Below are 55,040 nucleotides of genomic sequence, written 5' to 3' on the forward strand. Positions count from 1 at the left end.
AAGTTTGTCTCATTGTGTTCACCAGCTGAGTTCAGTGAACCATCACTGTGCTCTGGACCAAAAGAAAACCAACCCCAACTTGGGTGGCTGTTTTGAACCAGGGTTGGTAGAAATCAGCACCTAAACCTCTCAACTACAGTCAACAAGTGGTTAATGCTGAGCTGCTCTCTCTCTCTCTCTCTCTGTATGTCAAAAAAAGATAATTAAGGTATTTATTCTCATCTCTAATTTCTCTGCACTCATTGCCCAGTATCTTGAAACCCCTGAGTGCACAATTCCTGTCTTCACCACCACTTCCCATCACTCCTCTTTAATATGGCTGACAGAAAGGATCCTGATAGCACTTCCCAGGCACTGGTGCTAAAAAACCACCCCAGAGGGTCACTGCTGCTCTGCAAACCAGCTGAAGCAAGACAGGGAGAAAGATGAAGCAAAGGCCACCTCCATGCTCTTAACTCATCAGTGCCAAGCATCTTCTGGGCTGTTTGAAGTGTGCAACAGATTGTGGCCAAGAAGGTCTTCTGAAGAGCTCAGGGAGCCTGGGCTATGCTGAGCACACCCAGGGGTGGTAATCCCTGTGACATGGACTGAGGCAAGCCAGGGGATGAGGTAGGAGAGGGCAGCCTTGCACTGGGGCTGCTGCTGAGAGCTGGCTTGTGCAGCAAAGGTCTGAGCTGGCCTGAGGAGCCAGAGCACAGGCTGAGGGCCACCAGTGCCTCAAGAAGGTAAGGAGGGGGAAAGAAGTCCAGGGGAGGTACTACCAGCCTCTGTGGAGCTTCTTTCACCAGTGAGCAGCAACTGGGAAGGGGAGAAGGTGACTGGTTTTGTTTGCTAGAGAAGGGCAACAAAGCTGGTGAAGGGTCTGGAGGAGAGGGCTGGTGAGGAGCAGCTGAGGGACCTGGGGGTGTTCAGCCTGGAGAAAAGGAGGCTGAGGGCAGACCTCATTGCTCTCAACAACTCCCTGAAGGGAGGCTGGAGCCAGGTGGGAGTTGGTCTCTCAGCCCAAGGAACAAGTGATAGGAAAAGAGGAAATGGCCTCCAGTTCCCCCAGGGGAGATTTGGGTTGGACATGAGGAACAATTTGTTCCCCAAAAGGGCTGTCAAGGGCCTGGCCCAGGCTGCCCAGGGCAGCAGGGGAGTCCCTGTCCCTGAGAGGGGTTTCAAAGCTATGGAGCTGTGGTGCTGAGGGCCATGGTTTAGTGGTGCCCTGGCGGTGCTGGCTTAAGGGTGGGACTCAACGAGCTGAAAGGTCTCTTCCAACCAAAACAATCCTATGCTTTCATTCTCTGCTCAGAAGGTTGATGGCTTTCCTTTGGGCCAGAAACCCCCGGGGCAGTCCAGCAGACAGCTCTCCCTCCTCTTCCCCTGGCCTGGGCTGAAGCAGGACTTGCAGCAGCACAAGGGACCAAAGCTGGGAAGCTGCAGAGATGCTTCACACATTAGCTTCTGGACTTGGTTAGAAACGGCAGGAAGGCTCCACACCTTCCCCCTCACACACACACAGCCACCCCACTCACACCCTGCCTTTGGGAGCCACCTGAAAAAGCTGCTGCAGGCAAACAGCAACTGGTCAAAATCAGGCCAGAGAGAGAGAGAGACAAAAGTGACCAAAACAAACAGTTTGGCAACAAAGCAAACAACGGCTGCTAGGCAGGGGCCAAGGTCTGCTTCCAAACAGCACATCTCCCTCACAAAAGGGCCTGCAGACCAAGGGAAACTTCTGTCCAAGAGGAATTTTGCCAGCAGAGGTTTTCCAGAGGGCTCTCAGCAGCTCCACACATTCCCCTTCCAGATTGCCACGGGGTGGGGGGGGGAGGAGGGGAACCTGCCCCACTTGAGCACTGTGCTGGGCAACCAGGGCTGCCCGAGCTGCCTGCCAGCTCCTGTCCTCTGCAAAACTAAACACAAATCAAACACTTTTTTTCTGCTCCTGAGCAAAAGCAGAGAGCAATCCCTTCTGTCCAGAGCACAGGCTTGGCAGACACAGCTGGCTCAGCATGCTGCCCCCCCACCTCCCCCCCACAAACTCCTTCTTCAGCCCTTAACCTGCAGCACTCCAAAACCTTCCTGAGAGTGGTCAGGGTCCACCTACCTGCCTTCAACCTGCTGCTTCTTGACCCTGGGCAAGTGCTTGCTTCTCTGAGATGAACAAAAGAGCAAGGGCAAGGGGCAGGCCCCCCTCCCCCCCACAGTACCTGTCCTGAGTAAACTGTGCCCAGTTGGGGCACCGCCAACACCACAGCTTCTCCTTGTGGAGCTCTCTCATGGGTCTGCCTTTGGGAAGCTTCCCACAGACTTGACTTCCACCCAGTGAGGAACTGGATCATCATCTCCTGGGAAAGGGAAAAGAAAAAGACTCCCCCAGCAGCAGCTGCCCAGCCTGCTGGGAACTATTATGGTCACTAATCTGACTGGCACTTCCAATGTGCCTTCGATGCTCCCCCGGGGCTTTGCTTTTGAAGAGGATTGACGTGGGCGTGGAGCGAAGTGTCACAGGGTGGCTCCCATCACCTCCTCCCCGCTGGAGCGATGCCCAAAGAAGAGCCAGCCCTGTCTTGCAGCCTAGAAGCTCTTCCCTGTAAACCTCTAGCATCAGCTGCAGCTTCTTCTTCCAGCCCTCGAGCGAGCAGCCAGCTCCGGCGGAGCCGATCCGCCCCTGCGCGCGCCAAGGCCTCCACCTCCGGCAGCGGCTCTGGGAGCTCCCCGGCAGCAAGAGCGGGGCCAGGGCAGCTAGGAGAGCTCGAAGCCAGTGTTCATGCTGATGGCATAGCGCAGCTTCTCCCGCAGGATGCTCTTCTTGCTGTAGTTGGGAAGCTTCAGGAGGTTGAAGCAGGTGGAGGAGGTGGGGAGGCGCCCGCCCGGCTCCTTCTTGCGGATGGTGAAGAAGCCCCGCAGCACGCTGCCCAGGGTGTCCCCCGTGTCCTGCAGCAGGGCAGACAGCACAGCATCACAGCCTGCCCTGCCTGGGAAGGGGCCTGGGAAGCTCACCCAGCCCTGCACTCAGCAGGGACGTCTGCAGTCACAGCCACAAACAGCCTGACCTGCAGTGATGCCAGGGATGGGACACCAACCGCCGCTCCGGGCGGCCCGGGCCAGGCGCTCACCGCCCTCAGCGTCAAACATTTCTTCCTTCTCTCCAGGCTCAATCTCCCTCTTCCAGTTTCAAACCATCACCCCCTTTGCCCTGTCACAACAGGCCCTGCTCTAAACTCTGTCCCCAGCTGCCTTCGAAGTATTGACCAGAAGGTTTTCCTGGAGCCTTCTCTTCTCCGGGCTGAACAACCCCAACTCCCTCAGCCTGGCCTCACAGCAGAGGGCTTCCACCTCCCATCATTGCTGTGGCCTCCTCTGGCCCCACTCCCAACAGGTCCATATCCCTCCTGCGACTCCAGAGCTGGCCCAGCACTGCAGGTGGGGTCTCAGCAGAGCAGAGGGGCAGAACCCTTCCTTGACCTGTTGGCTCCTCTGCCCTTTCTGCTGTACTCCTTCCAAGCATGGTGCCCATACACAGGGCAGAGATGCCAACACAAACCCCATCTGCTAGGGAGAGTCAAACCTCAAAGCCCTGTTCTCCACAACAGCTAGAAAGGAGCTTCTCTTGTACCCACAACTGCCACTGCACACCAAGGTCCTTTCACACAGGGGGACAGGATCAGAGGTGTCAAGGAGAAAACACAACCCTGGAGACAGGCAGCAAGAGCCCAGGTGCTGCTGTGTGGGGGAAGGTGGCTGCAGCCACGTGCACCCTGTTAGGGTAAGGCTGTCTTCACCTTGACCTGTACAGCATAAATCTTTGTGGCTTAAGGGTTTCCTGGTCAGGCAGAGGGGAGAAAGCCTGGCAGGGAAGGAGGGTGCCAGAAGCCTGGCAGGGAATGCAGGAGACAGGAGCAAGCAGGGTGCCTACCTGATCATCAGAGACTTCCACGCAGCGGATGGAAAAAGGAGGCTTGAGGTAGGCAAAGCCCAAAAGCGGAGGCCTGGAGCAGCTGGTAACAAACTGTAAAAGTGATGGATGGTGAAAGATGGCAGCAGTGAGAGCAGCCTGGCTGTAACAGACATGTGGCTAACACAGTCACAGCAGACAGCTGCTTGGAGTGGCAGCTGAGCACCCCCCCGGTACAACACCGCTGAGCTTCAGTGCGCAGCTCGGCTCCAGCCTCTGAGCGCTGCCAGGCTTCGTGGGCGCACGAGAGCAGTTCTGCTCTCCCAGGGCTGCAGATTTTAAGGTGTCAAAGCATTCTTCTATTAGCAGCCAGCTAAGTGGAGGAGAAGAGCACTGGCCCCAACCCTCCCAGAGCCCAGGTTGGGCAGGGCAGAGCGCCTTTACCTTGAGAAACATGGCTCGCTCCTCGGGGCTGAAGTCGTTGGCCAGGATGTCCCACAGCCAGATGATGACCCGGTGACTCCCATGGAAGCCCCCGTAGTACACCGTGTGTTTTCTGGGGACAGAAAGCTTGTGACACCAGGGACACAGCTGGCAAGTGCTGGGAGGATCAAAACCTGCCCTGAGGCAGGGGTCACTGCCAGTACAGAGCCCCCACCAATGCTTACTGGGCACTCGATCAGAGGGAGCAGCAGAGAGAAATGGTCCTCTGCTCTCAGGAACCAGTGGGTGAAGGGACCCTTCCCATTCACAGAACAGTAGGGGTGGGAAGGAACCTCTGGAGATCATCAAGTCCAACCCCCATGCTAAGGCAGGGTCACCTATAAAAGGTCACACAGGAATGTGTCCAGGTGGGTTTGCAAGCCCTCCAGAGATGGAGACTCCACCACTTCTCTGAGCAGCCTGCTCCAGGGCTGCTCCAGCACCCTTACATTCAAGAAGTTCCTCCTCACATTTAGAAGGAGCTTCTGATGTTCCAGTTTGAGCCCACCAGCCCTTGTCCTGTCACTAGGCACCACTGATAAAAGCCTGGTGCCACTCTCCTGACACCCACTCTTGAAGTATTGATCAGCACTGCTCAGATCCCCCCTTAGACTGCTCTTTCCAGACTAAGAAACCCCAATTCTCTCAGCCTTGCCTCATCACAGAGATGTCCCAGTCCCCTCAGCACCTTGGCAGCCTTCTGCTGGACTCTCTCCAGCAAGTCCCTGTCCTCCTGGAGCCTTCATTAGCACCCTGCCCCAAATCGGCTTTAAGGAACAGTTCCTCGGCTCCATTTGTGTCTGTCTGCTCCAGGAATGTCAGTTAAGAGCAGAGAGCTGTGAAAGACCCAGTCTCCTGCAAGGCCTCCAAACAGCCCTGTAACAAAGCAAAGGCCAGCAGCCCAAGCTGCTCACTTACTTCAAGTCCTCCAGGTCGATCTCAGCGTTGTCACCGGAGATCAGGCGCTGCAGCTCCGGCGCCGAGAACATCCGAATCCACTCGGGCTTAATGATGGACCTGAACCCGCCGATGAGGGCTGCTGTCTGGCTCTTGATCTGGGTGTGCATCCGGAAGTGAGCCATCAGGTGGATGTAGCTGATCCTGTGGAGGACAGGGAAGGTGGCAGTGAAGGAGCCACAGCGCCCAGGGGCACGCCTTTCACACGGCTGCTGACCTGCATCTGCAGCCCAGAGTAGAATTAGCCAGGCTGGAAAAGGCCTCAGAGATCATCCAGTCCAACCTAGCACCCAGCACCATCTGATTAACTAAACCTCATCCAGGCTCTTCCTAAACACCTCCAGGGGTGGGGACTCCACCACCAACCTGGGCAGCACGTTCCAATGGCCAATCTCTCTTGCTGGGAAGAACTTCTTCCTAACATCCAGCCTGAACCTCCCCTGGCACAGCTTGAGACTGTGTCCTCCTGTACTGGGACTGGGTGCCTGGGAGAAGAGACCAACCCCCACCTGGCTACAACCTCTTTTCAGGTAGTTGTAGACAGCAAGAAGGTCTGCCCTGAGCCTCCTCTTCTCCAGGCTAAGCAACCCCAGCTCCCTCAGCCTCTCCTCACAGGGCTGTGCTCCAGACCCCTCCCCAGATTTGCTGCCCTTCTCTGGACACCTTCCAGCAACTCAACATCTACCACCACTGCCTGGAGAGCATCGTATCAGAGAATCCTGGAATGATTTTGGGTTGGGAGGGACCTTCAAGATCATCCAGTTCCAACCCCCCTGCCATGGGCAGGGACACCTCCCACTAGACCATGCTGCTCCAGGCCTCATCCAACCCGGCCTTGCACACCTCCAGGGAGGAGGCATCCACAGCCTCCCCGGGCAACCTGCTCCAGGGTCTCAACGCCAAGGCTTCTCCTGCTCCCTCCCCACTACCAATTTGTATGCACACCTGCACAAAAGCTTCAAAGTTTTCTGCTGTGAGGGAGAGCAAAGCACCCCAGAAGACTTTCAACTTTCTCCCTGGGCTGACTTCCCACAAAGACCCTTTCAAATGCAAACTCCCTCGGCCAGAGCCGAGGAAGGCAGAGGACCTGGGAACATCAGACTGCAGAGCACAGCTAACAAAAGACACATCCTCAGGTAAGGCTCCAGCTTTCACTTGCCATTACAGAGAACAACCCCCAGATTACCAGCTCAAACACACAGCTGCTTAACAGATATTTTAGCCTGCATTTACCATCACAGAAGGGGAGGGGTGGGGGTGGAAAGAAGAAGGAAGTGAAGGGAACAACAGATAAAAAAAAAGTGGGGTTGGTTTTCAGGCTGGGGAGTTGACATTTAAGATCACTATCTAAGAGGCAGTTATCTGTGCAAATAGCTGCGGGGCTTGGTGTCTCCTCTGATTTCCTGTGTCTCCAGTAAGGCTGTCGACTGCATTTGAATTGGCTGCTGCCTCTCCCGAGGAGCAGCGGCTTTCTACCGCTGCCACATGTTATCACTCCGAGAGGATCTGCCTGCTCCAAGGTGTCTTTGAGCAGCTGTGCCCTCTGTGTTCACCACTCTGTGCCCGAATTGCTTTGAATCCCTCTGTCTGTATCCATCACCATCATTAAATCCTCGCATGGTGGGCGGGGGGGCTCTGCGCCTTTGACCTCCCCTGAGCTGTTCCAAAGCAGCAAATGGTCAATTTCGGCTTTGCAAATCCAATTGCAGGACCGTTTCTGCCAATGAACTGCAACCAGGAAATTCTATTAAGCTATTTATGTGCCCCTTCTCCTCCAATCCATCTCAATTCATTCCAGATGCAAGCCCAAGCAGCTCCAATGAAGTATTTTTGCAGCGGTGACCTTAGGAGAAAGGAAAGCTCTGATTGCTGTACTTACTTATTTTCATTGGTGACAGGAATGGTCTTCCCTCCAGGAACAAGCTCATGGCAAACCAGCTGAGGGAAGAAATGATTGTATTGCTAATTACTGCCTGGAAGCACACTGGATGGAGAGATGCCATGCTAAGCTCTCACCTCCCCACAAAACCCTCGTTTGGATTCCACCTCCCCCTTCCTCCTCCCCCCACCACCCCCCAGTAAAACAGTAGGATTTCAAATGTTAAGTAATAATCCTGCCTCTGCCTTGAACCAGTTTTTCACTTAACTCTTAGCACAGTAATTGAACAGCAGGGCTCTCTGCCTCTTCCCACCAGTGGAGCCAGCCCTTCTCGGAGGAAGCCTCCTCCAGCCCGATCCATCACCGCTGAAGCATGCACAAATCGATTCAGAGAGCCCTGGGGGACTGTCACCATCCCCACAATCCAGAGGCTGAGGGAGCTCAGAGCCTTGGCATAGCTCAGTCTAACAGCCCAGTCCAAAGCTGTCTGCTCCACAGGTCTCATTTGAGGCCACCAGAGTGACAGAGCTCCCTGGAGTTTGCCAGGCACTCAAGGCACGAAGCAGAAAGCTTGGACAGCTGGGAAGTGTCACCTCCCTGTCCTGCCTCAGCTGACAGCACTGCCCAGAGACAGCAACAGGGACCTTCTGGGTGCTTGCTACAGCCAGAGCCTTGCCTCCTCTTGGCCCCAAGAAGCAGAAAGTCATCATTCACACATTAAAGGGCCTCAGTTGCTCCAGTTCCAGGTGACTTCCAAGGGCAGAAGGGAGGGAGCCCAGCAGAGGGAAGGAGCTCAGCTCCCTAACGCAGAGGAACCAAAGGGGTTACCCCACCTGGCTGCTTCAGTGTGGCCAAAGCACAAGGCACACAGGAGTGTCCTGGGTTATTCTGATGTTTGGAGTGCTGCAACCTTTAATACCTTCCTGCTGGGCTCTCATAGGTCATTCCCTACCTCCTTTTTGCAGCCTGAAAGCTGAATTCTCAGCAATCCTGAGGCAGCAACAAGGTGTCCAGCCCACCATGCAGTGCACACCACCTCTCCCTGGTACAGAGCAGGGCTGCAGAGGCACTGAGCTGCCTTCCCAGTCACCCTCACAGCTTTGCAGGTGCATTTCCACTGCTGTTGCTGCCAGAGAAGGCAAGCCAGGCCAGCTGAGGAGTAAGAAACCACAGCACAGAGCTCTCAAGGACAAGCTGCCCCAGATAAACACTCCAGGACTTAGAGGTCTCTGAGCTCTGTGCCACTGGATTTACACTGTTAACAGTGCCTGAGCTAGCTGAGGGCTCCCCACAGACTTGCAGCAGCACACAGCCAGGGAAGGCATTGTTATCTTATCTATCCACATTTGCCAGCTATGCACACACAGCAGCATAGAACCCAGGGCTCCAGAGCAACCAAAGCACCTTGAAGCCTTCAGAAGGGATTGACAAACCACCTTTTTCTCCTCAAGGCCAAGAGGCCTCCTATACACACTCCCAAGCTTCTCTGACAGGAACATGTAAAGCAAAGGAATTCCTCCCTCAGTCACACAGATTCTTCTTTTTAAAGAGGGGCAAAAAGCACTCAGAGCACTCAGAGCTTGGACAGCCTGCCTGAATTAGGACGCTCAGAACCAGCTCTTAGGAAGCTCAGCAGAGAACCAGAGCGTTCTTCTGCTGGCAAGTCAGATTCCAGGTGCATTTCTGGGCTCTGAGGACACTAATAAAAGTCAGGATGCTTCTGCTCAAGAGCCAAACTTAGCTCTGCTGCCAACTGCTTGCATTCACAATCTGCCACTTCTGGCACCAGGAACTTTCCCACAGCAGCAGGCAACAAACCTCAGAATCCCCCTCAGTGCTTCAAGGGCTCCTCCTAGTAGCATCAGCCAGAGGAATGAGGGAGATGCTCCTGTGCAGCGCAGCCAGGATCTTGCCAGCCCAAAAAGGGCCTGTGGGCTGTGGTGACCAAGCCCCAGAACTCTGCTTGTCCACCACCAAGCAGAGGGAGGATGTTTGGAACTAAGCAGGAGTAAGATCCACCAGAGTCACTGAACAAAACACCTACCTGACCCATCACATCTTCATCATAGGACAGAGTTAAGCCCAGGTCACTGATATCACCATCATAACGCTGCAGAAAGGGAAAGGAGGTGAGTGCTGAGCAGCAGGAACAGCAGCTGCTCTAACTTATGGGGAGACTGCACAAGAACTGAGGCTAAAACTTGGGATGTCCTGATTGCCAGTTCCAGGTTTCCACCCTCAGACTCCTTTCTCCTCTCTGCTTGCCCCAGTGACAACACAGGACCAGCTGCCCCCCCACCTGCCCCAGCACCACCGGTTACTTCCAGGGTGTGTGAGAGAGGCTCAGGCCCCCAAAGGCATTTGCAAATCCAGGGTTTCCTAGCAGCAGCCAGGGAGAAGGGGAGCTGAGCAGGGAAAATAAAGCTCAAACCTTAATTGAAGTGAGATTTTTATAGAACTCAGAATCCAAGGAGGGAAGTTCATCCACGGAGCTGTAGAAGACACTGTGGTGGTGCCCAAGGAGCTGACTCAAGAAGAAGGAAGCAAATGGCACATCCACAACTATGCCCTGCAGACAAGAATGCACAAATGACTTCTGCCACACAGAGCTTTGCTTACCTGTAAGGCCTGCAGGCAGCTCATGGCTTGTGGAACAGATGCATGACATTGCAATCAGCCAAAACCACATCCTCCCCTCTTTTAACTGAGGTATCACCAAATGGATTGTGACACACCAAAGGAACAGACTGTTCCAGCTAGGGTCCCCAGCACCAAGAATAATCAAGGCATGTCCCAGGTTTTACCTTCCACCTGAGAGAAGGAAAAACTTCTTTGTTGTAAGGGTGCTGGAGCCCTGGAGCAGGCTGCCCAGAGAGGTTGTGGAGTCTCCTGCTCTGGAGACTCCAAACTCCCCTGGCCATTGTGCTCCTGGGCAAGCTGCTGTGGGTGCCCTTGCTTGAGCAGGGTGGGGTTGGACTGGGTGATCTCCAGAGGTTCCTTCCAACCCCACCATGCTTGGCTTCTGGGATGATTACTGAATACAGGCCTCAGGATGTGCCAGGCTGCTCCACTATCACAGAATGCATTGGAGTGGAAGGGACCCTCCAAGGTCTTCTCCTCCAACTCCCCTCTAGTGAGCAGGGACCTCTCCAACCAGCTCAGGTTGCTCAGGGTCCCATCAAGTTTGACCTTGAGTATCTCCAGGTAGTGGTGTCTTGTCAGGGATCTCAACCAACCTAACTGCATCCAAGTCATCTTTTCCAACTCACCTCTTCAGTCACACCTCCCCAAGCTTTTGACAGATGCTCTCAGAGGTACCACCACAGAGCCCCATCTGGACCCTGCTGTAACCAGCAGTGACCACATCTCACTAGGGTATGCTTTTGGCTCACCTCATACACAGCCTTGCCAAGCATCTTCCCCACAAACTCAAAGAGCTGCAGGTAGTTCTCATGAATGTAGGACGTTGGGGATGGATACAGCCTCTCATCACCACTGGTTGTCTGCACACAAAGAGAGGTCAGAGCCAAGTGATGAGACCAGTCTGGCTCTGTTTGCAGCGGGTCATCACAGCCAGCAGCCGCAGCCCCACCTCATACCTTGAACAGGTTGAGTGCAGGGTCAAACACCTTCTTGATTATCTCTTCCAGAAACTCTTTGAAGACACCATCCTGATCGATCCCAGCCTCATCAACCCCCAGATCATTCACAAACTTGACTCTGATCACTCCCTTCATGGCGTTCTGGGAAAGCTGCCGGAGCTGCTCGTATCCATCCTACACAGACCCAGCAGATCCAGAGGACAATGACACAAGGAGACAAGTCAAACACCCACACAGGCAGGCAGCACACACAGGACAGAAGCACACTAGAGAGATCACAGAAGGGTTGGAAGCCAGCCTTGAAGTTCACCTTGTCCTACTCCCCTCCAGTGAGCAGGGAAACCTCCAACTTAGCTCAGGTTGCAGGGACCCTCAGAGGTCATCTTGTCCAACTCCCCTCTAGTGAGCAGGGAAACCTCCAACTTAGCTCAGGTTGCAGGGACCCTCAGAGGTCATCTTGTGCAATTCCCCTCTAGTGAGCAGGGAAACCTCCAACTTAGCTCAGGTTGCTCAGGGCCCCACCAAGTTTGATCTTGAATACCTCTAGGGATGGGTGGCCAGCACCAGAACAAGAGGACACAGTCTCAAGCTGTGCCAGGGGAGGTTTAGGCTGGATGTTAGGAAGAAATTCTTCACAGAGTGATTGGCTATTGGAATGTGCTGCCCAGGGAGGTGGTGGAGTCACCATCACTGGAGGTGTTTAGGAAGAGCCTGGATGAGGCACTTGGTGCCATGGTTTAGTTGATCAGATGGTATTGGGTGATAAGTTGGACTGGATGATCTCTGAGGTCTTTTCCAACCTATTCAATTCTTTCCTTGTCCTTTCCTTGTCCTGTCCTTTCCTTTCCTTTCCCTTCCCTATTCTTATCCTTATCCTATCCTTATCCTATCCAACCAATCTGCATTTGTCACTGAATTGTGTCCCCCAAAGGAGCAGCAGCTTCTCCTAGCCAAGCCTCCAGGTTTGGAGCAATCTGAAGGGAACTGAGGCCCGGTGCTTGCCTGTAACCTCGCACCACACAGAAGCAGACAGAAACTGTGCTGTGTCCCTCAGAACCCACAGAGAAGGTTAAAAACCCTCTTCAGAGCCCATACCCTTGTCAAGTTAGTGGCTTGCTGGGTGGCTTCTGGAAGCCAGGTCACCCACCTCCAGCATGCGTGAGCGGCGGATGGTGATGTGCGTGACGTGGGGCGACGCGGAGCTGGTTTCCACCAGCCCCAGCTTCTCCTTCTCCTTGGTGACCATGTTCCGGAACAGCAGCACCCTCTTCAAGACAAAACACATCTCAGTCTTAACCCACAGGCATCCTTCTCCCCAAGGGCTGCAGGACCCAATCCTATTCAGTATCTTTATTGATGATCTGGCTGAGGGGATTGAGGCCAGCATCAGGAAGTTTGCAGATGACACCAAGCTGGGGGCAGGAGTTGAGCTGTTAGAGGGCAAGAGAGCTCTGCAGAGGGACCTTGCCAGGCTGGGCAGATGGGCAGAGGCCAACAGGATGGCATTCAACAAGTCCAAGTGCCAGGTGCTGCACCTTAGCCACAACAACCCCATGCAGAGCTACAGGCAGAGTGGCTGGAGAGCAGCCAGGCAGAAAGGGACCTGGGGGGGTAGTGGTTGATAGTAGGCTGAACATGAGCCAGCAGTGTGCCCAGCTGGCCAAGAATGCCAATGGCATCCTGGCCTGCATCAGGAACAGTGTGGCCAGCAGGAGCAGGGAAGTCATTCTGCCCTGTGCTCAGCACTGGTTAGGCCACACCTTGAGTCCTGTGTCCAGTTCTGGGCCCCTCAGTTTAAGAAGGAAACGAGGCTGGGGAGAGGTCTGGAGCACAGCCCTGTGAGGAGAGGCTGAGGGAGCTGGGGTTGCTTAGCTTGGAGAAGAGGAGGCTCAGGGAGACCTCCTTGCTCTCTACAACTCCCTGAAGGGAGGTTGTAGCCAGGTGGGGATTGGTCTCTTCTCCCAGGCAAGCAGCACTGGAACAAGAGGACACAGTCTCAAGCTGTGCCAGGGGAGGTTTAGGCTGAAGGTGAGGAGAAAGTTCTTCCCAGCAAGAGAGATTGGCCATTGGAATGTGCTGCCCAGGGAGGTGGTGGAATCACCATCCTTGGAGGTGTTTAGGAAGAGCCTGGATGTGGCACTTGGTGCCATGGTTTAGTCATGAGGTGTTGGGTGACAGGTTGGACTTGATGATCTGAGGTCTTTTCCAACCTTATTGATTCTCTGATTAAAAAGAAGTCCAAACTCAGAGGCTGGTAGGGATTGGAAGGGACTTCTGGGGATCATCTCTGTAGATTTGCTACCTGCAAGAAGACACTCTGACTTTTCCCCAAAGCCACATCACAAAATCTGACTGGTTGGGGTAGGAAGTGGCCTCTAAAGCTCATCCACCCCAACCCTCCTGCACTCAGCAGGGACATCTGCAACTGGAGCAGGTTGCTCAGAGTCCCAGACAACCTTGACCTGAAATGGTGCCAGGGATGGGGCATCTCCCACCTCTCTGGGCAACCTGGGCCAGGCTTCTCACCACCCTCACTGCACTGCCAAGCACTGCTGGATGACTTTCTGCAGCTGTCCCCTCAATGAGCTCTCTCCCAATGACAGAAATCAAGACCATTTAGAGGAAATAAACTGGGGAAATAGAGGGGGAAAGGAGGAAGACTTTTGTTCAACAAGCATTTCAATCACTAGCTCCAAGTCACAAGTCCCTCCCATCCCAGGCCACCCAGGCTTTTCAGCCTCCATCCTCTGCCCCTGTCTCACTCACATTCTTGTGGGGGATGACGTGTGGGATGTACTGCAGCAGCAGCTGGGCTCTCTTCTTGTCCTTGTCCAGCTCCTGGAAGAGCACGCTGGGTTTGAGGTCCCTTTACAAAGAAAGGCAGAGGTTCAGAGAGCCCTGAGAAACACCCAGGTGTGGTAAATAGCTGGGGGTAGGAGAGAGAGGGAACCTGGAGTGTTTTCAGAGCTGACTTAAGTGCTCACAGGCACATCTAAGAAGGCCAGAGCCACTCAAGCTGCTAGGTGCTGAGCCAGTTTCCAAAGCATCCCCCTCCATGAGCAGCGGCTCATCTGTACATCACAGAAGAGAAGCACAACAGGAGGGGGCTGGGTCCTTAAATGCAGACAGAGGCAGAAGCTCTGACCTCCACCTCACAGGCAGAATGAGGAGCACTCCAGTTAAAGTCAGGACCCTCAAAGCAGCTGCTCACAGGGGCACTGGGCCAAGGCCACAGCCGCAGAGGGACACTCACTTGCGTAACCAGTGGTCCTCCGGAGCGAAACGCCGGCGACAGTCCCGCTCGTACAACACCATGAGCCAGCCATGGACAGAATGAAACAGCTCCAGGGTCTCCCCTCTGGCATTCTCTAACAGAAGGAACAAAGCAGCAATGTCCAAGCACCCCAGGAAACAGAGCAACATGGTTGATGGTCTACCCTTACGCTAGCAGGGCAGGTGGACTTCTCCTACCCTCCGGTGCCTTCTGAGGGAAGAGATTTTGTTTCCCCTTCTTCAGGGTAAGAGGAAACAGCCTCAGGTTTCCCCAGGGGAGGCTTAGGTTGGACATGAGGAACAATTCCTTCTGCAAAAGGGTTGTCAAGGAAGGCCTGGCCCAGGCTGCTCAGGCCAGTGCTGGAGTCCCTGTCCCTGAGAGGGGTTTCAAAGCTGTGGAGATGTGGTGCTGAGGGCCGTGGCGACCTGACCGTGCTGGGTTAGTGGCTGGACTTGATGATCTTGAAAAGCATTTCCAACCTCAATGTTTCTATGGCTCTTTGATCAATGTGACAAAACTCTTAGCCACATCCCAAGCCCTCTCAGCCAGTTCCAGCTGAGCCATCACCATACAAATGAAATTATCTCATCTCAATACCAGAACTGAGCTGTACCCAAATCACACCAGCACGGAGGTCAACACCAGGTATCCTCAGAGACCCTAGAAGCCTGCTCAGCTCTGTCAGAGCACTGCATTAGAGTCTGGTCCAACACATGGCTCAGTCCCACTAAACTCTGGCAGAACCCAACATGCCCATCATGTCTGTCACACAAACCCTCAGTGGAAACAGAAAACTGCACCAGGTTTGGTGCCAAGCACAGCAGTGGCAGCTGGGCACCAGAAGACTGGGATGTATTTTCATGTCACAAGATGTAGTATAGTGGGGAAGGAGGGGGTGGGGTTGGTTTGTGTGCTTGTAAAGTAAGCATTGGAATGTGCTGCCCAGGGAGGTGGTGGAGTCCCCAACCCTGGATGTGTCCAAAGGTGGTTTGGCTGTGGTGCTTGGGGCTATGGTGCAGGAGTGAACCTTGTAGAACAGGGCTCTGGGCTGGATTTGGTGATCCTGAGGAACGTTTCTGTGATCCTGTAATTAGCAGAAGCTTCAAATTGCCAAGTTCAGGGGAGACCTTGTTGCTCTCTGCAACTACCTGAAGGGAGATTGTAGCCAGGTGGGGGTTGGTCTCTTCTCCCAGGCAAGCAGCGCCAGAACAAGAGGACACAGTCTCAAGCTGTGCCAGGGGAAGTGTAAGCTGAAGGTGAGGAGAAAGTTCTTCACAGAAAGAGTAATTGGCCCTTGGAATGTGCTGCCCAGGGAGGTGGTGGAGCCCCCATCCCTGGAGGTGTTCAAGAGGGGATTGGATGTGGCACTTGAAGCCATGATTTAGTTAGTCATGAGGTGTTGGGTGACAGGTTGGACTTGATGATCTCTGAGGTCTTTTCCAACCTTATTGAGCCTATGATTCCTATGATAGGGTTCTGGGTTGGACTTGGGGATCCTGAGGAATGTTTCTGTGATCCTGTAATTAGCAGAAGCCTCAAACTGCCAAATTAATGCTATTTGCTCTTCTGCTGGTGCCATCAACCAGAAGCCCCTGAAAGCACTTACCAACAATTCCATCCCAGATCATCTTGAACACAAAGGAATTCAGGAAAGAGGAGATGGTGACGAGCTCCTCCAGCTTGAATGAAATCTGCTCCTCATAGACCTCGATGTCATCAAGAATCCTATCAGGGAAAACAAATGCAAATGCCCTGGGGTGAATTTAATTCCCTTTTGAAATTTTCATCAAGGCACATTATCCTTTCCCAGCAGCAGCTCTTATTTCTATGACAACTGACACCCAGGAGGATCTCAAGTCATAAACAGCTAAGGCGCATTTATTGGCTGCGATCGATATCTGATCCCCACTGAAGGCAGCAGGGAAGCTCTGCCACACGAGCCAAGCCACTACTTCACAGGTCAAAAAGAGGACCCTACACACTCACCTCAGGGTAAAAAACCAAAACTTTGTCATCATTCCAGCTAAGGACACTGTCTCTTCTGGCCAGCAAGGGCAGATTTGCCACCCCCTCTCCCGTCCTTTGTGCCAGGTCCGGTGGTGAGACAGCCAAGGGGTTGCCCAAGCGGCATGTCAGCTGGGGAGCTCTCATGCAGCATTATCACAGCTCAAAGCTGCTCTTATCTCATCTAATTCTTTGCTTTGGACTGCCACAACTGTCCATAGGCAGCAGCAGCAATCTGTCTCTCTCCTCTCTGGTCCGTGCTGTAAGATTTTTTTTCCAGCTCAACACCTGGCTGAGGGACAAAGCCCTTTTGAAATCCTTTCTTTCTCAGGACTCAAACATCTGCTGCTATCCCCTCCCTAGTGGACCTTATGCAAAGGCAGCAACACCTCAGCTGCTCCTCTTGAAACTTAAGGAACCCTCCAGCTTCATGTCACAACCCCAGAGAGCACCCTCTGCTCACTACCTACGTGATCAGGTGGCGGGAGCAGTCGCAGAAGAGCATCAGCATGGCCAACAGCCTCTTGGATTCCTCTGTGTCATTATTCAGGCACTCCAAGAAGAGTTTTAACCCACCCTGTGGTCCCAGCTCACAGATAAAAGCCCATAATTTGGGCAGCAGGTCATCCAGGTAAGTGAGGCCTAGCAATGGGAAAAGACAAAAGCACGCTCAGTAAAGCTTCTCCTGCCCACTGCTTCAACGTGGGCACCTAGAGACGGATGTTGACTTGGAGGTGGAAGAGCCTTCTGCAAAGCAACACTGCACTTGAAGGCACCAGAAGCAACACATTTGGCTCCCCAGCCTCTTTGCCTCAACAGGAGATGCACAATCACCAGGAAAGCAGAAAGCTTTCAGCGAGGGCTGGAACACCTCTGCTGCGAGGCCAGGCTGAGAGAGTTGGGGTTGTTCAGCCTGCAAAAGAGAAGGCTCCAGGGAGACCTTCTGGTGGCCTTTCAGCGCTGAAAGAAGCCAGTCAGAAAGCTGGGGAGAGACTTTTGAGCAGGGCCTGGTGTGACAGGACAGGGGGTGATGGTTTGAAACCAAAAGAGGGAGATTCAGACTTAGAAAGCAGAAATGTTTTACCCTGAGGGTGGCAAGAGCCTGGCCCGGGTTTGCCCAGAGAGGCGGTAGATGCCCCAAACCTGGAACCGTTCCTAGGTCAGGGTTGTTTGGAGCTCTGAACAACCTGCTCTAGTTGCTGACTGCAAGACAAGATAACCTTTAAAGGTCCCTTCCAACCTACAGCATTCTTTGATAACTCTGTTGCCACTTTGGCTCACAGGAACTCACTCTTTTCCAATCCCCGTGACAACCATCTTTGAGATGAGAACACAGCGGGGTGGTACCTGTGATCCCCACCACAGCCACAAAGCATCCAGAGCTCTGGACTCATTCTCTGCTCCAGCCACTAGACCAAACCAGGGCTTATCTCCTCCTCCATCCATCCATCCATCCATCCATCCATCCCTGAGACAGGTAATTTGTTCTTAAGATGTATGAAAGCATTCAGTGTTCCCACCACAGGAAGATTAATATCGCCGGGCTTCTCGAGAACACTGACTCAAGCCTGCAGTCTGAGGTGGAGGGAGCAAGGTTTCATTAGAGGAAAACTTGCTTCAATTTGTATTCTGGAGAGCTAATGCTTGATAAAGAAGTGATGAATGCTATTGATCAGGGCCAGGATTCAGGATGAAACAAGCCTTCCACCCAGCCAGTCAATAAACTGGGGGTCAGCAATCAAACTACCAACGAGCCGGCAGAATTTAATAAGACAAGAAATGCTCTTCCCCACTTCCCCCTCCTCCCCCCCTCAGTGTTTTGAGGGATTGGAGGAAGCACAGATGTGAGCATCTGACCTGTGAGTATCTGGAGGCGGATCTGTGTCAAGGTGGTGAGGGTGGTTTGGTACAGGACACAGATGCTGCAAACCTTCTGCACCTCAGCCGAGTCCACCCGCTTGCCGCCGACAGGCTTCAGGATGTTGCGGACAGATGCAGACTTCTGGAAAGCCCTCTTGAATAGATCTGGGGGCAGAGAAGCACACAAGAACCTTGGCTTAGGAGCAAGGGGGACTGTTTGGAACCAGGCCTTACCCTCAGCCACTTGGCAGCCCTGTGATAAAGGGGATTTTAGCAGACTGGGTCACTCCGCAGACAGTAGGTGTGGAGCTTCTCACGGCTGCTAGCAACAGAGAAGTGAATTTCATAGACTCATCAGAGAGCAGGCTGGGCTGGAAGGGACCTTGGAGATCATAAAATCATAGAAGGGTCTGGGTTGGAAGGGACCTTCAAGGTCATAAAATCATAGAAGGGTCTGGGTTGGAAGGGACCTTCAAGGTCATAAAATCATAGAAGGGTCTGGGTTGGAAGGGACCTTCAAGGTCATAAAATCATAGAATGGTTTGGGTTGGAAGGGACCTTAGAGATCACAAAATCATAGAATGGTTTGGATTGGAAAGGACCTTCAAGGTCACAAAATCATAGAATGGTTTGGGTTGGAAGGGACCTTAGAGACCATAAAATCATAGAAGGGTTTGGGTTGGAAGGGACCTTAGAGACCATAAAATCATAGAAGGGTCTGGGTTGGAAGGGACCTTCAAGATCTTGTTCCAACCCCCCACCACAGGCAGGGACACCTCCCATTAGACCAATTGCTCAAGGTCTCATTCAACCTGACTTTGAACACCTCCAGGGAAGGGGCATCCACAACCTCCCTGGGCAACCTGTTCCAGTGTGTCACCATCCTCACTGCAATGAATTTCTTCCTCATCTCCAGTCTCAATTTCCCCTCTTCCAGCTCAAAACCATTGTCCCTCATCCTACCACAGAATCATTAGGGTTGGAAGAAGCCTCAAGGATCATCTAGTTCCAACCCCCCTGCCATGGGCAGGGACACCTCCCACTAGCTCAGGCTGCTCAGAGCCACAATCACTACGATCCCTTGTAAAAAGTCAGTGGGGGCATTAGCCTGGAGCTTAAAACCTTGCCAGGATTGCAAGAGCTAAGAACCACAGGGTCCAGCACCATGGGCAGCAGCTAGAAAAGAGCTAAATTTCATCTAGTTTATGCCAAATACTCTTCTGCAGGATCACCACCCATCTCTCAGGTCCATGAGCCAGCTTCACCTTGCTCTTCACCTGGGAAGCTGGCCTCCCATCTCGCCTTGGGATGTATTAATTTATGCAGTGGACATAAATCTTCTCAGCTGCTTGAGAAACAATGAGGAAGGGGGGGGAAAAAAATCTGCTAAAATAAGCAAATATTTTCACAGCACCAAAGTAAGAGACTTGCCCCAGGTCACAGAGACCTTCTGAGCAGGAATTACAAATAGGAGAGGCCATATCCCCAGCTCAGCAGCTGCTGCAAGTAATTACTCAAAGCTTTTAGCTGAAGTGGAAAAGGCAAAGCCCTGTGAGTCTGGGAGAGAGAAAAAGGCACAGAGAGAGAGAGACAGAAGAAAAAGCCACCCTCCAGAACTGACTCTTCATAGGAAGGCTGTTCTGGGGGGAAACTGGTTGTGCTGGCAGCTGAGCTGTGTCCTGGTTCTCCAGCAATTTCTTGCTGAGCACATCACTGAAGAGGATGCGGATCATGTGGACTCCCCAGAGGTGCTGCAGCTGCTTTGTCAGCAGAGGCATGGACTCATTCAATCTGAAAGACAAGTCAGAGAGACACAGAGTCATGCAATTGTCTGGGGTGGAAAAGCCCTCTAAGGCCATCCAGTCCAACCATCAACCCACCACCACCATGGCCATCAAACCACGGCCCCAGGTGCTGCGGCCACACATCTTCTGAACACCTTCAGGGCTGGGGACTCCACCACCTCCCTGGGCAACCTGTTCCCATCCCTGACCACTCTTGAAGGAGAGAAGTTTTTCCTGATCTCCAACCTAAACCTTTCCTGGCAATTTCAGGTCCTCTCCTCTCATTCTATCACTTGATACTAGAGAGGAGACCAACCTCCACCTCACTCCAACCTTCTTTCAGGGAGCTGTAGAGAGCAATGAGGATTCCCTCAGCTCTCTCTTCTCCAGACTAAACAACCACAGTTCCCTCAGCTGTTCCTCACCAGACCCTTTGGCAGCTTTGGTGCCCTTCTCTGGACACACTCCAGCCCTTTAATGTCCTTCTTGGAGTGAGGGGCCCAGAACTGAACCCAGGATGTTAGAAGGTAGGCTGGAATAAAACAGCAGGCAGGGATACTTTGATAGCCACAGGTGAAATGGAGCCAGGAACCCACCTGGCAGCTGCTCCTCATGAGAGGAGTTGATCCTGTACCTAGTGCACCAGTATGACCACTGCTTACCAGTTTAACCATGTTAACACAATTTGAATCACAGAATCCATAAGGTTGGAAAAGACCTCAGAGATCATCAAGCCCAACCTGTCACCCAACACCTCATGACTAACTAAACCACGGCACCAAGTGCCACATCCAATCCCTTTCTGAACACCTCCAGGGATGGTGACTCCACCACCTCCCTGGCCAGCACATTCCAAGGGCCAATTACTGGGAAGAACTTTCTCCTCACCTTGAGCCTAAACTTTCCCTGGCACAGCTTGAGGCTGTGTCCTCTTGTTCTGGTGCTGGGTGCCTGGGAGAAGAGACCAACCCCCACCTGGCTTTCCCTTCAGGTAGTTGTAGAGGGCAATAAGGCCTCCCCTGAGCCTCCTCTCCTTTTACAATTTGCTCCTGTCATAGGCTGTGTACAGATGTGGTAGCATCATAGAACTGTTTTGGTTGGAAAACTCCCTTGAAGACCATCAAGCTCAACCATTCTCTACCCTCCACCACATTGCATTGTGCAGATAGAGCCTGAAATCTGAGTTAATTCTCAGTGGGGCCACATTGTTGATCTCAAAGCATGACACAGACACAGAGAGCAGGATGAAAAACCAAGAAGAGGCTTCCACCACTTGAAGGTCCTCCTCACTTACCCATAATCCACAGTCTGTGAAAACCAGCCCAGAACAGGATGCCAGTGGGTGAGGTTGGATTTCTTCTGTGAAACATACTTCTGGCAGTAGGAGAGCATGTGAATGAGCACACCCACAAAATGAGCTGTCTCCTCCTCAAGAACTTTGTCATTCATGGAGCCCAGGTACACAAGATTGCCTGGTGGAATGACCAGCACAAGAAGACCTCAAAGAGGAGCAGATGCTGCAGGATGGTTGGTTACAGACATAACACACAGGTCTCACTTGGCCTCACATCCCTTTTCAAGCCCAGGAGTGAATACTAGAGGGCAACCTGCAGCAAGCAGCTTCCAAGCACACATCAGGCACTCAGGTGCCATGTCACTTTGGCCACCTCCTCATCTGTATCCCACCACCACCATCTCCAAAGTACTACAGATGAGGGATGACTGTGCCCTCTGGATGGTTATGGCAGAGCTTCAGGTGTTTCTTTGATGTGCATTGTTTCAGCACCATGTTTACTTAGGGAGGTTGGGTTCAAGACTGCTACTCTCCAAGGCTTTCTCAGAGTCCAAGTGAAAGCTAGCAGAGATAACTTCCCACTTCAGGCATGATGACATGCATGCAAGAGCAAGTCACAGAAGAGACCTCTAAGATCATCCAGTCCATCAACCCAGCACCACCATGGCCATCAAACCATGTCCCCAGGTGCCATGGCCACACGTTTCTTGAAGACCTCCAGGGATGGGGACTCCACCACCTCCCTGGGCAGCCTGTTCCAGTCCCTGACCACTCTTGCAGTGAAGAAAATTTTCCTGATCTCCAATCCAAACCTCCCCTGGCACAATTTCAGACCATTTCCTCTCATTCTATCACCTGGTACTAGGAGATGAGACCAACCCCCACCTCACTGCAACTTCATTTTGGGAGCTGTAGAGAGCAATGAGGTCTTCCCTCAGCCTCCTCTTCTCCAGACTGAACAACCCCAGCACCCTCAGCTGCTCCTCCCCAGCCCTGTTCTCCAGACCCTTCCTCCATTTGCAAGGGCATTCAATCATATTTGCAATACCCCTAAGTGTCTCTCAATTGTTATTTAGAAACCTTTTAAACAAGGTTAAAAATGACACAAAGAAGTTGGAGGCAGCTCTGACCTATGGAGATAGATCTGACTGAAGATTCCCTTGCAAGCAGAGCCATGAGGATGAGTAAGGGAACAGAATATCCTCCATGTGAGGAGAGACTGAGGGGGCTGAGGGCTCTTTAGCTTAGAGGTGACTGAGAGGTGACCTCATCAGTGCTTACAAATATGTGAAGGGTGAGAATACAATAGAATAGAGTAGTATTGAATTGAATTAATCAGGTTGGAAGAGACCTTTGAGATCATCAAGTCCAACCTATCACTCAACACCATCTAATCAACTAAACTATGGCACCGAGTGCCTCATCCAGGCTCTTCCTTAACACCTCCAGTGATGGTGACTCCACCACCTCCCTGGGCAGCACATTCCAATTCCATTCTTTCTGTGAAGAATTTCTTCCTAACCTCCAGCCTAAACCTCCCCTGGCACAGCTTGAGACTGTGTCCTCTTCTTCTGGTGCTGGTTGCCTGGGAGAAGAGACCAACCCCCACCTGGCTACAACCTCCCTTCAGGGAGTTGGAGAGAGCAAGAAGGTCTCCCCTGAGCCTCCTCTTCTCCAGGCTAAGCAACCCCAGCTCCCTCAGCCTCTCCTCACAGGGCTGTGCTCCAGACCCCTTCCCAGCTTTGTTGCCATTCTCTGGACATGCTCCAACAACTCAACATCTTTCCTAAACTGAGGGGCCCAGAACTGGACCCAGGACTCAAGGTGAGTGCCTAGAGGATGGAGCCAGGCTCCGCTGGGTGATGCCCAATGACAGCACAAGAGCAATGGTGGAAGTTGAGGCACAGGAAGTTCCATGGAAACAGGAGGAAGAATTATTTCACTGTGAGGGTGGTGGAGCACTGGAAGAGGCTGCCCAGGGGGCTTGTGGAGTCTCCCTCTCTGGAGATATTCAAAGCCCACCTGGATGTGTTTCTGTGTGACCTGCTCCAGGTGCTCCTGCTCTGGCAGGGGGGTTGGGACTGGATGATCTCTCGAGGTCCCTTCCAGCCTCTGACATCCTGTGATTCTGTGTAAACCAGGAGCGTGACAGGTGCTTACCTAGCAGGCAGAGAGTGTGGCTTCCTTCCAAGCACATGCAGACATCTCCACAGTGTGCCTCCCGACTCAAGAAGAGGATGAACTTGCGGAGCAGGTCGTGAGATTCCAGCACCGCCAGGCGCTGCAAGACACGAGGCGGCTGCCCGTCAGCTGCACAGGAGTCACACACAGCCGCCACCCCCCAGCTCCCACCACCACCTCCACTGGGCTTTGCTTTCCAAGGAAGGCAGCAGCAAGCTCAGCCTGTTGCCCTGGAGTCTGACATGAAGCTGGGCTGGGAAATAAAACCTTGCTGGTGAAGAGCTCACAGAATGGTTTGGGTTGGGAAAAGCCCTGGGAGCTCACCCGGCCCAACCGTTCTCTAGCTCTGCCGAGGCTGCTGCTAAACCATGGCCCTCAGCACCACATCTCTTTGAAACCCCTCCAGGGATGGGGGTTCAACCACCTCCCTGGGCAGCCTGTTCCAGCCTTTGAGAACCCTTTCAGTGAGGATGTTTCTTCTAATGCCCAACCTAAACCTCCCCTTGTGCAACTGCAGGCTGCTCCCTCTTGTCCTGTCATTTGTTCTTTGAGAGAAGAGGCCAGCCCCCACCTGGCTCCAACCTCCTTTCAAGGAGCTGGAGAGAGCAATGAGGTCTCCCCTCAGCCTCCTTTACTCCAGGGTGAACAACCCTAGCTCCCACATCTGCTCCTCCCCAGCCCTGTTCTCCAGCCCCTTCCTCAGCTTTGTTGCCCTCCTCTGGACCTGCTCCAGCACTTCAATGTCCTTCTTGGAGTGAAGGCTTCAAAACTGAACCCAGTACTCATGTTCTAGCTGTGGACAGACCTTCACAACTGTCTGCCTGCAAGAACAGAAGTGCCCATTTGGCACAGGACCTGCCTTGTCTGCACCAAGCTACACAGAGCAGCAATTCACATGAAATCAGATCCTCTGCTGTGCCACAGACTGGTTTCTGCCTTGGCTCTGTCTAGCTACAGAAAGAGAAGAATGAGGACATGCAAAAGCCAAGCTGTGTGTAACACAGGCCTTTATTTTAATTGACTGATTGCTGTTAGGGCAGTGAAGCCACTGGTCTGTGGTAGGGGAAAGCCAGAGCAGCTGGAGGGTGTAAGAATCAAGCACTTCTACAGCAGGGTGTTGAAACTGGCATGGAGAGAAATGCCACTGCTCTGTTCCAAGAGCTGGGGAAAGGGAACAAGTGGCCTCCTGTGGTATTCAGTGGATTGCTGGTACCATTCCCTCACCCACTTACCTCAGGTGTTAGTGTAGCCAGATGAGTCATCATAGCAGGCACAGACATGATGTGGATCAGGAATGACCTCAGCAGATTGTCTGAAAACTGAGCAGCAACCACAGGGCTACAGAGACAGAAATATTTCACTAGGTCAGGTTTCTGGCACTGAAGGAACCCACAGGCTTTCAGCAAGCCCTTCTGAACTGGCTGCTGGTGCTGCAACAAGCACCACTGGAAGAATAATACAATGGTTTGGGTTGGAAAGGACCCTCAGGATCATCCAATCCCCCAGCCATGGCCAGGGACACCTCCCACCAGCTCAGGTTGCTCAGGGCTTTGTCCAGCCTGGCCTTGGCACACCAGCAGGAAAGAGGCACCCACAGTCTTCCCAGGCAACCTGTTCCAGTGTCCCCCCACCCTCACTGTAATGAATTTCTTCCTCATCTCCAGTCTCAATCTCTCCTCCTTCAGCTCAAAGTCACTGCCTCTTGCCCTACAAGCCCTTGGAAAAGGTCCCTCCCCAGCACTCACTTCCACTTCTGTTACCACAGCAAGTTCACACAGTGGCTCATCACTCAAAGGATTATCAGCCAATTCACAGCACCCCAGAGCACCATGAGGGTTATGTGGATCATCTCCCAGCTTTCCCTTCTCCTCACTGCCATAAAAAGCAATCCTACAATAACTTCTCCTCAGGAAGAAGTTAGGTGACACATTGAAGGATATTGAGTGCTACTCTGCTGAACATCATCCCCTAACAGCTGGGGAAGGGAAGTGGCAAACCACTGAAGCTTAGAATCATAGAGCCATAGAAGTGTTGAGGCTGGAAGAGACCTTGCAGATCATCAAGTCCAACAGCTCACCTAGAGCTCACCATCTCACCACTGCTGCTAAGCCACTGCCACAGCCCTCAGCACCACAGCCACCTCCAGGGGTGATGACTCCACCACCTCCCTGAGCAGCCTGTTCCAGCACCTGAGAACCCTTCCTGTGAAGAAAGTTTTCCTAACATCCAACCTGAACCTCCCCTGGCACAGCCTGAGGCCCTTTTATGAGAACTGAGTGACCCATTCCAAAAAGCTGCACCCAACTCTTGTGTGAGGGACAAAACTTTGCCCTCAACAGCTCCACCTGCATCAGCAGCTCACTGTGAAGAGGCACAGCCTAGAGAACTCCAAGCCCTTTTGCTAGCTCAGCACAAAGACACAGACTGCACCCCACAGCCTAGGCTCACACCAATTACTGACCCAAGAGCATCATGATCTACTAAGGATGAATCACAGAATCATGGAATTGCTAGGGTTGGACCTCAAGGATCAGCTAGTTCTGCCACCCCAGGATGTCCTGCAGGAAAGGGGACACGGCCCAGAGCTTCACCACCGCAGCGAGGAGAGGAGCTGACGTGTGGGGACTGCGTGCTCCTGGCTCTGGGTGGTGGGCTTGAAGGCAGCTCTGCTGGGCTGGAGCAGAGAGCAGTACCCAGAGCAGGAGCAGCCTGTTGAGCTGCAGTCCAGACTTCCAGAAGAGGACTTTGCTCCCCACCTTCATCCCACCACTGCAGAATCACACAATTGTTAGGGTTGGAAAGGACCTCAGGGATCAGCCAGTCCCAACCCCCCTGCCATGGGCAGGGACACCTCACACTGCAGCAGGTTGCTCACAGCCACATCCAGCCTGGCTGCAAACACCTCCAGGGATGAGGCTTCCACCACCTCCCTGGGTGACCTGTGCCAGGCTCTCACCACCCTCATGGGGAAGAACTTTCTGGCATCCAATCTGAATCCACCCATTCCCACTTTTGTTCCATTCCCCCTAGTCCTAGCATTACCTCTCTGCCTAAAGCAGCTCCTTTCCTCAGGGGGATGCCCTTGAGAGCACAAAGGAGAAGGAGAAGGCTTCATAAAAGCAAACCACTCTATAAAGAGAGCTTTGGCTGCACATCCCAGCCAGCAGCTCTGGCTGCCTTACCGCAGGGCGAGGGAGAAGATGGCAGTCAGGGAGCCTTTGGACAAGGAAGGTCTGGATCTTGCCAAGCCATTAGTTAGCAAAATCTGCAATGACAAAAACAACAGAGACAACAACAAACTCTGCAGCACTCAGGGAAAAAAACAGAGAAGAAAGAAAGAAAGGCTTCTCCTGAAAGCCCTGGTGTTTACTTTGAGAGCAGAGCAAAAGAGCACCACCAGCACAAGCTACAAACCAGCTGCTGCAGGTCCAAACCAGCTGCCACAAACCCTCTGGCAGAGCTGGGAGGGCTTCAGGTTACTAATGGCACAACAGAGACACTGCAATTAAAAGCAGCTACTCTGCAGCACTTCTTTCTCCAGGAGCTGTAAGTCAGGAGGGTTCCCAAGGCTTTCAGATGAAGAGGGAAGGCTCAGTGCTGCCTGGAAATCTTTGTTCTCCTTTAGAAGGTTAAGAGAGTAGAGTAGAGTAGAGTAGAGTAGAGTAGAGTAGAGTAGAGTAGAGTAGAGTAGAGTAGAGTAGAGTAAAACAGGTTGGAAGAGACCTTCAAGATCATCAAGTCCAACCTATCATCCAACACCACCTAATCAACTAACCCATGGCACCAAGCACCCTATCAAGTCTCCTTCTGAACACCTCCAATGATGGTGACTCCACCACCTCCCCAGGCAGCCCATTCCAATGGGCAATCACTCTCTCTGTGTAAAACTTGCTCCTAACCTCCAGCCTAAACCTCCCCTGGCACAGCTTGAGACTGTGTCCTCTTGTTCTGGTGCTGCTTGCCTGGGAGAAGAGACCAACCCCCCCCTGGCTACAACCTCCCTGCAGGGAGTTGCAGAGAGCAAGAAGGTCTCCCCTGAGCCTCCTCTTCTCCAGGCTAAGCAACCCCAGCTCCCTCAGCCTCTCCTCACAGGGCTGTGTTCCAAGCCCCTCACCACCTTTGTTGCCCTTCTCTGGACACCTTCCAGCACCTCAACATCTTTCCTAACCTGAGGAGCCCAGAACTGGACACAGGACTCAAGGTGTGGCCTAACCAGAGCTGAGTACAGGGCAGAATGAGCTTCCTGCTCCTGCTGGCCACACTGTTCCTGATGCAGGCCAGGATGCCATTGGCCCTCTTGGCCACCTGGGCACACTGCAGGCTCATGTTCAGCCTACCATCAACCAGCACCCCCAGGTCCCTCTCTGCCTGGCTGCTCTCAGCCACTCTGCCCCCAGCCTGTAGCACTGCATGGGGTTGTTGTGGCCAATGTGCAGAACCTGGCACTTGGATGTGTTCAATCTCATGCCCTTGGCCTCTGCCCATCTGTCCAGCCTGGCAAGTTCCCTCTGCAAAGCCTCTCTACCCTCCAGCAGATCAACTCCTGCCCCCAGCTTGGTGTCACCTGCAAATTTACTGATGCTGGACTCAATGCCCTCCTCCAGATCATCAATAAAGATGTTAAAGAGGATGGGGCCCAGCACTGATCCCTGGGGGACACCACTGGTGCCTGGCTGCCAGCTGGCTGTGGCACCATTCACCACCACTCTCTGAACTCTGCCCTCCAGCCAGTTCCTAACCCAATGCAGTGTGCTCCCATCCCAGCCATGGGCTGACAGCTTGGCCAGGAGTTTGCTGTGGGGGACAGTGTCAAAGGAGAAGTTCCATCAGTTCCTCTCCCATTCAGCAAACAAGCCAAATCCATGCAAAAGGGGAAAGCTTGGGATAAGATTCAAGAATCCTTCCTGCCCATCTGTGTATGGGGTGACTGAGCAGGATTAAGGCTCAGCAGCAGTGTTAACAAGGAGATGGTTGGTTTGGTCTCGAGTGCTTTGGAGAAAAATGTGTCCACACACAACCAGCTGCCCCCAGCACAGATCACTGAATGGTTTGGCTTGGAAGGGACCTTCAAGATCATCTAGTTCCAACCCCCTTGCCCATGGGCAGGGACACTTTTCACCAGCCCAGGCTGCTCAAGGCCCCATCCAACCTGGCCTTGAACACCTCCAGGGAGGGGGCAGCCACAACCTCCCTGGGCAACCTGTTCCAGGGTCTCCCCTCCCTCACTGGAAGGAATTTCTTCCTAATGTCATCACAGAGATCATCAAAGCTTCCTCAGAACAAGGACCACAGGAGATCCCAAGCAGGACTGAGGCTTGCTTTGGGGAAAGAGAGGACATAACTGTAGCAGCTGGAGACTGACCTGCAGCACAGAATAAAATCCCTTCTGGTTCAGATGTCCCATGATGTTTGCACAGATGTGGTTCATGGCAGGCCTCAGGGTCTCACCTGTCAGGCAACAAACACTGATGTTACTAAATCAGCACCACAGCTCCACTCTTCATCTCCTCCCACACCCCCAAAGCATCAGCCCTTCCTGCCCATCCTCACCCTCAGATGCAAACCCAGCATTTCAGCACCATTCCACCCAGGAGAGAGGTGCAGAATGGGTTGGATTGGAAGGGGCCTTAAAGATCAGCCAGTTCCAACCCCACCCCCCCCTGCCCTGAGCAGGGACATTGAATCATGGAAATGGTTTTGGTTGGAGAAGAACTTGAAGATCATGGAGTCCAACTAAAGGACACCACGAAACCAAGTCCCTCAGCACCACATCTCCATGGCTTTCAGATGCCTCCGAGGATGGGGACTCCATCATTGTGTCTGGCAGTTTCTTCCAGGCTTTGACAATCCTTTGTGTGATGAAATTCCTCATGTCCAACCTAAACCTCCCCTAGAGCAACTTGAGGTTTCCTCTTGTCCCAGCACTTGGGAGAAGACACCAACCCCCACCTGGCTCCCACCTCCTTGTAGAGAGCAAGGTCTCCCCTCAGCCTCCTTTTCTCCACACCAAGTCTCATTTAAGGGGTGAGTCACATTCCCTCCCCACACCTGCCTGCCTTTTCTCTCTGTGTCTCCTACAAAATCCCAGAGCCAGAAGTGTGTTCCACTCTCCTCTGAACACTTCTGGGCTGGGGGTCTTGGGAGCATTATAAAAACATGGTGGCTGCTGCTGTTCTAAGGCAAACAGCCTCTCTGACCTCCAGGGAATCCTTGCTGCCCAGCCTATGCTTTGTGCAAGCACAGAAGCATCATGAACCTTTGAAACATGAGGAGAGGACAAGGTGTAGAAACAGCATCCAGGAGATTTTAGACTGGAGATTGGGAGGACATTCTTTGCAGTGAGGGTAGGGAGATACTGGAACAGGTTGGCCCAGGGAGGCTGTGGATGCCCCCTCCCTGGAAGCTGGATGAGGCCTTGAGCAGCTTGGGCTAGTGGAAGGTGTGGGTGCTGGAACTAGATGATCTTCAAGGTCCCTTCCATCCTGGAGGTTGGATGAGGCCTTGAGCAACCTGGGCCAGTGGAAGGTGTGGGTGTTGGAACCAGATGATCTTCAAGGTCCCTTCCATCCTGGAGGCTGGATGAGGCCTTGAGCAGCTTGGGCTAGTGGAAAGTGTGGGTGCTGGAACTAGATGATCTTCAAGGTCCCTTCCATCCTGGAGGTTGGATGAGGCCTTGAGCAACCTGGGCCAGTGGAAGGTGTGGGTGCTGGAACTAGATGATCTTCAAGGTCCCTTCCATCCTGGAGGCTGGATGAGGCCTTGAGCAACCTGGGCCAGTGGAAGGTGTGGGTGTTGGAACCAGATGATCTTCAAGGTCCCTTCCATCCTGGAGGCTGGATGAGGCCTTGAGCAGCTTGGGCTAGTGGAAAGTGTGGGTGCTGAAACTAGATGATCTTCAAGGTCCCTTCCATCCTGGAGGTTGGATGAGGCCTTGAGCAACCTGGGCCAGTGGAAGGTGTGGGTGTTGGAACTAGATGATCTTCAAGGTCCCTTCCAACTCAAACCATTCCATGATTTCACCACTAAATCCCACAGAAGTGCTCTAAGGTAGTGGAAGTGGATGCACCAACCTTTCCCCCTAAGGATCTTCCAGGTAGAAGTGTCTGTGAAGGTGACAAGCATTGTGAGGTGCAAATTGACCAGCCTGGAGTCTTGCAAGATGTCAGGCTGCAAGAAACAGCAGCCAATTAACAAATCAAATCCTCCCTGGGCCACACTGCAGAACTGTTCAATGAAGGGAGGAAGAAAAAAAACCCCAAAACATTAAGATAAAAAACATGAAAAGGTTTAATTTACCTTAAGCTGCTTGAGAAACTCACAGCAAAACCACAAAATGTCTTTGATCTGTTTGATCCACAAGAGTGTCAGGTCCTTGGAGAGAGCCAGGGACACATACCACACCTGAGGGAGGAGGAAACACACCCAGCAGCAGTGAGCAGAGTTTGTCATTCTAATCAGCAGAAGAGGTTACCAAGAAGCTTTGTGACAAAAATGACCTCTGAAGGCAGGCAGTGGAACCAGAATTCACTGGTCAAAGCACACCAGCCACCTCATGAATAAATTGTCTTTTAGCTGTACCCAGACTGAAAACACCAGAGGAGGACTGAGGAATTGGAACATGGCACCAAGCTGTGTGGTGCAGCAGACAGGCTGGAGGGAAGGGATGCCAGCCAGAGGGACCTGGACAGGCTGGAGAGGTGGGCACAAGCCAACCTCAGGAGGTTCAACAAGACCAAGGGCAGGGTCCTGCAGCTGGGTGGAGGCAACCCCAGGCACAAATGCAGGCTGGGCAGTGACTGGCTGGAAAGAAGCCCTGAGGAGAGAGACTTGGGGGTGCTGGGGGAGGAGAAGCTCACCAGGAGCTCTCAGTGTGCACTTGCAGCCCAGAAAGCCAATCAGATCCTGGGCTGCAGCAAGGGAAGTGTGGCCAGCAGGGCAAGGAAGGGGATTCTCCCCCTCTGCTCTGCTCTGCTGAGACCCCACCTGGGGTACTGCCTCCAGTTCTAGAGCCCCTATTACAAGAGGGATCTGGAGGTGCTGGAAGGTGTCCAGAGAAGGGCCATGAGGATGAGCAGAGGGCTGGAGCTGCTCTGCTGTGAGGACAGACTGAAGGAGTTGAGGCTGTTCAGTCTGGAGAAGAGAAGACTCCCAGGTGACCTCATGGTGGCCTTCCAGTATCTGAAGGGGGCTCCAAGAAGGCTGGGGAGGGACATCTCAGGGAGTGATAGGACTAGGGGGAATGGAATGAAGCTGGGGGTGGGGAGATTCAGGCTGGAGGTGAGGAGGAAGTTCTTCCCCATGAGAGTGGTGAAGCCCTGGAATGGGTTGTCCAGGGAGGTGGCTGAGGCCCCATCCCTGGAGGTGTTTAAGCCCAGGCTGGCTGAGGCTCTGGCCAGCCTGCTCTAGTGTGGGGTGTCCCTGCCCATGGCAGGGGGGTTGGAGCTAGCTGATCCTTGTGGTCCCTTCCAACCCTGACTGATTCTATGGTTCTAATTCCTCTACACCTTCACTGTGGGATCTCAGCAGTGTTGAGGAGCTTCTGAAAGCTAAAAATTCAAGCATCCCCCCCCCTAAATCCCCACACAGAGAAGTCAAAAATGCCAAACAACCCTCCTAGCCCCAGCCTAAACCCCATCCTGCTGACCTTGGGCTCATTCTCAACATCCATGCTGGTCAGGATACACCGGCACAGCTTTTCAAACCTCTGGGGTGGGGAAAGAGGAGGAGAAAAAAAAGGGAACATTAGTCCTACCTCCAGGAAAAGCACTGGAAAGAGCTCAGCAGAGGGAGCAAGATACCTCAGTATCAAACAAACAGATGGTCCAAACACATTCCCTATGGAAAGGGCTGATGGCTCCTTCCCCAGAGCTCATCCACACATCAGGCTACTGCTTTGCTGAAGAGTTCTCTCCTTGAGCTCATTAACAGGAGGAAGTTCCAGAGCTCATCCACACATCAGGCTACTGCTTTGCTGAAGAGTTCCCTCCTTGAGCTCATTAACAGGAGGAAGTTCCAGAGCTCATCCACACATCAGGCTACTGCTTTGCTGAAGGGTTCCCTCCTTGAGCTCATTAACAGGAGGAAGTTCCAGAGCTCATCCACACAGCAGGCTACTGCTTTGCTGAAGGGTTCCCTCCTTGAGCTCATTAACAGGAGGAAGTTCCAGAGCTCATCCACACAGCAGGCTACTGCTTTGCTGAAGAGTTCCCTCCTTGAGCTCATTAACAGGAGGAAGTTCCAGAGCTCATCCACACAGCAGGCTACTGCTTTGCTGAAGAGTTCCCTCCTTGAGCTCATTAACAGGAGGAAGTTCTCCTCATGATCAGGAGAAATTTCTCAGCCTCCCATCACCAGCATGGGTTGAAGGCAGGAGAAGCATCCCTCTGCTGGGGTTCAGCTGTGAGCTGGCCAGGACATGCCAGGCTGGGGAGCTGCTGCAGCTGACAGCATCACAAGGGCACAGCTCCATTATGGAAGGTGGCATGGACAGCAGGAAAAACAGCCCTTAGGCTATGCCCTGAATATGCAGCTACCACTAATAAAATCCCAGGTGGCTCTCTTCCATCCCTACAGGCAGATCTGAAGGACCAGGAGGCAAGGGATCACACTGCTGAAGCCCAAATGTAGAGCAGGAAGCTCCATGGTCACCAGAGGAGTGATGAACCACTTTAACACAGAACTTGTTTAACATGCTGAAGTACATCCTCACTCAACAAAAGTCAGAGGAACAAACCTTACCTCTTTGTCCTCTTTAAGGTGAAACACAAAGAGGAGTTTCCTAGCAATTCTGAAGGTGGCAAGAGCACTTCTTTTACTTGAGCCACACTCAGCGGCCCCAAAGAAATCCTCCACTTCTCTCCTGTCAAAGTGGGGGGAAAAGGAGCATCAGCAGGCAGATAAAAACAACCAATCAACCTCTCCAGAGATGAACAAAGCCTGAAGGTAGAATGACACACACCTTATCTCCCTCTGCAGGCGACATCGACAGAGAAACCTCCTGACCAAAGCCTGGAGCTGGACAGCGGCGCGCTCCCTCTCCTTCAGCTCCCTCCTCTCCTCCCGAGCCTGCCTGGCTTTGTCCAGGAACTGAGCCTTGGAGGACTGGCTGGCACTGAACATCTTTATCACCTGCCCAAACAGCAAGGGAAAGAAACAAAAGAACCATCACAGCAAACAAAAGCAGGGGCAGAGAGGACAAAACACGCAGGCAAGAAGCGATCCTTGATGTTGCCTCGGAAGCGACTCCCTGCACCCAGCGTCTGACAGGGGGAAGGAGAGGACCCAGCAGCACAGATGTGTGTGTGGCAAATGAGCCAGCAGGGTGCCCAGGGGGCCAAGAAGGCCAATGGCATCCTGGCCTGCAGCAGGAACAGTGTGGCCAGCAGGAGCAGGGAGCTCATTCTGCCCTGTGCTCAGCACTGCTCAGGCCACACCTTGAGTCCTGTGTCCAGTTCTGGGCCCCTCAGTTTAGGAAAGATGCTGAGGTGCTGGAAGGTGTCCAGAGAAGGGCAACAAAGCTGGGGAGGGGTCTGGAGCACAGCCCTGTGAGGAGAGGCTGAGGGAGCTGGGGTTGCTTAGCCTGGAGAAGAGGAGGCTCAGGGGAGACCTTCTCGCTCTCTACAACTCCCTGAAGGGAGCTTGTAGCCAGGTGGGGGTTGGTCTCTTCTCCCAGGCAAGCAGCATCAGAACAAGAGGACACAGTCTCAAGCTGTGCCGGGGGAAGTTTGGGCTGGAAGTGAGGAAAAAGTTCTTCCCAGCAAGAATGGCCATTGGAATGTGCTGCCCAGGGAGGTGGTGGAGTCACCAGCATTGGAGGTGTTTAGGAAGAGACTGGATGGGATGCTTGGTGCCATGGTTTAGTTGATCAGATGGTGCTGGGTGAGAGGTTGGACTTGATGATCTCTGAGGTCTTTTCCAACCTGGTCAATTCTACTCTATTCTATTCTATTCTAAACATAGCTCAGGCAAAGCTAAAGTTACCTGCCAGTGGGGCTGTAGAAAACACAGAAGCACTGACAGCAGAATCATAGAACAACAGGTCTGAAGAGACAAAAATGATTGAATCAACATAGAATCACAGAATGGTTTTGGTTGGAAGAGACCTTAAAGATCATCTTGTTCCAAGCCCCTTGCCATGGGCTGAGACACCTCCACTGTGCTGTCATTTTCCAGTCTTAGTTGTTTCATTGTCTTGCTTACAGGTAACAAATGAGAACAGTTCCACAGGCAAAGATAGAAGGGAAAGGGCACAAAGGATAGGCACTTGGAAGCTGATTTATTGCCACTCACCAAGACAAAAAGGCACAGAGTCAACAACAGCTTTATAAACACTTGACAAGGAACTCACCTGAGGGCTTACTTCTTCAAAAGAAGCATATGGCAATCATTTATGCACAAACATGATCCTCATTCACCAGCTTCAAGCAGCTCCTCCACAGATAAGCACATTACCTGCAGATGGGTTGGGGATTTAGTCTTTGCCTTTGCAGTACTAAGTCTTTTGGACCAGATTTAACTTCTCACTACAGCCTCAAAAACATGTGAGGTCAGAAAAGCATTCGTTTGTGGCTGCCAGTACACACAGCTCCTCACACTCCAGAGTGGAGAAGAAACGACCCAATGGGTGACAACAGCAAGGGCCACCCCCAGCCGCGCCAGGCCCCCGGTCACTGGCGAGACCTCAACAGCAGCCACCCCACGGTAAGCGTTGCCCACTTCAGCAGTGGGGGAAGGACCCAGGAGCCACCCCCACGCTCCCAAAACTGGGCTCCAACGTTTTGGAACTTGCCCAAGCAGCTAGCAAAGCGACTACAAGACACCCACTCAGCCCCAAACGCCCCTCTCACAGCCCCCAACGCCCCCCTCACAGCCCCCAACGCCCCTCTCACAGTCCTTGCAGCCCTCCCAAGCCCAAAAGGCCTGCGCCCGGCTCAACCTCTCGGGCCCCAGGCGCCTGTCCGCTGCGTCCCCTGGCTCCCCAGGCCTTCACACGCCCCCCCCCCACACACACCCCTACATCGCACTGCGGGTCAGGCCGAGCCGAGCACCCCCAGGACAGCTCCGCCGCCGCCGAGGCCCGCAGCCCCGTTGCCCGGCAGCCCCTGCCTCGTACCCCGCGCTCCAGATCCGGCCGACAACTCTCACCGCCGCTGCCATTCCGGCCTCTTGCTCGCTCTCCCACCGGCTCCGCTCCGCTCTGCAGAGCTCAGTGCAGAGCAAGCAACCGGCTCCGGTCTGGCTGCCGTCGGGTGAGTCGGGCTGGTCCGAGCTGAGCTGAGCTCGGGAGGTGGGAACTCAGCGCGGCAGGGCACCGGGAGGCCGAGGGCGCCATCGGAAGGCTTTAGGTGGAGCACCCGGGCCGAACCGGAAGTGACGCCACAGAGGCGGAAGTTCCCCCCGCCCCGGCGCTCCCGCCCGCTCGCTCGCTCTGTGGGGCTGCGCTGCGCCGTTCATGGTGAGGCGCCCGGGGGCGGGCCGGGGGGCTCCGGACAGCAAGGGCGGGGGCCGGGGGGAGGGCGGAGGGGCGAGGGGGTGCTCGGCTGTGGCCGGTGTGCGAACGTGCAGGTCTTTTCTCGTGGTGTGGGCCCGGCTTGGGGGGGTGAGGGGGGTGGGCGTTGGGGTGAGGCAGGATCCGGGGCTCCAGCCCCAGGGTGAAGCGCCGCGGGAGCGGGTGCGATGCGGGCTTTGGGTCGGTGCCGTCCTCGGGTGCGATGCGATGCTGGAGTCGGGGAGAGGTTTCAGGGCGTGGGGTGGTTCAGCACCCGAGCTTGGGGTGCGCGGGGAGCGGCGGCGGTGCGGGGTTGCGGTGGGTCCGATCCCCAGGGGCGGGGCGCCGGGAAGCGGGGGAGGTTGCGGCCTGTAGGGCTGCTCCAGCCCCCGGAGCTGGGGCATTGAGAGAGCTGGCAGCAGGCTCCCAAAAGCCCGGGTGCCCACGGTGTGGTTTTCGCGTCCTTTCGGACTGGCCCTTGGCCAGAGGCTGGCGTGGTTTGGGGAGGGCTCTGTGCCTTGTAGGTGGCAGGGTGCTGGGCCTGGTGCACCGGGTCGTGCTGCGGCGTGGGGCCCCTCTCTGAGCCCCCGGGCATGGCTCCTGGCTGAGCCGTTGGGACGTTCAGCTGCTGGAGGGAGCCTGAGCGTGGGGCTGAGGCTGGTGAGAGCCCCGGGCAGGCTCTGTGGCAGGGGGAATGGTGCCCTGTGGCCATCGCTGTCCGTCCCACTTCCTCACCTTGTGAAAGGCAGCGTGGACAAAGAGCTGCAGCTCCCTTGGGATTTGCCATCCCATAGTTCTGCTTTTCTTGAGGGCATTCTGTGCAGTGGTCAGGCAGCCTGCTCTGGGAGCTGGCTGTGGCTGAGCTGCTGGCTGTTGATCAGCCTGTCAACAAAACAGTTAACCACGGGGACCCAGCTTGAGGAGGGATTTATCATTAGCAGCTCTCAGAGCATTTCTGGTGCTAAGCTAAGGTGTTCCTGCTCCAGGGGCTGACCTCATTAGCTGACCAGGGTCTGCTTTGTCTGCTGGCACAGGGAGTGGGGAATGTTGGATGTGGAGTTTTGGGTACTGAGAGGTGTTGTGGGGGCAGGGAAGAGAGTGGGAAGCTGGTGTGAGCTCTCTGTGTGTGCTTGAAGGAAGAAAAGTCTCCTGGAAGGAGGTTGGAGTGAGGTGGTGGTCAGCCTCCTGCCCCGGGTGACAAGGGATAGGGTGAGAGGAAATGGCCTCAGGTTGCATCAGGAGAGGTTTAGGATGGATATTAGGGAAACATTTCTTCATCAAAAGGGTCATCAGGTGCTGGAACAGGCTGCCTGGGACAGTGGTGGAGTCACCATCCCTGGAGAGCTTGAAAGCTGTTTGGATGAGGAGCTCAGGGGCATGGTCCAGGGCGATGTCAGCTCCTGGTTGGACTCCAGGATCTTAAGGTCTTTTCCAGCCAGGTGACTCTGTGGCCGATCAGTGTTTTAACACAGAGGAAGCCTCTGTGCTGGGAGTTGCCCAATTCCACAGCAGCTTAGTGGGGAAGTGAGAGCTCAGGCCCCAGCAGTTGTGCAAGAGCTGAGCTGGGTTTGGGGGGGGACTGCTGGCAGCATGGAGCCTTGCTGAGCGCTGCCGGGGCGCTGGGCTGGCCGCGGCGCTGGGCGCGCTCCGACAGCCTTCTGTCGCTGTCGGGAAGGAGGCAGAGTCAAACCTCTGAAGCATCCCAGAACTTCTCAGAGAGGCCAGGAGGAGCTGAGGCTGGTTGTGCTCAGCCCTTCTGTGCCCAATGAGGGGGAGCTGGTGGTGTGACTGGCGCCTGCTTGCCTGCAGGAAGAGATGTCGGGTGAAAGCGTGGTGAGCTCAGCGGTGCCGGCGGCTGCCACTCGCACGACCTCCTTCAAGGGGACCAGTCCAAGCTCCAAGTATGTCAAGCTCAACATTGGTGGGGCCCTCTACTACACCACCATGCAGACCCTGACCAAGCAGGACACCATGCTCAAGGCCATGTTCAGTGGCAGGATGGAAGTGCTGACAGACAGCGAAGGTAAGGGGCCGCCCCCTGCATCCTCTTCCCGCGTCGGGAGGGAACTCTTTGCAGTGAGGGTGGGGGGGACCCTGGGACAGGTTTTCCCAGGGAGGTTGTGGGTGCCCCCTCCCTAGAGGGGGGCTAGGCTGGATGAAGCCTTGAGCAGCTTGGTTTAGTGGAATCTGCCCCTGCCCATGGCAGGGGGGTTTGGAACTAGATGGTGGTGAAGGTCCCTCCCAACTCAAACCATTAGGCCAGAAGGGGCTGGAGAAGTGGATTGGAGTGCAGAGAGGACCAACCTGGGCATGGGGCAAGGCATTTCTCCATTTTAGCAGTGCTAGAACTTGGATGTGGAGCAACACACACTGAGGGGTTGAGCAGAGATGTGAAAGGCCAGTGAGCAGTCCCAGCAAGCCTGGGCCACCCTTTTGAAGCACTCCTGCTAAAGCCCTTAAGCAGATGGAAAATGGTGGGGATGGTGATTGAGAAACTCTGAGTCAGGACCTGGCTGTTTACTTTGAAGCTCAAAAGGCAATTCCTTCACCTCCTCTGCTCTGCTCAGACCCAAGCAAAAGCCAGTTTGCCCTGAACCCTGTGGGCTCACAGCTGATTTGTATATCATTTGTGTCTTTGTGGAAAGGAAATCCTTTTCTTGTAAGAGTTCTGGTGGTTGGCTTCAGCTAAACAGAGCCAGCTGCAAAATCTTCAGAGGCTTTGCTGTGCTGGCAGTGAAAGGAGAGAGGTGGGAGTGGAGCTCTCCACTTTAAGATGGTTGATAACTGGCTGAGTATGAGCCAGTGTGTGTGTGCCCAGGTAGCCAAGAAGGGCAGCAGCAGCATCCTGGCCTGGATCAGCAATAGTGTGATCAGCAGGAGCAGGGCTGGGATCATCCTCTTGTCCTGAGGCCACACCTGGAATCCTGGGTTCAGTTTTGAGCCCTCACTCCCAGGAGGACATTGACACTTTACAGCATGGGTGACAGAGCCCTGGAGCAGGCTGCCCAGAGAGGTTGTGGCACCTCCTTTTCTGAAGGCTTTCAAAACTCACCTGGATGTGTTCCTGTGTGGCCTTGCCCTAGGTGATCCTGCTTTGGCAGGGGGTTGGGCATCATGATCTCTAGAGGTCCCTTCCAACCTCTTAACATTGCATGGTTCTGTGAGGGGCTGGAGTGAGCCCAGAGAAGGGCAACCAAGCTGGGGAAGGGTCTGGAGAACAGGGCTGGTGAGGAGCAGCTGAGGGAGCTGGGGCTGTTCAGCCTGGAGAACAGGAGGCTGAGGGGAAGCCTCATTGCTCTCTACAGCTCCCTGTAAGGAGGCTGGAACCAGGTGGTTGGTCTCTTCTCTCCAAGGAACAAGTGACAGGACAAGAGGAAATGGGCTCCAGTTGCCCCAGGGGAGGCTTAGGTTGCATGTTAGAAGAAGCTTCTTCACTAAAAGGATTCTCAACCCCTGGAAGAGGCTGCCCAGGGAGGTGGTTGAATCCCCATTCTTGGAGGGGTTTGAGAGAGGCAGAGATGTGGTGCTGAGGGCTGTGGTTTAGCACCAGCCTTTAGGTTGGCTGTTAGCAGACACTTGCTCCCCAGAAGGGTTGTCCAGGCCTGGCCCAGGCCGGTGGTGGAGTCCCCATCCCTGGAGAGGTTTCAAACCTGTGGAGCTGTGGTGCTGAGGGCCCTGGTTAGGTGGTGCCCTGGCAGGGCTGGGTTAAGGGTTGGACTCTGTGATCTGAAAAGTCTCCTCCAACCTGAATGATTCCAAGATTCCATGTGTCTGTGTGTGTGGGGATTGTTCCATTCAGCCATGTGTGTTCCAGTGGGAACTTGATAACTTCCTGTGTGTTGTAACTGGGGCACTCCCACTGCAGTCCTGCCTTTATCTCCCCTGGCTGGAAGCTGGAACAATAGCTTTGAGCTGTTGAAGGAAGCTCCCTTTAATCTGAAAGCCTCCCAAATAATGCTAATTGGTCACACCCCAAATCTGGCAGAGGACAAAATGTTTCTTAGGAACAAAGCCCAGCCAAGCTGGATGGAGACAAGTGTTGAGACAGCCTCTGGAATGCATCACTTGAGGTCCTCCCCTTTGTCTGGATGCATTCTTCTGACCCCAGCACCTTCTTGCCCAGCTCCTCCTCAGCCCAGGCTGCTGCAGGAGGCTCCAGGTCTCTGGATGATTGTTTTCAGCTCAGGAATTGTTCCTCAGCTGCAGCCAAGCCCCATGCCTTGGTGGTGTTCCCCTTCTGGTGGTAATGAGCAGGTGGAAGGCTGTGACTTCACCTGGTGCCTCCATCTGCTTCCAGTTACCTGCAGTGTGGTTTTCTCCTTCACTCCTCACTGCCCTTAACCACTTGATGCATGGTTTTGGTTCAACTGGTGAGCATCAGGCAGGCTCCAGTGCCAGGCTGCTCTGCCATCCATCAATGCCTGCTTGGGAAATGCTGTCTGGTTCAGTTGGGAGTGTTTGGATGCAGTCCCTGACCCCTCTTGTGAAACAGAAGATGAGTTTCCTCAGTGTCTCCCCCTGTGTCCATACAGCCCATGGATTCCTGCCTCAGTGGAGGGGTCACAGGGCATTTCTGTAACACACAGTTCAAGAACAGCTTTAAAAGGAGAAGGAAGAATCCCCTGCACCACTACAGGTGTGGGAGAGAGCTGCTGGAAAGCAGCTCCACAGAGAAGGATCTGGGTGTGCTGGTGGACAGCAAGCTGCCAGTCAGCCAGCAATGTGCCCCTGTGGCCAGGAAGGCCAATGGTCTCCTGGGGGACATGAAGAAGAGTGTGGCCAGCAGGTCAAGGGAGGTGCTCCTGCCCCTCTGCCCTGGTGAGGCCACATAGAATCAATAAGGCTGGAAAAGACCTCAGAGATCATCCAGTCCAACCTGGCACCCAGCACCTCAGGACTAACTAAACCATGGCACCAAGTGCCACATCCAATCCCCTCTTGAACACCTCCAGGGATGGGGACTCCACCACCTCCCTGGGCAGCACATTCCAAGGGCTAACAACTCTTTCTGGGAAGAACTTTCTCCTCACCTCCAGCCTAAACCTCCCCTGGCACAGCTTGAGACTGTGTCCTCTTGTTCTGCTGCTGCTTGCCTGGGAGAAGAGACCAACCCCCACCTGGCTACAACCTCCCTTCAGGGAGTTGGAGAGAGCAAGAAGGTCTCCCTTGAGCCTCCTCTTCTCCAGGCTAAGCAACCCCAGCTCCCTCAGCCTCTCCTCACAGGGCTGTGTTCCAGACCCCTCCCCAGCTTTGTTGCTCTTCTCTGGACACCTTCAAGAGTCTCAATGCCCTTCTTAAATTGAGGGACCCAGAACTGGCAGAGTCTGGGCTCCCCTGTTCAAGAGAGACTTGGAGCTGCTGGAGAGAGTCCAGTGGAGGCCTCAAAGATGCCAAGGGGCCTGGAGCATCTCTGTGAGGAGGAAAGGCTGAGAGCCCTGGGGCTGTTGAGCGTGGAGAAGAGCAGCCTGAGAGGGGATGTGATCAGTGCTCAGCAAGAGCTAAAGGACCTCTGGGGGGCAAGAGGATGAGGCCATTCTTCAGGGGCAGGGGGCACAAACTGGAACCCAGGAGGTTCCATCTGAACAGGAGGAGAAAATTCTTTGTTGTGAGGCTGCTGGAGGCCTGGGGCAGGCTGCCCAGAGAGGTTGTGGAGTCTCCTTCTCTGGGGAGCTTCCAAGCACCTGTGGGCATTGTGCTCCTGGGCAAGCTGCTGTGGGTGCCCCTGCTTGAGCAGGGGAGGTTGGACTGGCTGATCTCCAGAGGTCCTTTCCAGCCCCACCATGCTGGGATTGTGTGAGAAGACCAGAGCTGAACCCCACATCTCAGGCCTGCAGAGCCATGCCTCCAGGAGAAACTCGAGAGCTAGCTCTGAAGGTTGGACCCAGTGATCCTTGAGGCCCCTTCCAAGCTGGCTGGCTGTGATTCCAGCTCTCTCATTGGGCATCCCAGCCTCTGCAGCTACAGCAGTGAGCACAGGTGGTGTTCCATGTGGCCAGCAGAGGGGCAGGGGTGATGCAAAGCCTGCTGCAGAGTCTCTGTCTTTGCCACCAAGCAGCAGGACAGGGCCATGCTCACTTTCCAAGCTGAACCAAATGTTCAGGCTTTAAGGAGTGATTCCATTCATGCCCAGCAATCCAGGCTCTGCTTTAGCCTGCTTTCCTTATTTGTCCAAAATATGACTCCTTCCCCACAAGCCTTTTCCTCCCTGCATTCCTGAGCTGCAGCCCATCAGGGTGGCCAGCTGTTCAGTTATGGAAACTCCAGCCTCAGCATTGCCCAACACCTCTCCCAGGGTCCAGCCTCATGCAGGCAGCAGTCTGGCAGCAGGAGCAGAGGCAGGGATCCATGGATCCTTCCCAGCTGACTGCTGTAGCTGTAGCTCTGCTTTCTTTTCTTCGTGGAAGCATTTAGGTTGGAGGAGGCCTTGAAGATCCCTGAGCCCAACCATTAACCTTGTGAGCCAGCAGGGTGCCCAGGTGGCCAAGAAGGCCAATGGCATCCTGGCCTGCAGCAGGAACAGTGTGGCCAGCAGGAGCAGGGAGCTCATTCTGTCCTGTGCTCAGCACTGCTCAGGCCACACCTGGAGTCCTGTGTCCAGTTCTGGTCCCCTCAGGTTAAGAAGGACATTGAGAGACTTGAAGGTGTCCAGAGAAGGGCAACAAAGCTGGAGAGGGGTCTGGAGCACAGCCCTGTGAGGAGAGGCTGAGGGAGCTGGGGTTGCTTAGCCTGCAGAAGAGGAGGCTCAGGGGAGACCTTCTTGACCTCTAAAACTCCCTGAAGGGAGGTTGTAGCCAGGTGGGGGTTGGTCTCTTCTCCCAGGCAAGCAGCAGCAGAACAAGAGGACACAGTCTCAAGCTGTGCCAGGGGAGGTTTAGGCTGGAGGTGAGGAGAAAGTTCTTCCCAGAGAGAGTTGTTAGCCATTGGAATGTGCTGCCCAGGGAGGTGGTGGAGTCCCCATCCCTGGAGGTGTTCAAGAGGGGATTGGATGTGGCACTTGGTGCCATGGTTTGGTCATGAGGTGTTGGGTGCCAGGTTGGACTTGATGATCTTTGAGGTCTCTTCCAACCTTGGTGATTCTGTGATTAACCCAGCCCTGCCAGGGCACCACCAAACCAGGGCCCTCAGCACCACAGCTCCACAGGTTTGAAACCTCTCCAGGGATGGAGACTCCACCACTGGCCTGGGCCAGGCCTGGACAGCCCTTCTGGGGAGCAAGTGTCTGCTAACAGCCAACCTAAAGGCTCAGCACCTCTCTCAGCCCTCAGCACCTCTCTCAAACCCCTCCAAGAATGGGGATTCAACCACCTCCCTGGGCAGCCTCTTCCAGGGGTTGAGAATCCTTTCAGTGAAGAAGCTTCTTCTAACATGCAACCTAAGCCTCCCCTGGGGCAACTGGAGCCCATTTCCTCTTGTCCTGTCACTTGTTCCTTGGAGAGAAGAGACCAACCACCTGGTTCCAGCCTCCTTACAGGGAGCTGTAGAGAGCAATGATGTCTCCCCTCAGCCTCCTGTTCTCCAGGCTGAACAGCCTCAGCTCCCTCAGCTGCTCCTCACCAGCCCTGTTCTCCAGACCCTTCACCTGCTTTGATGCCCTCCTCTGGGCACACTCCAGCCCCTCCTTCACACCTTTTTCAGTACCTGGCAGTGCTGGTGTGCTTCAGGGCAGGGGCTGCAGGTTACCCTCTCCTGCAGTCACTCCCTGCCTCTCAGCAGACTCTGTGCTAATCACCACTTTGTTCTGCCCAATTAACAGTCTTTGGGGTTGTAGAGACTGAAGCAGTGTTTGCCATGGCACTGCCAAGTCTTTGCTGCCTTTCTCTGGCCAACCTTTCTCCTGGAGATCATAGAATCACAGAATTGTCAGGGTTGGAAGGGAGCTGAAGGCTCAGCCAGTTCCAACCCCCCTGCCATGGCCAGGGACACCTCACACTACAGCAGGTTGCTGACAGCCACATCCAGCCTGGCTGCAAACACCTCCAGGGATGAGGCTTCCACCACCTCCCTGGGCAACCTGTGCCAGGAAGAATTTCTTCCTGACATCCAATCTGAATCTCCCCATTCCCAGTTTGGCTCCATCCCCCCAGTCCTATCACTCCCTGGCAGCCTGAAGAGTCCCTCCCCAGCCTTCTTGTAGCCCCCTTCAGATACTGGAAGGCCACAACTAGGTCTCCTCAGAGCCTTCTCTTCTCCAGACTGAACAGCCCCAACTCCCTCAGTCTGTCCTCACAGCAGAGCAGCTGCAGCCTTCTGCTCATCCTCATGGCCCTTCTCTGGCCACCTTCCAGCACCTCCAGATCCTGTAACAGAGGCTCCAGACCTGGCTGCAGTGCTCCAGGTGGGGTCTCAGCAGAGCAGAGGGGCAGAATCCCCTCCCTCACCCTGCTGGCTGTGCTGCTCTTGCTGCAGCCCAGGATGTGCCTGGCTTTCTGGGCTGCAAGTGCACCCTGGTAAATGATGGTTGACCATGGTGGGTGCCCACCTTGTGCTGAGGCACAGCAGCCTTTGAACACTCAGCTCTGGCTGGGCTCGATGGGACTCAGCCACAGCCGTTTGTAATGGGGCCCTGGTGGCAGGGACTGGGGAGCAGAGGGAGAGTGGAGCTGCTTGGTTTGAGGATGAGAAGCATCCCCATTGCTCCATTTCAGTGAGTCAGTATCCATGGGACTGGGAGAACCATGGGTCTGGGAGAACCATGGGCCCAGGAGCTCCTCACTCCCACCCCCTGCGCTTTCTGCCGCTCCGCTCTCCAGCTCAAGCAGGCAGCTGGAGTTGGGCTCTCCCAGCAGGCCTCTGCTTGGTACAGCAGTCCCAGGCCACCATCAAGGCCTTTTTGGCCATTTGTTCCTGCTCTAGCTCTGTTCTGGTCTTCCCCTGTCCCCAGGCTGGATCCTGATCGACCGCTGCGGGAAGCACTTTGGGACCATCCTGAACTACCTGCGGGACGGAGCTGTGCCCCTGCCCGAGAGCCGCAGGGAGATCGAGGAGCTGCTGGCTGAGGCAAAGTACTACCTGGTGCAGGGGCTGGTGGATGAGTGCCAGGCAGCCTTGCAGGTAGGTCACAGAGCTCAGGAGGGGTTTGGTTATCCTGGGTGAATCCCAGAGCTCAGGAGGGGTTTGGTTATCCTGGGTGGGTCACAGAGCTCAGGAAGGGTTTGGTTATCCTGGGTGGCTCACAGAGCTCAGGAGGGGTTTGGTCATCCTGGGTGGGTCACAGAGCTCAGGAGGGGTTTGGTTATCCTGGGTGGGTCACAGAGCTCAGGAGGGGTCTGGTTATCCTGGGTAGGTCACACTGCTCAGGAGGGGTTTGGTCATCCTGGGTAGGTCACACTGCTCAGGAGGGGTTTGGTCATCCTGGATGGCATGAGGGGTCAGGAAGAAGTTGCTCAGGGTGAGAGGCAGCACCTGGGCAGAGCAAGGTGGGGTTTTTTTCTGGTTTCCACCTGGTACCTTTTTAAGGCTGGAAAGAAATTGAAATGCTTCCTGTCACTGAGCTGCTGGAGCCTGGCCACATCCAGGAAGAGGACTGAGTCCTTCCCAACATGTAGTGCTGCCCAGTTCCAGGCAGGGTTAAATGGTTGCTCAGCTGCCCTCTGCTGCCTCCTGGGAGTGTGAGGTGATCCAGCAGCAGCACAAAGCTGGGACAAAAGGGAATCTTTCCAGCACCAACCAGTGTGGGGTAGGTCCTTTGGCTGGATGAGACCAGCTTCTTGTAGCCACCAGCTGTGGGGAGTTCAGCTCCAGTTTGAAGCTGCTGTTCCTGGTGTCCTGTCTGAATGAAGCCACATTCCAGATCCTGACACACATAACATCAAGCCCCTGTGTTTGCAGAGGGCAGAAATGAGCATCTCAGGTGGTCCCAGAGGAGTGCTGCCTACTGGCTAGGGTAGATCACACCCTGAGCTCCTCAGAGCAGCATCTGCAGCACCTTCCCAGCTCAGGTGCAGGTGCCCCAAGGCCTCTTTGCACTCAGCTGCTGTTTGCTTCTTGTTTCAGCAGAACAAAGATGTCTATGAACCCTTCTGCAAGGTCCCAGTCATCACATCTTCCAAAGAGGAGCAAAAGCTTATTGCCACATCCAACAAGGTGAGAGAGGCCAGGCTGGGAGAGGTGGCCCAGAGGGTGCTGACCTGCTTCCCTGGGCTTGTGAGGGGGAATCTTCACCAAGTCTCCTTAGAAAACATCCTTTGGTTTCCAGCAGTGGGCTTAGCCTGAGTCAAACACACTGCACTGAAAATCCACAGCAGACCAAATCTTTCCTCTGAATTCCAAGTGGAATGTTGCTCAGGCTGGGCCTGGCCTTGTATCTCCTCTTGCTAGGTATTAAAACAGAGGGTGGGGGCAGCAGCAGGGTGATCAAGCAAGCCCTCAGGGCTCTTAGGTCTTCATGTTTGTGTCCAGTCTGGTTATGAAGCACAGACACTTTCTGTAGCTGAAGGGAATCAGTGACTTCTGTTTCTGGAAGCCTCCTCACTGTGGCAGGTATAGGGGAGGGTGCTGGGGAACAGCCTTGGCAAGAAGGCAGAGGTGGGGTGAGAAGAGCTGGTGGTCTGCTGACAGAAGCAGGGACTGCAGCCCCACTGCCAGCCTGGCAGCAACAACCAAATCCTGCTGGGCTTTGAGGGTGCTGGAGCAGGCTGCCCTTCTCTGGAGAGCTTCCAAAGTCCCCTGGCCATTGTGCTCCTGGGCAAGCTGCTGGGGGTGCCCCTGCTTGAGCAAGGAGGTTGGACTGGCTGATCTCCAGAGGTCCCTTCCAACCTCCACCGTGCTGGGATCTGGGGATTCTGGGGTTCTGTCTTAGGCCTGATGGTGTTAGGTCATGTTCCTGTGGGGTCAGGCCTCTGCTGTGGGGCCTGGACTGAGCTGTGGTTCCAGCCCTTGCTGCACATCCTGTAACTGATCTGTGCTTTGGTTTTGACAGCCAGCAGTGAAGCTGCTCTACAACAGGAGCAACAACAAATACTCCTACACCAGGTAAATGGCTTCAGTTGGGCTGCTTTGGAGTTTATCCACAGACTCCAATCCATGATGAAGTTTGCCTTCCCTTCCCTCAGGACCAACAGCAGATTGGTGCTGGTCTGCACTCAGTTTTCCCCAGTTTCAAACCTGAGTCAGAAGGGAGCCTGCTGTCACCTCTGGAAGGCTAAATGGGGGCCACCTCTGGGCCAGAGAGGTTCCTCTAACACCTTGGTGCAGCTGGCAGAGACCTTGGGCCAGCTGCTGGCCTGTGCTCCCCCTTGGTGGGATACAGGATGCCTTCCATGGTGCAATGTTCTCAGTCAGTGGTAAAATCATCCAGGCTGGGAGCTCATCCCCATCCCTTTGCATCTGTGTGTGCTTCCTGGCATCATCACTCTGCTTCCATCCAGCTGGTGCTGAGCTTGGGGGTGCTTTGATTTGGCTGGCTGGTGAGATGCTGGAACAGGTTGCCCAGGGAGGTTGTGGATGCTCCCTTTTGGGGGCTGTTCAAGGTCAGGCTGGAGGAGGCCTGGAGCAACCTGGGCCCATGACAGAGGGTTGGAACTGGATGGTCTTCAAGATCCCTTCCAAGCCAAACCATTCTGTGAGTGAGATTTGGTACCCAGGGGCAGTGGCCTGGGACAGCATTGTTCAGAGCTCTGCTGGTGGTGTCTTCCTGTTTCAGCCAGGTGGGTTGTCCATGGCAGCTGTAGGCACTGCCCTGAAAGGGACACAGTAGGAGAGAGGGATTTGGGTGTTGGAGGCAGAGCCGGACTCCAGGTGCTGCCTGCCCAAACCCTGCTGCTGTGACCTCTCCCTCCCTCCATCCCTCACAGCAACTCTGATGACAACATGCTGAAGAACATTGAGCTGTTTGACAAGCTGTCTCTGAGGTTCAATGGCAGAGTGCTCTTCATCAAGGATGTGATTGGAGATGAGATCTGCTGCTGGTCCTTCTACGGGCAGGGCCGGAAGATCGCCGAGGTCTGCTGCACCTCCATCGTTTATGCTACTGAGAAAAAGCAGACAAAGGTAGGAGCAAGCAGCCCCCTGCAGGCTTCCCCCAGCTGCTGGCACCTCTGCTCCCTCCTCAGCACTCCTGCCCTTGTTTGGCATCTCTCTGGAGTGATGGATGCCAGAGTGGGAGCAGCTCCCTGTGCTCGGCGCTGCTCAGGCCACACCTTGAGTCCTGTGTCCAGTTCTGGGCTCCTCAGGTTAGGAAAGAGGTTGAGGTGCTGGAAGGTGTCCAGAGAAGGGCAACAAAGCTGGGGAGGGGTCTGGAGCACAGCCTCTCCTGGGAGGAGAGGCTGAGGGAGCTGGGGTTGCTTAGCCTGGAGAAGAGGAGGCTCAGGGGAGACCTTCTTGCTCTCTCCAACTCCCTGAAGGGAGGCTGTAGCCAGGTGGGGGTTGGTCTCTTCTCCCAGGCACCCAGCACCATAACAAGAGGACACAGTGTCAAGCTGTGCCAGGGGAGGTTCAGGCTGGATGTTAGGAAGAAGTTCTTCATAGAAAGAGAGATTGGCCATTGGAATGTGCTGCCCAGGGAGGTGGTGGAGTCCCCATGCCTGGAGGTGTTTAGGAAGAGCTTGGATGGGGTGCTTGGTGCCATGGTTTAGTTGCTTAGATGGTGCTGGGTGATAGGTTGGACTGGATGATCTCAAAGGTCTTTTCCAACCTGGTTAATTCCTTTCCATCCTATTCCATTCTATCCTATTCCATTCCATTCTTTTGGAGGATGAAGAAAGCTTAAAGCCCCAGAAAGGGTGGGACTGGGGAATGGTCTGGGTTGGAAGGGACACTAAAGATCATCCAGTCCCAACCCCACTGCCGGGGCAGGGACACCTCCCACTAGAACAGGCTGCTCAAGGCCTCACCCAGCCTGGGAGGGGAAGGGATATCCACAGCCTCTGTGGGCATCCTGCTGCAGTCTCCCTACCCTCACCGGAGTGAATTTGTTCCTACTCCCCAGTGCTGCACAGGACTGAAGGTGTGGGCTCAGCAGTGCTGAGTGCAGGGGCTGGTCCCGGAGCCGGGAGGGGCTCAGGGGTGGAGCCGAGCCGCTGGCTGCGGGCAGGAGCGAGGGCTGCGGGCGGGCGGCGGTGAGGGCTGCGGGCGGCAGGGAGGGCTGCGGGCGGCAGGGAGGGCTGCGGGCGGGCGGCGAGGGCTGCGGGCGGGCGGCGGCGAGGGCTGCGGGCGGGCGGCGGCGAGGGCTGCGGGCGGGCGGCGGCGAGGGCTGCGGCGGGCTGCGGGGAGGGCTGCGGGCGGGCGGCAGGGAGGGCTGCGGGCGGCAGGGAGGGCTGCGGGCGGGCGGCGGCGAGGGCTGCGGGCGGGCGGCGGTGAGGGCGGCGAGGGCTGCGGGCGGCAGGGAGGGCTGCGGGCGGCAGGGAGGGCTGCGGGCGGCAGTGACGGCGAGCTCCTTTCTGTTGCCCGGGGCAGGTGGAGTTCCCGGAGGCCCGCATTTACGAGGAGACCCTGAACATCCTGCTCTACGAGTCCCAGGACGGCAGGGGCCCCGACAACGCTCTGCTGGAGGCCACGGGAGGGGCGGCAGGGCGCTCCCACCACCTGGAGGAGGACGAGGAGCGGGAGCGCATCGAGCGCGTGCGCAGGATCCACATCAAGCGGCCGGACGACAGGGCCCACCTGCACCAGTGAGCCAGCGGCTGCCGCCCGGCCCCTCGGCAGCGCCCTGCTCTCACTCAGCCTTGGAAGGGACCACAGGGATCAGCCAGCTCCAACCCCTGCCGTGGGCAGGGACACCCCACACTAGAGCAGGCTGGCCAGAGCCTCAGCCAGCCTGGCCTTAAACATCTCCAGGGACGGGGCCTCAGCCACCTCCCTGGACAACCCATTCCAGGGCTTCTCCACTCTCATGGGGAAGAACTTCCTCCTCACATCCAGCCTGAATCTCCCCACCTCCAGCTTCATTCCATTCCCCCCAGTCCTATCACTCCCTGAGATCCTGAGCAGTCCCTCCCCAGCCTTCTTGGAGCCCCCTTCAGATACTGGAAGGCCACAATGAGGTCACCTGGGAGCCTTCTCTTCTCCAGACTGAACAGCCCCAACTCCTTCAGTCTGTCCTCATAGGAGAGCAGCTCCAGCCCTCTGATCATCCTCCTGGCCCTTCTCTGGACACCTTCCAGCACCTCCAGATCCCTCTTGTAATAGGGATTCCAGAACTGGAGGCAGTACTCCAGGTGGGGTCTCCCCAGAGCTGAGCAGAGGGGGAGAATCCCCTCCCTGTCCCTGCTGGCCACACTTCTCTTGCTGCAGCCCAGGCTCTGATTGGCTTTCTGGGCTGCAAGTGCACACTGAGAGCTCCTGCTGAGCTTCTTGTCCACCAGCACCCCCAAGTCTCTCTCCTCAGGGCTGCTTTCCAGCCAGTCACTGCCCAGCCTGCATTTGTGCCTGGGGTTGCCTCCACCCAGCTGCAGGACCCTGCCCTTGGTCTTGTTGAGCCTCCTGAGGTTGGCTTGTGCCCACCTCTCCAGCCTGTCCAGGTCCCTCTGGCTGGCATCCCTTCCCTCCAGCCTGTCTGCTGCACCACACAGCTTGGTGCCATCAGCAAACCTGCTGAGGGTGCACTCAATGCCACTGCCCATGGCACCCACAAAGATGTTGAACAAGCCTGGTGCCAGGACTGATCCCCTGAGGGACCTGAAGGCACACAGACCACACTTTGTTCTAAAACCAGAACAACAGAAGTCAAAGGCAAAAGCTCCAAACCATCTCAGAGCAGCTTGTCACGCTGGGATCATCCTTCTTGCATCCCCATTACCACCACCCTGTGGCACCACAGAAGCCAGGGCAGGTTTTTAAGTGTTGCCAGAAGGATTGAAAAGTGTGGAGGATCTGCTGGACCTTGCCTGAATCAGCAGGTGGGAGAGGTGTGCTGTCCAAGGCAGCCCATACACTGCAGTGGTTTCTTTCAGGGACCTTCCATCCTTGGTGATTCAGTTCCATGGAGTCCTTCACGATGTCCTTTCAGTCCTTGTCTCATGCAGCAAATGCATTGCTCACTGCTCTCCTTCTGTGACCAACTCCTCCTTTACTCCTTCAGCTTTAGTCTCCTTCACCACTGTCTCTAAAAACTCACTGGGACAGGATTCCTTCTTGATAGGAATGTCCCTGTGAGGTGTTGCTTCTCCCTTTGGCTTCATGGCCCAGAAGCAGGCACTGCTTCTCCCAGCAGCCTCTCCCCCTTCCAGTGGCTCAATGCTTTGGCTCTGCCCTCGTAGAACAGGCTCTAGCTCCTTGATTTTTAACAGTGAGCTTTTTGATTGCTTCCCTTGGCTCCTGGTTTGCTTGGGTTTCTTCACTGTAACCATTCCTGGAGCTCCTTATTCATCTGAAGCAGTCTGATACCCCCCACCCTTGAGACCAGGAGCCTTGCTGTAGCCACCCTTAGGCCGGACTGGAGGTGCTGGTTGAACCTGAACCTCTCTGCTTGAGGTTCTGAGGTTGCACCTTGGTGTTTGCACCTGGTCCTGATTCTTTCCTAACTCCTTACTTGTTATGTGGCTTTTATTTCCTGGTTTTTGGCTAGCTGTTCACTGGTTGGAGGCACTTGTGGCTGGGGGGGCAGGGCCCTGGGACCGCAGCGCTGCTGACTGACTGCTGCTAAAGGCCTCCTCCCAACGCCCCCTGTCCCTGGCAGGGCCCGGGTGGTTCAGCTGCCTCTGTGTGCAGCAAAGTCTGTGAATTTCCTTTTGTAACCAACTAGACGTCCAAGTGAAGCCTGTGAATTTCCCTTTGTAACCAACTAGACGTCCAAGGGGGCGCTGGGGTCTGGGAGGAGGAGGAGCAGAAAGAAATCGGCTGGTGGGGAGCGGGAGCTGCCCCAGGCTTTTGGCACCCTTGGCTTTGCTGTTTTGGGGCTAGGGAGGAAGAGAGAGGGGTGGCTTCCTTTGGCTTCAGTCATGAGCCTGCACTTTATAAACCAAGCAAAGCCCAAAGCAAAGCCCAGGTCAGGCAGCCAGGTCCAAACGTCCCCTCTTGTGCTCTGCCCCTGCTCCCTGGGCAGCAAGGCAGGGACTGAGCCCTCCGGCTCTGCCTTTCTCCCAGGCCTGCAGCTGGCAGCTCAGGAGCGCCTCAGTGTGACTCCCAGGAGACAACTGGCAGTCTCCTGTAGTGCTGGAAGCAGAGGGGGTGCTGCTTGGGGTGGCTGCACCTCCCTCCAGCTCTTGGGACCTGCTCCTTGAAGGCTTCAGTGGAGCTCTTGCAGCGCTGAACCCTGGAGGCTCACCCAGCCCTGCTTTTGGTCCCTGCAGTTCAAGGGTGGAAGATGTTAAAATGCCTCCAAAGAGAGGCTGGGGAAGCAAATGGGGTCTGATCCTTTGGTTTTTTACTTAGGGTGGTGTTGCTGCCAGGGAGGGCTTAAAACTTGCGTGTGAGCCCAGCTCTTGGCTGGGGAGGTCCTTTCTGTCCAGCTGCAGGGGAGGAAGCTGTGCTTCAGTTGCTGCTTCAGCTCTGGAAGCGATGCAGGAGCATTGGCTTGCTGTGAGGCAGGGGGGAGAGGAGCAGGCAGTGGCCCAGAGGCAGCTTATTCCTTCTTTGACTTTGTCCTGAGTGCATTCCAGGGCCTTTCAGAGGTGGCAGCTGTGTGTGTGTGGAAGGGCAGAGCTAGAGTCTGGTGTGTGGAGAAGCCCTCTGCAGCTTCCTTTGCCAAGGGTCCTTTTCTATTCTAAATGACTGTTTTTATCTACCTCCTGCTCCCTGGGTGCCTGCTCTGGAGTCCAGTAATGGTTCTGGTGGAAGATTACTCAGTGGGACTGGAGGGGAAAGGAGGCTGAGTAGAGCCACAGCTCTGAGGGTTGCTGTTACAAAGCCTGAGGGGCAGAGAAGCCTACTGGAGGGAGGCTGAGGGTGGCAGGCAGGCTGAGCAGACACCACGGTGCTGTGCCCCAGTTGAGGGTTTCCATCTGGAGTAGCTAGTGGCAGATGTTCCAGATGAACCAGAGCCCTCCCCCAGGGCAGCAGCTCCAGCCTCCATTCCTCACTGAGGTGGTTTGGGTCCTGGCTTTTGCCCCAGCTTCCTGCTGCAAGGATTCCTGCACCTGGCTCAGGGCTGCTAGGGGCACGTTAACACCGTACAAACCAAAGGTGTTGGCACCTCCCCAGCTGCTCCACTCTGGTTCAGGGGGCAGTGACCCCCCCACCTCCATCCAGCTTGGCTGGAGAGGCTCGTGGGGAGCACCAAGTGGCAGTTTTGAATCATCAAGCAAAGCCAAAACAGTTTCAGAGTCAGGCTGGGTCATCTTTCTAGTAACCAAAGACTTTTCTAAGCTACAGGCAGCTGGTGTGGGGTGGTTGTTCCCCATCTCCTCTTCCCTCTTCAGCTACTGACTCAGGAGCTCTGCAGTAACTCCCTCTCCTGTGGTTCAGCAGCTTTGCTCTGGCCTGGCAGTGGCAGGGTCTGTTCAAAGCTGTACCTACACCTGTTGGCAACACACTTTGGCTTTGGGGCAAGTCCATAGTGCAGGACCCAGAGCCTCTCCCTTCTCACCTTTCCCTCTGTGATAAGCTGGGGAGGAGGAAAGGCCTCTGAGCTGCTCTGTTTCTCCAGCACTCTGAACCCTGACACCTTCCTGGGCTGTTCTTGGGTTTCCAGGCAGCTCTAAGAGCTGCTGCCCTGCACAGGCCCTGGCCTCAGTGCTGTGTGAAGCCCTTCAGTCTGATTCCTGTGCCTCAGCCATCCCCCCTGTGCTCCTGCCAGGGTCAGCAGGGGAAAAGGAAACCCCAGCCCATTCCTGTAGGACACAGGGAGACTCCCTTTAGCTCTGGAGAGCTGCTTTCTCCTGTGAGAGGAGGGACAGACCATCATCATCCTCAGCAGTGCTGGGAAGGCTCCAGCCCTCCAGTCCCTGCTGCTGGGCCAGAGCCCAGCCTCAGCCTGTGGTGCAGGAGCAGGCTGAGCTCCAGGAGGGGACAGTGTGGACACCAGTGCTAAGCACCCAACAGATCACATCTCTGTGATTACCTTCTCTGTAAATAGATTCTTAACTGGCTTCAGGAGTCCCTCCTGGGGCTTTTGCAGACTGAAGTTGTTAACCCCCCAGGAGCTGATGGTTGTTAATCTCTCTGCAGTTACTCCTGGAGCTGGTGCTCGAGTTCAGTCCCTCCAGGAGAGTTTCAGGTTCGTTGCTGGATTTAAGGGCAGGCTCTGCCTTGCCACACTCCTGCCCCAACCCTTGGGGTGCTGCTGTGGCAGAAGGGCCTTTGCCTGCTGGGCACTTGGCCGTGGGCTGGGGGGGGGGGGAAGGCTTTGTTGATGTCATTGCCCAAACGCTCTCAGCTCCTGAGCCTTTGTACTGTAAATGGTTTTGCTCTACAGCTCCGGGGTGAAGGTGGGGGCCAGGGCAGCTCTGGAGGTGATCTGGCACTGCCTGGGGTTAAGAGGGAGCACAGGGCTGGCTGTACAGACAGCAGGAAGCACAGGAGAGCAGAGCTGGCTAAAACCTTACTTGGGGAAGAGATTTCTGTCCAAAACCACAGAAAGGAAGAGCTGGAGCAAAAGCCTGCAGCTCCTTCCAGCATTAGGGCTGCACCAGCGTGGGGGGAGCCACCCCCAGCCCCTGCCTTCCAGCTCCTTACCTGGGTGTTTGCTCCCACCTGTATCAGTGTGGCTGTGGCACCAAAGCAGCTGCTCCTGCTCTGGGCAGCAGCAGCTTTTGGAGCTCACCTGGTGGTCAGAGACTCCCAAGCTGCCACCTGGCAGAACCTTTGCAGCCTTTGAGTCGTTCCACGGCACGGACAAGAGCAGCAAAGTCCCTCTGTTGTGTACAATCATTCCCTCCCCCCTGGAGACTGCTGCAGAGACAAAGCTTCAGCTGGACTCAGTCTAGGGTTGCTGTGTGCAAGATGTACTTTGGGTTTGGTTGGTTTTTAATGTAACACAATAAATTAGAAGATGTTTCATATTTAAACACAGGAGTCACTTTATTCCTTCTGGGAAGCATTCTGGCCTCAGGGGCCACAGAGCTGGAGGGAACTTGTAAGGATGAAACCCTCTCCCCCCCGCCCCACTAGGCATCATCCTCCTGCCCCCCTCAGCTGTTAGTGTCACCTCCTGGCACTGCTCAGGGCAGAGGCAGCAGTGGCCCTGGCTTCCAGCACTCTGCAGAGCCCAGGATTGAAGGGCAGCCAGTCCAGGTTGAGGCTGCAGGAGTTTGCCTCAACATGAGGCAGCAGAGTCAGCACTACAAGCACGGGGGGGGGGGGGGGGGGACACAGCTGCAGCTTCCAGGGAAGAGGCAGCAGAGAATTCCTGTCCTTCCCCCCTCCCCTTGCAGCTGCCCCAGTACCCCTGGAGGGAGCAGAGTCAGCTCTGGGCAGAGAGGTGAAGGCTCCTCAGCAGCAGACAGCTGTCTTCTGCCCTGGCCTGCTGAAAGCCAGCA

The 55,040-nt window shown here is 54.8% G+C and overlaps 2 protein-coding genes across 2 annotated transcripts; one reads left to right on the forward strand and one right to left on the reverse strand.

Moving 5' to 3' along the window:
* Positions 1-1,834: 1,834 nt before the first annotated feature.
* Positions 1,835-35,393, reverse strand: UBE3B (ubiquitin protein ligase E3B). The gene is made up of 28 exons (XM_054172778.1): positions 35,314-35,393; positions 34,549-34,652; positions 33,160-33,329; positions 32,940-33,060; positions 31,846-31,905; positions 30,498-30,602; positions 30,272-30,368; positions 28,564-28,649; positions 26,384-26,466; positions 24,434-24,539; positions 23,181-23,301; positions 21,021-21,198; positions 19,564-19,733; positions 17,940-18,107; positions 16,553-16,724; positions 15,685-15,803; positions 14,058-14,172; positions 13,571-13,670; positions 11,952-12,071; positions 10,802-10,978; positions 10,595-10,705; positions 9,634-9,771; positions 9,247-9,312; positions 7,203-7,261; positions 5,285-5,467; positions 4,328-4,439; positions 3,905-3,997; positions 1,835-2,922 (listed from the first exon to the last, which is right to left on the reverse strand). Exons 3-28 carry the CDS (start codon positions 33,318-33,320, stop codon positions 2,731-2,733), a joined length of 3,213 nt encoding a protein of 1,070 aa, XP_054028753.1. The 5' UTR covers positions 33,321-33,329; positions 34,549-34,652; positions 35,314-35,393; the 3' UTR covers positions 1,835-2,730.
* A 173-nt stretch (positions 35,394-35,566) lies between these two features.
* On the forward strand, positions 35,567-49,299 carry KCTD10 (potassium channel tetramerization domain containing 10). The gene is made up of 7 exons (XM_054172779.1): positions 35,567-35,655; positions 37,498-37,711; positions 44,570-44,739; positions 45,682-45,771; positions 46,607-46,659; positions 47,481-47,676; positions 49,081-49,299. Exons 1-7 carry the CDS (start codon positions 35,653-35,655, stop codon positions 49,297-49,299), a joined length of 945 nt encoding a protein of 314 aa, XP_054028754.1. The 5' UTR covers positions 35,567-35,652.
* The last annotated feature ends 5,741 nt before the right edge of the window (positions 49,300-55,040 follow it).

This window comes from Dryobates pubescens, chromosome 25 (genome assembly GCF_014839835.1).
Source record: "Dryobates pubescens isolate bDryPub1 chromosome 25, bDryPub1.pri, whole genome shotgun sequence".
In the NCBI taxonomy this organism is placed as follows: domain Eukaryota; kingdom Metazoa; phylum Chordata; class Aves; order Piciformes; family Picidae; genus Dryobates; species Dryobates pubescens.

What these genes read in the sequence shown, in the direction of transcription:
- UBE3B (XM_054172778.1), bottom strand. Translation starts at nt 33,320, where the DNA reads ATGTTCAGTGCCAGCCAGTCCTCCAAGGCTCAGTTCCTGGACAAAGCC. An exon ending in GAGGACCACTGGTTACGCAA is followed by an intron (nt 13,671 to 14,057) that starts GTGAGTGTCCCT and finishes TTCTTTGTAAAG; the next exon opens with GGACCTCAAACCCAGCGTGC. An exon ending in TTGGCAAGGCTGTGTATGAG is followed by an intron (nt 9,772 to 10,594) that starts GTGAGCCAAAAG and finishes TCTTGTCTGCAG; the next exon opens with GGCATAGTTGTGGATGTGCC.
- KCTD10 (XM_054172779.1), top strand. An exon ending in AGTGCCAGGCAGCCTTGCAG is followed by an intron (nt 44,740 to 45,681) that starts GTAGGTCACAGA and finishes TTCTTGTTTCAG; the next exon opens with CAGAACAAAGATGTCTATGA. An exon ending in TTATTGCCACATCCAACAAG is followed by an intron (nt 45,772 to 46,606) that starts GTGAGAGAGGCC and finishes TGGTTTTGACAG; the next exon opens with CCAGCAGTGAAGCTGCTCTA.